Source organism: Castor canadensis, chromosome 11, assembly GCF_047511655.1.
Source record: "Castor canadensis chromosome 11, mCasCan1.hap1v2, whole genome shotgun sequence".
In the NCBI taxonomy this organism is placed as follows: Eukaryota; Metazoa; Chordata; class Mammalia; order Rodentia; family Castoridae; genus Castor; species Castor canadensis.
In genome coordinates this window covers 126,625,705-126,688,185 of record NC_133396.1, presented here as the reverse complement: position 1 = coordinate 126,688,185, position 62,481 = coordinate 126,625,705, and the positions used below count along the sequence as shown (strand labels likewise).

Sequence of the window (62,481 nt, the reverse complement as noted above, 5' to 3'; positions counted from 1 at the left end):
TGTAGGTCCTGAGTTCAAACCCCAGTACAGCAAAAACAAAAACAAAACCAAACCAAACCCTGGGGTATGGAGAATAGTTTTACCCAATAAGGTGCCTTCAGGACCAAGAGTTGGTGATTTGAGGGAAGGTGTGTGTGTGAAACCACAGCTATAATGAGATGTAGATGAGGCATTTGAATAACCTTTAAAGTGGGGAGTAGCCTCAATTGTGATCAACTATAGCTCTAGTTTACTCTGGTAAAATGTACTGAGATGTGGTACTACACCTGTTCACTGACTGCTTTTGACACATTGTTCCCTTTCTGCTTCCCTACCCCCATCCCAAGTGGACTAAACTGGATGGTGGATTAATGAACTGTGTCAATGTAAATTTGTTAGGTTGATTACTGTACAGTGGTTATATAAAAGACCTAAGCATATATGTACTGAAGTATTTAGAGCTAAACGATCTAAAATGGGGGAAGGGATAGACAAATAAAGGGGAGGGGTGTTCATATCTTTTCTGAGGATGGGTGGAGGTTTTTTGGAATTTGGGCACTCTACCTCTTTTTGCTCCTTTTATGGTTCCTTCTAGTCATAATGGCAGTTGTCAACTGTCATGATGCTGGAGTATATGTCATTTAGCATGCCGATGGAAATACAATGAGGTTAGAGGTTGTCTAGCAGTCACTCTGGCAGACATCTTAGATTCAACCAGTTTCGGCCAGCCCACCTGAACAGGAACTTCTGGCCTATAGACTTCCTGCTGTCAAAGATAAACAAGGTGAGGGTGGGGTAGAAATTCATCTAGGTCACCTAGGCAGCACTGAGTGTAACAAAGCAAGGGTGAGATGGTAATAATAAGTGAACTATTTTTAGTACATTTAATCTTGCAACTTTTTCTACGTTTGAAATTATTTCCAAATAAAAAGTTTTTAAATATTATTTCTTTAAACTGTTGTTGTTGAAGGAAAAGTATTTACTCCACCTCTTGGAAAGCAGGAAGTAAATCATGTGATTTTGAAGAATCTGCTTTATGTACTTTATTTTATTTGGAGACAGGGTCTCATTATGTAGCCATATTGTCCTTGAACTTGCAGTCCTCCTGCCTCAGCCTCTCGAGTAGCTTTGATTATAGACATGCTCCTCCATGCCCACCTTCATCATGTAAGTTAGTCTTTTTTTTTTTTGGGTGGTACTGGGGTTTGAACTCAGGGTCTCATGCTTGCTAGGCAGGTGCTCTACCTTTGAGTCACTTTGGCAGCCATTTTGTATTGGGCATTTTCAAGATAGGGGCTTGCGAACTATTTACCTGGGCTGGCTTCAAACCACAGTCCTCTTGATCTCTGCCTCCTGAGTAGCTAGTATTAGAGGTGTGACCTCCTACCTCACCCAGTACACATAGGTCTTACTGTCATCTTGTATGATCTAAAGCAGGGCTTCCTTTGATATAGGAGTTAAACAGTGAGTGAAAAAACCTGATGACTGAGAACGATAGCTTAGATGTTGATAAGGAATCACATCCTGGGCTCCAGACATTAAGGGAATGACTTGTGACATACAGCAGTCTTGCTGACCCACAACCTGTGGGACATGACAGCACCAGTCTGGTCATCCAAGGTCAAGAACTCCCCCATCCAATATGTAGGAGACTTACAGTCTCTGGAAGTTAATGACACGTTAATCTAGTTTTCCAGGACTGACCACCTCATGACCACAGGTAACAATAAAACTTGAAGTCTTGAGACTTCCAGCTTGCCTGCCCTCTCACCTGAAAGGTACACTTTCCCATTATTTTTGCTTTCACTTCACTTTACATTAATAAACCTGCTTCTGCTTAAGTCTCCTCTGTGTCTAGCCTTAAATTTTTTCTCTGATGAGACCAAGGACTTTTTGGCTCCTGAATCTGGTGACCTGGATTCATTAACACTTTGACATTATCCCTAGCAGGTGGTAGCTTACCTCTTCTCGACCATGTGAAGAAACTCATATTGCAGTTTAGGATGTTGAGATGGCCATGGAGGTTCTGACACTCCTAAATAATATAAGGCCATGTTGTAGTTACACAACCTGGGTAAAAATGGGTTTTGAAGATGAGAGGCTTAAAAAATGCATCTGATTTAGATACCTTATGTGCTCCCTCTTACTAAGCCTCTGTTGGAGTAACAGCTTTGAGTGGTCTTACCAGCCATCCACGTCCTATCTGAAGTCATGTCCTACCTCTTCCTTCCTGCCTAAGGGCTTTGCTGATGCTGCAGCATGGGACTCCTTGGGAAGCACTATGCACTCACACTCATGTACCTGTAACTGTTGGAAAACTCATTGTCATGGAGCCACCATTGACTAATGGAAGGTGGGAGTGAGGGGTAAATGTATTGTCAGGAGAGTTTGCAGATGTATGTCACAGGACTCCCTGGGATACTTCAGTTGACTCATTCTTGTGTTGGCTTCCTCTCCCTTCCTGTTTTGCTTCTCCTGCCTGTCACTTCTGCTGGCTTGGATCACTCCTAAATAGTCCAAGCACTGGCTTTGGTCTCAGATTCTGCTTCTAGGGTCATTCAGGCTCAGACAGCAACAGTGGAAAAAAAAAATCTAAAATTCAAATGGGAGGATGTTAATTGCTAATTTACCTAAATCCCACAATCCACTTGACCAGCAAGACTAAGCAAGATGAGTTTATCTTAAACATTGTTTTAGAACTCACTGACTTTTCTGTCTCTGTAACTTATCTTCCTCCACCCCCAACCGTTTCTTACTCTTTTAGGTCTTCCCATCTCTTCATTCTTCCGTCTCTATTCTGCTGATTGCTCATCTCTCTTCTCTTTGCTTTGTCTTATCTGTGGTCCCGCCTATCTTTTCATCTTATTTCTGTCTCCTTCTCTTCCTTTCTCATTGTTTTTCTGTGATTCCACCTCTTTCCTTCCCTTTCCTACTGTTGGTAAATAAAGTTGGAGTCAGTCTAGCTTGTGGACAATTGAGTCTTCTGGCCTTAATCTCCTTGTTATATCTTATAAAGTGGGTGGGAGGGGAGGCAGGATTAGATTGTGTGTTCTCCCAAACTAAGGATTCTGTTGGTTTTGCTGAGTATTGATGGTACTGATTCATAATAGACACCTTATGAGTGGGGAAGAATTGATGAGTTAGTTATATGAGTTATAATGGGACTTCAACTTTCCTGTAGTCATAGTTGATTCTTAGTTCTGGTCCTGAGTATGTAGATCCCTCACCCCAGTTTTCTTTCTCTGATCTCGACTCTTCTTTTTTTGTGTGTGTGTGTAGGGGTACTGGAGTTTGAACTCAGGGCCTACACCTTGCCACTCCACCAGCCCTTTTTTTTTTGTGGTTTTTCCTCCCCCTCCCTTGAGCTAGGGTCTTGTGAACTCTTTGCCTGGGGCTGGCTTTGAACCTTGATCCTCCTGATCTCTGCCTCCTAAGTAGCTAGGATTACAGGCATGAGCCAGTGGAGCCTGGCTGATCTCTACTCTTTAGCTGGGTCATGAAAATAGATTCATTCCCAGTAGTGGAAAACCACAAGCTGGTTTCCTGGGTGCTAGGAGATCCACGAGGAAACCTCAGGTCCTCATTGCTTCTTCTCAGGAGAGTGCAAAGCAAAGTAAACGCTCTTTGGAGTTGACTTGTCTGTCCCTCTGTAAAGCCACCAAAACACATGCATTTGTTCACAATTCAAAACCACTTTATTACCAAAATGAACAAAAGGAGAATGACATTTAAATTAAATAAATTACACAAATATCTTGAGAGATAAGGTTCCCAGTCCTCCCTGGGAATCACATCATCACAAGTCAGTATCAGTAAGAACATTAAAAAAAAAAAAAAAACAAACATTGAAATTCTGGATTATTTTGCTACCTTGCTCCCTCTCTTCCTACCTCAATCATGTCCAGAAGAGTAGTCTGTGTGACATTTGTGTTCCTTCTAAAATATCCTGACAGTGGAGTTTTCTTCAATGTCTTCCTCTGCCCATATGTTTCTAACTACACTTTCTCCTCAGCCCTATGAGTACTCATGTTGAAGAACCCTCCTGGAGCCCCAATTCTAGGCCATTGTGAATCAGCACTCTCCTTTATTCTGGGGCTGGCCTCAGGATTAATGGTCACTTGAAGTCTCCAGGGGATGTAGGCTCTTGGTTTAAAGAAGAACTCTGACTTGGGTTGTCTGGAGGCTCTGTGACCTTTCCCTACCTCCTAGGCCAGAGCTGGACTTTGAAGGAGGTGGAGCAGGGGAGAGGTGAGTTGCCATTGGCTAAAGTTCTTGTCCTCCTGGAATTTGGCACTTCAGAGTGCTGGGCACGGTGAATCCCAGATAACATTGTCTTCTGCCTTCCAAGTTTTGAGCTCCATTGGCAGCCAGATGGCATAATGAATTCACTGAGAAGCAACGCTCATGGGCCAAGAATGTGCTGGTTCTTTGCCAGTGCCCTCTCCTTTAACTCTCAGAAGACTTGCTAGCTGACTAGCTCACTCAACATACAGACACATAACGCAGGTCTGGCTGAAGTTAGGAACTGGGACGTTTTACCGGGCTGGGCCAGCCCAACCTGTTGGGGCAAGGATCATTAAACTGAAGGAACCTGGTATGAAAAAAAAATTTTTTTTTTGGCAGTACTGGAGTTTGAACTTGATGCTTCATGTTTGCTAGGCAGGTGCTCTACACTCGAGTCACTCCTCCAGCAAAATTGAAAGAACTTGGAAGAAACAGTGGAGAGGGGCCAGAAGATTTTCTGTGCACTTTCATGGAATTTTTACAAAACACTTGCATGTGAACCTATTTCTAGTCAAGCCAACAGTGGGGTTCCTCTAGTTACCTCCCTATATACTTGGAGAACTTAACCCCTATTTTCATCTTTTCTAGAGGAAGATGACCTCAGGTTCTGAGGTTGTTAAGAGTTCCCTGTGGTGGGAAGACTCAAACTGTACCTGCCCCTCCCCATGTCTGTACCCTGTTAGAGGATGCAGCTGGTCCCTGAGGACTTCCTGCCTTGCCTGGCAGAAAGACACCATCAGGCTACAAGCTGATAAGGGAGAGTTAAAATGATTGGCTCTTTGCCTAGTGAAGAAGGGCAAGGCAGATTTTCTAAGGAGAGGCATTTCCCTGATGGACCCTGAGGTTGGGGGGACTGTCAGGGTTCAGGTCCCACTAGTTTGCTTGGGTTGGTGCTAGCACCTCCCCCCTTCCAAGTGTCCAGTGCAAAGAGAGACTTCCATAGCTTCCCTGAAGAATAAGTGATATCTGTTGCTAAGTTGTCAGAGGGTTCTGTCAGCTACCTGCCCCCCTTTTGGGTTCCTACCGAACCTCAAGTGGAAGGGAGCAGCGTCTGAGGGGTGGTGGTGATGTTTCAGGAGACTGAGGCAGTCCTTGATGGGCTGTCCCTGCGGAGGTAGCTCTGGTGATCTGGAGGGTCCTTGCTATTGTCCAGGCTAAAGTCCAAAGGACTGAATGGCATGGAGATCTCAGCATTCTTGGGATGAAGGAGTGACATTGTCACCAAGACAGATACTCTTAGGCTGTGGAGAGCACCTGATATTGGGGGTACAGAGCTGCCAGGCACAGAGTTAAGGCAGCTGGAGGGGGCAAACCTCAGCATCCTAACCGAGTTCATTCCTGCATTCTGTGATAGACTGATATCCTTGATGCCAAGCCATGCAAGCCATAGGACCCATTTTGAAACGGGTACAATTGACCTTCTTGAAGGTCAGCACAATTCTTGTCCTCCTGTTCTTGGCTCACTCTTAAAATCTGGAAGTCCAGGGCGTTCCATTAGCTGCCATGGTCAGGGCATAGGTGAGTGGGGTGGAGTGAGCAGGAAGCTTGTGCATTGCTGTCCCTGGAGGACAGGCAGGGGTACTCTCACCTTTGCAGGAGCAGGCCCCTCCTGCTGCTGACATGGCTCTTTCCAAGGAAGCGGGAGGGAGGGAGGAAAGGGAAGGAGGGAGGAGAAGAGGGAGAGGAGCTAAGAGTCCTGGTGGACGTACTCTCCTCTCCCTGCTACTCCCTGTGATCCTGGGCTTATCCTCCATGGAAATCCAAGGTGCCAGGTGATCTGGAGGCAACACGAGGATCAGCTGGGCCCTCATAAGGCAGTCAGGGTCTCTGTATGAAACATGCTCCCAAACATCTCCTGCAGGGGCCACAGAAAGGAAGGGTGAGGGGAAGGGAAGGGGTCAGACGGTTGGGGTCAGAGTGACTGCAACCAAGAGGTGGTCCTGTGGACTGCTGGTCAGAACGAGGCACTGCAATATATGTGTCTGTGTGGGCAAGAGTGTGTGTGAACAGGGGAGAGGCAGGCTAGCCTAGGAAGTGAACTACTACAGTAGGGATAGGAGAAGGTGCTAGAATGTACTTGTGAACTGCCTGTTGTGTGCAGTGTGCCCTTCTCCATATCCTTCCCTGTTTTTTCTTTTTTTAGCTTTATTAGGTAAAATGAGTGTGGATACTGGAAGAGCTGTAAAGCTCTTTCTCAGTTTGATGAGCTACTTCAGTCCCATACAGGCTTTTTAAAATTAATTAATTTGTTTTATGTGCTGGAAATTCTAAGGGGGTCACAGACGTCAATCTGCCACATCTCTGTGGCTCTGGCTTTATTTCCTGATGTTGCACTCCTGCAGCAGCACCCTGAGAGACATGCTGGGAGGGCCATGGAACTCAAACCCAAAAAGAATGGGAAGAGACTCAGAGAGATGCTATTTTTAATAGACCCAAAGCCAGAGAGCTCTAAACCAAGGCTCCCAGTTTCTTTCTTTCAGGGCAGTGGGTGGGTGCTAATTTTCATGGGCCCTATGGGGATAGTAATCCCTTTTAGCTCTTAAGTCCTGTCCAATTGCAATAATAATTCATTTGTACCCCTAGAATGAATCTGATTTTATCAGAATAGAGTTCCCTAAGAGCAGGGGTCTTCATTTTGTTCACTGCTGTCAGCCCACTCTGTAACTAGGTCAAGTAAGCAGTAAGTACTCTATAAATAAATACCTATTGAGTTAATGAAAGAACAAATGGCTTCTCCACCAATCATGTGGGGGACAAGTGCTACCCATATATCGCTTATTTTTACGAATGCTAACAACCAGCACCCAGTGGTGTCAAGTGGCTTGCCCAAGATCTCAGGGCTGATGTGTTGTAGAGTCAAGAATAAATATGGGCTCTCCAGGACTTGGTCCAGTGATTCTCCCTTCCCCCAGGACGCCTTTCAGGGAGTAAGAAGAGTTAAGATCTGCTATTAAAGAAGGATGAGGATGGAATTTTGTTGCCTTCAAGGTGACTGCTCTGACCTGGAGGTGAGAGCCCAGCGAACACTTTGTACTTGAGGGAGTTCCCTGCCTTCCCTCTCACTTTTTGATCCTCTACTCACCTGTTCTAAGTCCCAATAGCTGGGGCTGTCCTCCTCTGAATCGTATAAAGAGAGCTCAGTGTCTCCTGCAGCCTGGAAGGAGGAAAGCAGGGGCAGGATGAGATCAATAACAGAACAACAGTTGGTACACGGCAGCAGGAAGGACACATGGTGGATGCCATGTTTCCTGTATACTGGTCCTCACATTTTGCCCCTTCTCTCACCTGCCTCACAGTACAGCACAGCTTGCCCTTTCCCCTTACGCCAGGCAGGTGTGTATCAGGGCCAGCCAGTTGAACAGTTGCCTGACCTTGGGGAATTCCTTTCCTTTCTCTGGGATTCTGTAAAATGTAGGATAATCAGAGCCACTTTGCTGGCTTCCTCCCTCACCATGCTGTTGAAAAGGAGTGTGTGTGCATGAAATTTGTATGTGAATATGCTCATATATGATGTACATTATGTACAAACACAAATAATACATGATAAACAAACTGCAACAACTAGACATTACTGGTGCAGGATTTGCCCAGAACCCCTGTTTCCTCTGTGGACAAGGCTCATGAAGCAGGAAAGCTGTTGGTGAGTTTCCCTCTAAGTGTGGAGGGCAGGAGCCGAGGCCCTGTTTTCCTGGGCAGTCTTTCAGCACCTAGAACTGATGGCTTCGCCTTCATCAGTCTCTTAAGGCAAAGAGCAAATTGCTGCTTTAGGGCCAGGAATTTTTTCTTTTCTTTCTTTCTTTTTTTTTTTTTTTACAGAGGCCAGGGCCTCAAACAAAGTCTTGGGAGGCCACAGGGCTGAGCTGGGAGGAGACTTGTGGGGTGAGGGATGGCTGTGGAGAATGGGGCAAGGACCCCAATGGCATTATCCTTTTCTGACTTCTCAGCTTTCTAGAGTTCTAGACAGTGTTATTTGTACCTCATTTGCATACCTCTTACTGAGCTAGTAAATTCAAAGACAAGAGGCTGAGATAAAACTTGATTCAGCCTCTACATCCATCACCAGCCTGAACTCTTCAAGCTTGGCTCCTCTTCCTCCCTTCCCAAAGGCCCTTTTAGAAAGGGAAAAGGCCCTTTTAGAAAGGTGTTGGGGTGAGGTCGCAGATTAGTGGTGCTAGAGTAGAAGGCATAATTTATGTACCATGCTTTATGTGCTGTCATGGCACAGGATTTTTTAACCATATACAAATAGCTTTTGGGTGATATAAAAAGTATAACTGTCATTCAATCCTAAAATAAAAGAAAAGACCCATGAGGTAGATAACAGTTGCTGATGGTACCCATTCTACAGATAGGGTACCTGAAATTCAGACAAGTGAAAGGACAGAATTGGTGTTAGAACTCAAACTTTCTCCTGTGTTCTTTCCAAAGCCCCTTGGTCCTGCTATTTGAGAGTCACATGAACTAGGATTCCCCAGGTGCAAAGACCTTACCCCTTGGAAGCTGTGTCCTGGGGCCACTTCTCTGGCATTTGCCTGGGCAAAGAGGACTGCATCATGAATGCTGGGAAACACATGGTTGTGCTCTACACATCCATCCTCGAAGACACCTCCGGAGCGGATGTCATTGTACACCTGGGCTGGAAGGAGGCAAGGTCACCTTTAGAAAGATAACAGCCGCTGTGAATTGAAGCTGGGGGAAGGGACGGATGTGAGGCCAGAGCAGGGAGGAGGACCTGAGCGGCCCCAGGTTTGCGCTGCATCCCAGGACCTCGGAATTGTAATATCAGTTTTGAACAGCAGAGGGCGACATGAGCTTGAGGATGCTCAAGGCTCCTCCAGGGCTGAAGGAAGCAGTCTGATTCAGGGAGTTGGTACTCTGTGATGATTGGAGAAGGAAAGGCTAACAAGTCTAGAAGTCTGCCATCAATTCTGTCCCCTAAGACCCATCCTTCGTCTTGGTTAGCTAGACTTTTCCTATAACTTCCAATGTGTGGCAGAGCCTTTACTCTTAATCAAATTCTGGAGAGGGTTTTCCAGGAGTGTCCAGAAAGGGTGGGAGGAATCCACTGATTAACTCTGGAGCACATTGGGGCTGACGCTCTGCAGGAAGCCAGGTGTGTGTCTATGCCCCTCATGCTGTCTCTTGGGTCCTTGTGCACCACAGTGCACTGCATCCTTGCATGTGGCCTATGTGCTAACACTGTGAATGCCACTGCTGTGTGATCATGTCCTCAGGGCTGTGTAACAAGCCCTTTGGAGATCACCCCCAGGTGGTTAGGGCATATGTGCATATGTGTTCTGTGTTTATACAGATTCATGGAGCTTCTCATTTGGAGAGGATCCCTAAGTTCATCTAGTCAACCCTCTAATTTACATGGGCAGGAGGGGATCCCGAGACAGATAAAGTGACTTGGCTCAGGCTACACAGAAAATTAGTGGTGGAACAGATTAGAATCCACCACTTCCCCTCCTTGTTTCTTCCATTACTGGGATGAGATAAAGCCCCCAGGATGCTTAGATAATCTGACCAGTCTCTTTTGACTTGTATCTGAAGTTCTTGCGAGCAGGCAGCAGTTTTGGGGAATATTGGGGTACTCTCATTCGGTATCCCACAACCTGTTCCCACCCTACCCCATCTCCAGTCTTGCAGTCCCCTGAACATACCCCTTTCCTTACCATGGATGTTCACCAAGAAGACCTTGACTCCGATCTTCGCATAGGTGGAGCTTAGCTAGAAGTGTCGGGAGGGTGTTGGGAAGGGGGAGACAAAAGGAAAGGAATGTTCTGAGTGGGTCTCAAAAGTGTCTCATAAAACCCACTTCAGAGGGGAAGCCAAACAAATAAGCAACCCTTAGAGCCCTGTCAGCCAAAGACAAAAATAGCAGCAGAGCACTTCACTTCTCTCTGGAGTGTTGGCTGAAGGAGTCTCTGGAAAGCGGGGCGGAAGTGCGGCTTTGCCAACGTGGTAGACACTTCAAGTCACTGAGGCCCTTCTTGTGGGGCCAGATCTTTGCTTTTAATGCTTAATTCCTCACTCTGCCTCTTTCCTGACTTTGTGGCTTCAGGCAGAAGCTGCAGGGGAAGACAGAGGCTCAGAGACACCAGGCTTAGGCTGTGGCCTGGACTCCAGGACCAGGCTAGGGAAGCAGGCTGGGGAGAGGCGTTCTCTGACCTCAGTTGGTGGTGGCCTCAGCTAGCATATTCTCTGTGCTCCTCTGTCTCCCTGGGTCGCCTCCCTCTGAGTTACCCTGAGTTTCCCTGACTCTCTGCGGTTGGAGCTGGCATACCCATTCAGTGTCCCAAAGCTGTTTGTTTGGCCTGAGGGTGGGGTGGGGGTTGCTGACATTATTTCTTCTCTCTTTGATTGTCTGGTGAGTGTGGGAAGGGGCAGCAGGTGAAGAACCAGGAGCCATGCTGGCTTCTGCTCAGAGGACTCTGGGATGCGTTCCTGGGGGCCTGAGAGGGAACTCAGGGTGGTCTCTGCTGCTGCCAGTGGAGCAGCGGGGCCTGCAGCTCAGGGAGCCTCTACAGTGACACATTGACAGGGCCTACCCTGCAGATAGCATCGTCCTGGTCACATCTGGGGAAAGGAGGGGACCTTATGGCCATAGCCTCCCTCAGATTGTTGAAATGAAGGCCCTGAGAAAAGGAGCCCGAGGGAGCAAGAGATGGGGCCTCCTCCCACACCCTGAGGCCTTACCTTGGCCAGGGCTTTGATGCCCATCAAGTCCACAAAGCTGACTCCACTCATGTCAAGGATGAGGGTATGGAAGGTGACAAAGGGCGGGACACTGGCCAGAGTGTCACTGGGCTCACTGAGGGACTCAGCAGAGGCGGGGGGCTCACACGGGGTGGCTGAGGAGGTGTTGGGGCTGAAGGTGATATAGGAGATGCCGGCGCCATTCGCAGGTGTTTGGTTATTGTTGGGGTCGATTGGGGAGGGGGTCTCAAAGTCCTGCTGCAGTTCCTGCAGGGAGACAGTCTGGGGTGGGGGCAGCAGGGGCAGGGTCAAGGAACTGAACCACTTTGCTGAGGCTAAAGTGGTGTTGGTGTTGGGGGGGCACCGGTAGAAATGAATAACATAGCTTGGTGGCATGAATACAGGCCCCCAAAACCACATGGCGAGGCCTTTCTTATAGCCATTCTTGAGGCAAAGCCTGCAAACTTGTGCCCCACAACCAAGACAGCCACCCTGAAGCCCCAGCCCACTCTGCTCTGGGGGGAAGACCCTTTGGGGACAGCAGAGCTCCTTCCTGCATTTGTCATCTCTGCCTGCTTCTCCCAAACTCCTCTCTGTTGTAGCCTTGCCACCCTGGACTGACAGGGCTCCCTGAGAAATTTGCTGCTCCTCCTTATCTGGGCTGCTCACAGGTTCAGAAACAATGTCCTGTCTTAGCAGAACACAGGAGTGCAGTCGTTACCCTGGGAGCTGGCAGCCCTCACCCAAGAAGAGTGTCAGGTGGGCCCTTGGGCTCAGTTCTTGTGTGTCTCTCAGGGGGCTCAGGGTGGTATCAGGGGCAAGACCAGAACGGGCGTAGGGGCCATTCCTGGCCTCTGTTCACCTTGGTTTTCATGAAGAGAGACTTCCTCTGCTGTGTGGGCGCTGCTCTCTTCTCCTGCTTCCTGAGGCATTTCTGCTTGGCAAGTAACACTTTCTGGGGATCCATACCTGTCTGTGGGGAGATAGCCAACAGCAATCTTGACCTCCACCCTTTGTTGGGGGTGGCCTGTTCTTGGCTCCCAGACCTTTTCTGTGTCCATCTTCTGCCTGTTCACTCTTTGGCCCTTCTGGTCACCAAGGACTGAGCTTACCTTGGCAATGATCTTTTGCCTGAAGATCTCTGAGTTGGCAAAGTAGAGAGGAGAGCAGTAAGTGACGATTTTAATCCCTTCAATTTCCTGGACCTGTGACAAGGAGACGGAGTTCAGGTGGCAGACGTGTCTTTACTGTTTTTTGTTTTAAGTTACTATTATTGTTAAGAATAATTCTTGAGGTGGGGACAGGATTACCTACCCTACTGTAGGTCTTGGGATTCACATAGATGTCGGTGTCCATGACCTGAGCCAGAGCATAGCCATTTCGACTAGATGAAGAGCAAAATGAAAATATAAGAGATGCTAATAGCATATGGACCAGGGTGGATCCTGTCCTCATCCTGGGCTTGTTTGTGTTAGGCTTTCTGTGAACGAGACACACGCCTGGTGGTCTGTAGTCAGACTAGAGCTAAGGAGATGTCCAGGCAACTAAGCCCTTCCAGACTGGGGCTTAAGCTTAAGTGGCCCTGAAATCATCACTTTCTGATTCTGAGTTCTCAAGAAGAGAACACTGCATCCTCCAGCCTTCAGCATCCTCCCAGCCCTGGGCTGGACCCTCTCTCTGGTGCCCTTGGCCTGGATTACTGAATCCTTCTATAAGAAGAGCGTAGTACTGGTCCTCTGCTCTGGTGTTCTCCTGGGTAAGGTCATTTGGTCTGTGGTTCTGACAGTGTTTCTGGAAGATGCTGGGTTTTATCCTGCTCTTCCTCTACTCTTCTCTGCACCCCAGCCCTCTTAGATCTCATTGACTTCCTCCGGGTTGGGATATGAGAAGGTAGACACCTCAGCCTGTGCCCACAGTCCTGGCTGGGTCACTCTCTCTTCAGACCTGGGAGCATATCCTCTGCCAGGCTCAGAAGGTAAAAGTTGCAGTGGGCTAAGCGAAGCCATGGCATGGGAGCCTTCTGCAGGCTTGCCAGTGACCCCCCTGATGTGCAAGGCAGGGAGAAGGTTACTTACAACTGGGTCTGGAAGACCACAACCAGGACGGAGAAGGCGACACCCACTGCCACACCATAGGGCAGGCTCAGGAAGAAGGAGGAGAGGAAGCTCACCACCCAGATACACTGTGAAGAAAGAGATGTCAAGAGCAGGCCTGGGGAGCAAAACTGCCTCTCTCAGGAAGTTTTCCAGGATTAGCCAAGGCCCTTCTCTGCCAGCACTATCTCAGGCCCTTTCTTTCCTTGATATTGCATTTTTGCAATAATTTATGTGTTTGTACCTTGATGATACCTGCCTATTTCCCTTAGATTGAGTGTGGCTTTTTGATCTTACCTATTTTTCTTTTTTGATCAAACCCAGGACCTCACATATTCTAGGCAAGTACTCTGTCACTGAGCTACTCCCCCAGCTCCTTGCTTTTTTTTTTTTTTTTTTTAATAGAAACCCAACATACGTAGAGAGACAGCATAAACACAGTAAAAAGAACACGCAGCTTGGATAAAATAGGCCTTGGTTTTCTCATTGGCTATGTGAGCTGTGGTTTACTAATTCAAGAGGGGGAATAATAACGCCTCTTTCATGAAAAGATGAAAGAGTGAGGGGATGCAAAGGTCCTAGCCTGGTGATCAGTAAATGGGAGTTCTCTTTCTGTCTGATAGCAAGCTGCATTTGCCTTGACACCTGAGGGCCGAGGGCAGGGACCTGGTTGTGTGGGTTGCTCCCTACAGACCCTTAGGAAACCCCAAATTCCTTTGCAGGAGATCAGTCTTCCCAGATTCCTATAGAGAACTGTTGCCACAGCAGGGCGATGGTTGGGATGTGGTAAAAGCAGATCCTTGAGCTAGGTTTCCTTCCTATCCCCATTGCTTACTCACTGGGGGACCCCAGATGGACTGCCACTTCTCCAGCTTGAGGATTTCCTTCTCTGCATTGTGTGGGTGAGCCTTTCTCTCCTGGGACACAGGACAGCCGGACTCTACCACTTGCTTTCTCTGTGACCTTCGATGATTTACTGAACCACTCTGAACCTTGAATTTGTCATCTTTAAAGGAGGCTATGGTGGTGCTTAAATGGAGGTGATGCAGTGTTGTCACTATGTGGCAGCCTTTATGACTCCTGCCAGTGGAGGAGGCATGGAGGGTGTGACTAATTGCAACAGTAAGTTACGCTTACAGGATGTTTATGGCTACACAGTGCTCTCCCAAGCCAACCTCCCTTAATCCTTAGAACCAGAAAATGATGTGGAATATGACTTCACCCTGCTTACAGATGAGGAACTAGAACCTCAGAGAAAGCTAGTCACTTGTTTCAGATTTTATGTTCTAGGCTTTTCTATGAAATGATTTCCTTTTGCTTTTTTGGAACTATAAACCATAAAACACAAATACATTTCAGGCAACATGTAGTTTACTTGTATTATCTCGTTTCTTCTCATAAGCAACCCAGGAGGTAGAGAGTATAAAATACCCACTTTGCAGATGAGGAAGCTGAGACACAAAGAAGTAAAGGCACTTGCTATCAGCCACAGAGCCAGTGAATGGTCAAGTTAGTATTTGAACATACGATGTCCAAAGCTGGATTCTAAGCCACTGGGCTATGGTTCTTAGGAAGCAGCAGGACAAAGGGTTCATCATTAGGCAGGGATGTGGGTCAGGGGAGGGAAGGGCATACACGGGTGCCCGGAGACCGCCCAATACCTACACAGTCCAGCTTGCTCTTCCTCCACAGGTAGTAGGGGTCAGCGAGTTGCTTGAGGGAGTTCTTAAGGTTGACAGCTATCAGGGCTCCCAGCACAGCCTGGAGAGGAAGAACATCATTCCATGTCACCTGGGATATCTCCTTCTTCTTCCTCTTCCTATACACACCTGACCTTGGAGTCGGGCAGGATAGACCTGGACTTCTAGAACATTCCCCGGTAAAGCCCTCAATCTCTCCATGCGATCTTATATTTGGAAAGTGCAACTGCTTTCATTCCGGCCCCATCTTTGCCCTTCCTCTCTTCCCGTGTCCCTAAGCCCTCCTGCAGGGGCTATGCAGGTGCTTGGCAGTCACAGGTACCTGACTTACTGCCTGAGGATCAGACTCTGAGGTCAGATCAAGTACTCAGTCTCAGCTTTGCTCACCTGAAAAAGGAGGATAAAACCTGCATTGTCTATTTCACAGGTTGTGACTGAGACTGAGCCTGACAATGATGGCACTTTGCAAACTGGTGAGTGTTATACCACTCTTAGGGATTCTTCTTACTGGAGACGCTCACTGTGCTCTGCTTTCCAGCTGAGCTCTTACCTTGGGGAGAGGGTACAGATAGGACCCCAGGACCAGCATGGTGATCATCACCACTAGAGACACGCACAGGCTCGCTACCTATTCAGAGAAAGAGTTAGGAATAGCTGGGCATGGTGGTGTGCCTGTAATCCCAGCACTTGGGAAGCTGGGGCAGGAGGAGTATAAATTTGAGGTCGACCTGGGCTACGTAGTGAGTTGAAGGCCAGCCTGGACTATATAGTGACACCCTGCCTCAAAAACAAACAAACAAACAAACAAACAAACAAAGTTGGGAATGGGGGCAAGTCTTGCTCTTGATTGATTGCCATACATGTCTGGTGGAGTGGAGACTAAATAGGGAAAAGCTGGCCTGGCCTGCGGTGCCTGGGCTTCTCTGGGGCAATTGTTCTGTTTCCACCCCTGCCTGCTCCCCAGGTACTCCCCAGGGCTCACCTGGGATTTTCCTCCTGCTCCATCCACAGCCAGAGTGACAGACAGAGCACAGCAAATGACATGGATTTTAAAGAAGGAGCCAAAGAAGTTGCTGCAGCCCAGAGCAATCATCTCCTGGGGAAGAGGGACATTGTTGGTGGAGAGCAGAAATTAAATGTGGCCAGCTGTGCAAGAGGGATCATGGGCCCATGAGAGTGACCCTGAGGTTATAGCGCCACATAGTACCGGTCAAGAGAAGGTCAGCTTCTTGGCATCAAAGTCCTCTCACCCCCTCACCTCAGCTCTAAAAGCCCCAAGATCTCATCTCTCTCTCTCTCATATTCTCTCTCCCTCTGGTGCTAGGGATTGAACCCAGGGCTTTTAGTGCACAGTAGGTGGACATTCTGCCACCAGTTATATTCCCACTCCTCTTAAAATATCCCTACCAGGCCCTTGTTGGCCTATCCTACCCAGCCCTGCTGAGGGTGGCCAAAGCTACCTGGTTAGAATCCACTCCATAGCCGTGTTTGCTGGCCAGGGTCCGGCCCATAGCTAGGTTGATGACGTAGCCCACAATGGCCAGGGAGAAGGCTGTGCCCACCATGTCCTTCCACTGTGACACCACGGGCAACACCGGAGTGGGGAACCTGCCAAGGAGCCAGAAAGGAGGCAGGGCCCAGAGGTGTGAGGAGAGGGAGGGAAGCGGAGTTCTTCATCAGATTGCAGAGAGCAGTCAGGCCCCTTCTGGGTGCCAGGGTCTTCGTTTAGCAATCTCAGTTCACTCACTGCAATCCCAGGGGCAGCCAAGAGAATTAGAGAAGCACTTGTCCAGGTCACAGAGCAGGTAAGCGGCAGGGCTGCCTTTGTGCTTAAACCCTGGACTCTTTCTGCTCATTAGCTGACAGATTCACAGACCCTCAGTGCTAGGAGGCCTCTCCTCCCTCACTTACTCCAACTCTCAGGACAAGCTTTGCCCCTGTCCTCCATGTGCCTGGCACAGCATGGATGCTTCACGGATTTGGTTGACTCTAATAGCTTCCATCCTGCCTGGCTAAAGACAGCCAATGTATTAGAGCAGGGCAAAGAGCCAGCGAGGGGCTGATCAGAGAGATTTGTTTAACAGAATCTATGGCATGGGACTTCCGAGGAGAGTGGGGCGGTTAAGACTCACTTTCATAAAACAGCCAGTATGGGCTGGTTGTGTGGCTCTTTTCAGCAATTAATAATAATGATTCGTGTGTGGTCAGTGTCATAGTTTCTAATACATTTTTACAGAGATCATCTCACGCCCATCTGAACCTAGGCTTTGGTGGGAAGTGTGTGTGTGTTTGGTGGGTGGGGAAAAAGTGGGAAGGACAAGACTTGGGGCCACCTGAACTCACCCACGTTGGATCTCTCCCACGATCTGCATGTGATACTTTTTGGGCATCTTAAAGCTTCCGGAGATAGCTGTTGCTACCACCACCTGCAAACCCCAAAGTGGAGAATGGGGATTGTCACTAAGTTGGTGCCGGGGCTGGGGTTTCTCCTAAGTCTCCCTTTCATTTGGGAGCCTTCCATCTCACTCTCTAGCCTCCTTGGGGGCAGTGTGTGGAGGACAGCCTGAGGATCAGGAAAGAGAAACAGCCACACACAGGGGCATGGAATGGATTCATAAGTTACTTCCTGTGAGGGGAGGTAGGAAGGATGGGTAGAGCTTCCCCCTGACCCTGGCTGGAGCTGAATGGTTCTCCTAAAGCCCTTCCATCCTGGACTGCAGCACAACAGCCCCAGGCAGGGTCCTTACCACAATCATCTCCGTAGGGATGGGGAAACGGATCTTGTGCATGTAGCGAGCATTGAGCTCCTTCACCAGCACCAGGAAGACACCGCTGATGAGGGCGAAGATGAGCGAGGCGATGTTGGTGTGGGGGAGACTTTTGCAAATGTCAATGAAGGTCTGGGGGAGAGAGGATCATGCTCACAGGTTCCCACCCTTTCTTCCCATACCACCCTACTCTTGGGTACCCAACCCAGGAAGAGAAACAATCAGTGTTAATGCAAGCCCACAAAGGCAGAACACAGCATCTGAGTCCAAACATGGTCTCATCTCCCACCAACTTCTCCCAAAGGGCATGTTCGGAGCTCATACTATGATGGAAGGCTTTTTATTTTTCTCTACTAGGGTTCAAACTAAAGGAGGAGGGATGAAGATTAGACTTAAGGAAGGACTTCCCAGGCACGGAGGGGCTGAGACATTGGATGGGGAACTGATGGAATGTACATCTCCTTTTCTGCAGGGACTGACCACAGAGAGCGTCAGTGGACCCTTGAGGCCATGTGTCAGACCTCTTCTCATGGGGGAACCCATGGAATCCTCTCTGCCCAGTGGCTCAGCCAGCCTTACTTAAAGCCATCTCAAAATGAGCAGCTCACAGCTTCCCAAAGCAGTGAACTCTGCTCCCATGTCTGCTCCAAGCTTGCCCCATTTGTAGGGTATGTCCCCAGACTCACTAAGATGATGGCCCCTGGACCTGTGTAGGAGGGGATGGTCATGCCGAAGATGTACTTGAGCACTGAGATCAGGATCTGCAGGCCAGCAGCTGTCATGAAACCCCGGATGAAGGACTCAGACAGGTAGATGGCTACAAAGCCAAATTGAATGAAACCCAGGCCCATCTGAGAGGAAGAAAGGGATGGTGAGGGAGACCAGGATGGGTCAGTTGCTCCCTCCATCCTGCCCGACACAAACCCAGGCCTGGAGCTCCATGCAGTGCTGAGACAGCAGTGTCTCTAGGGAAACGAGCCCTCTGTGTCCTTGTCCTGCCCCTCACTGTGCCTTATGTGCCCACAATCAGATTCTTAGTTCTTGTGGGCACCAGCCTCTTTCTGGCCTTAGTTTCCTTATCTGTGAAGTAAACTTGGTCCTTCCTCAGTACTTCCTCTCTCGGTAAATGACACCACCACATACCTGGTTGCCCATCCAGCCTCCTGTACCTCCCGTATCCAATCTATCACCTAGCCCTGTTAATGCTCCTGGCAAAACCCCCATCTCCATCTCTATGGCCACCAGCTTAGTCTAGGCCCCTGTCACTTCTACTGGGCCGCTGCAAAATCTTCAAACAGGTCCCTGCCTTGATTCTAATCCACCTGTGAGACATCTTGTCTGCAGCGCCAACGATCCTTACAAATTGCCAACTGGATCCAAGATAGACCCCAGGCTTTATTGTCTGGCAACTGCTTCCCTTTCTGGCCTGTTCTTTGGCCTTCTACCCTCAAGCCTCACCAAATACCTTGCTGTTCCCTCCCTGGCCAGACTACACTGCCCTAGGCTTTGGTGCTTTTGGGTGCTGTTCCCTCTGCCTCGGTCATCCTTCTGCATGTTCATTCAGTTACTGTTAAGTTCTACTCATGCTTTCAGACTGAGGTCAAAGGTTACCTCCTCTTTCAGGTCTTCCCTGACTCTCTCCTCTGGGTTCTTGAGCCATTTGTACAAAGCTCTACTGCACAGCTTATCTCACTGCACACAAATCTATCTGTTGACATGGCTACTTCCTCTGTCCAGATTGGAGCAGTTTGTGAAACTGGGCCCCTGTGTTACTTATCTTTGTATCCTCAGGGAATAGCCCAGTTCCTGGCACAGAGAAACAACCCAAACCCATTAACTAAGTGAGTGAATGAATGAAGCATGCTCCTTAAGACTGCTTCTTGCTCTTGCATTCTATCACCAGCTGGGGTTCCCTCCCTAAAACTTTGTGGAACCCTTTGCACCCCTCGTAGAAGCTTAGTTTATGCCATGTACCTGCTGTTGTGGCTTCAGGTAGAGGAGGCTGGAGGGGCTTAAGGGATGATGGCAGAGAGTTGGGTTTCTCCAAGGGGTATCTGAGAGAGGCTGTAAGCATTGTAGGCAGACTTTAAGCTCAGGACAGTTTCATCAGTACCACTGCTGGTCTTAGGTACGGTCTTGCTAGATACAGGTGAGAAGTTACTCTGAACTTTTAAGGTCCTTTTTGGCCTTGGGTGAGGAAGCGGTAGGAGGTAGGGCCTCACCTGGATGATGGCAGTCAGGCAGGCAAGTGTTGCTGACACGTGCAGCCTGTCTGCCTCCATGGCTGCTGTGTCCACATAGCTCTCATTGGTGGCATTGTTGAAGACCCGGAATTTTGACTCTGGGGCCAGCTGCAGACAGATGTTACCCACCAGGATGCTGATAACGGCAAAGGTACCTGTGGTGCCCCACCCAGTCAGCAAAAATCAGAGGTTTGGAGCACACCCATGGAAAACAGTAAGGGGCCCAGGAACATATTCCAACCCAACCCCTGGGGGCTGGGGGGATGGATCTCCACATAGCTCTGTGACCAGGACCTTTTTCTCCATCTTGTTCAGCAACATAAAAACCAAATGTCCCTGAAGTGACCTGCTGGGATCACCCTGGGCATTAGATAAGGATTTCTCAGATCTCTGAGCTTGTATAGCATATGGTGTATTTTATTCTGCCAAGTCCTCCTCTCCTTCCAGGAGGAAGATGGAACAGGTCATGCAGACTGAGCTCACAGGGGCTCAGTGGTCAGCCACCAAGCACCTGGGATTCACACAGTGACTCTCTTTCTAGTACCTACTAACACCAACCCTAGGAGAATGCAACTCCCTTTGCCATATCACCCCTCCTCAAGGTTCGAGTCACCCCAACCACCGAAAGGGGAGAGGCCTTACCTGGTACCATCTGGTGTATACCCCCCAGGAAGAAGTAGGTTAGGAGGGGGAAGAAGGAGGAGTAGAGGCCATTGACTGCAGGAAGGTTGGCTAGCAGAGCAAATGCCATGCCTGCAGGGGACAAAGAGATTGAAGGTTCAGGAACACAGATGGCTTATGGTGGTCATAGAGGGACAGAGTGGAGATGGGACAATAGGAGGGAGTGGCACCTTGTGGCACCTGGATGCATCCCCCACTGAGTCCACCAAGCATGTCAGGTATGATATAGTCTTTGATCTTGTATTTGGGAAGCCAGGAGAGCACAGGCAACAACCCAAACACCACAGCTTTGACCTTGGCTGAAGAGCACCTGCAAGAGAAGGGGACAGGTTGGAGAGGGATGTCACCCATTCTCCACTCAATCTCCTATCTAGTGCCCACACGATGTTGCATGCCAGGGATACTAAGGAGAGAAGGCAGGAACTTTCTCTAAAGAGCTTGGCAAGGTGCCTAGGGCATCAGCTGGAGGTCTTTTCGCTGCTGGCTGCTCACCTGGGAAGTGTACAAGGCTTGACTTCCAGGTGTGAATTTTATGGCAGCTCAGCCTTCTGAGGTGTCAGGTCCATCCCTAGCTCAGTGGCCTTTCTTCAGGAAAGGCTTCTTTGAGCTCCTGTCTGATCAAACAAACTCAGGCTTGGGGATCCTTATCTAGGCTATGGCAGCTCCTGGTGCCTTGTGTGCTGCAATTTTTTGTCTTTCATCTGTCTCTAGACAGCAAAACCCTCACGGTGAGAAGTCTGTCTCTCCCCATTCTTGCGCACCTTGGGTATTACTGAGGAGTGCTCGGTAAATATTTGTTGCTTAAAAGAATGACTGGATGGACCAGTATTGAAAATCAGTCTGAATGGGGGCTTTCCCCAAAAGCAGGCTCTGTTGTCCCTGCAAGGTGCACCTCTGCTGACTCGCCGTCCTTTATATGCGATGGCTCTAGTACTGGAGTTTGGAGGGGGAAAGAATGCAGGGGAGGGAGAGTTGATTCCTTCCTTGTTTGTTGAGCACCTTGAGGTCCTTTCATGGAAACTCAGGAGCGGCAGGAACAAGGGCCTACAAATTCAAGAGCGACAGCCGGTGGATTGATGACTGGAAGCTGGGTGTGATTTTCTTTTCTTCTCCCAGTTGAGGGAACTCAAATACCCAGAGCCCATCTGGTGACTCACTGCCCTGCTCTGATTAGGCTTTCTTTCCTGCCCGGCACCAGTTCTTGCCTTTTGCTGTTGCTCAACAATAGTTTCCCTGACATTGGGGCCCCTGGATGTCACCCAAGACTGAAATCAACACAGACAATGCTTTGTGTCCTGGAAAGTCTGGGCAGATTTTCTGTCCTAAGTAATGCTCTGTGGAATGGAATCGCCATCCACCTCTAGTTGCCCAGTCTCCTTGGAGGCTTGCAGGTTCCTCTCCCATCCCTAGGATGATAGGAGGGGAGGCCAACATGGTACATGGCTTACAGCATCCTTAAAGCCTTGTTCTAGGAGAGAACTAGCCCTGTCTGGTCTCTCTCTTATTTGTTTGTGACAGGGGTAACTGGACTCATGAGTAGACGACTGGCTGGAAAAAGAATAACAACTCATTTGAGGAGTGCCTGATCTTATTTGCGACTCTGCCCTAGGTTGGGCAAAGCAACTTGGAAGAAAAGAAAACAAATGCTAAACATTTGTACAGAGGCCCACAGAAATGTAGAGAGTGGGATTAGCTTTTTAGACATTCCTTCATTCAGCTGATATTATTGGAGTACCTTCTATGTGCCAGGCTCTCACACCAGCACCGTGGGAATTGTAGTCCCCTTCTCTTGTTATAGTTTTTGTTGTCCCCATCTTTTAGGACAACAGCAGATCTTCTCATCCCTCCAGTACAGAAGCAACCCAAATTTAAACTCTTTGGGCACAAAGACTGGCTGAGCCCACCTTGTCTGAGGAGCACAACTGCAAGGATGGTACCCAGATACTGGGTACCAAGACCTTGACTGTAACTGGGCAGAGATGGAGCCTCCCAAGAGAAGCCGGGTTGGGCTGGGACTTTTAGTAAAATCTCAAGTGGGTAACTCCCCCAGCCTGAACCAGTTCCACCTGCAGCTCTACTTCAACCACTGCCAGTGACCTCAATACAGGTAATTGAATCAGCTCTTTCTCTGGGGGCTCGAGGTAGCTCAAGCCAGCTCATAGACAGGACTGTATAAGGTCTGCCAGAAGTCTGGGAAGGGGGAGGGTGAAGATCAAGGCCTCAGACCCCCAGGGCATGTGTATGATGGCCTTGGGAAGCCCCTTCTTTGTGGCAAAGTTAACTACCCACAACCACAGCCTGGGGATCTGAGAGTGGAAAGAGCCTGAAGGCTGGTAGGACCATCCTGTGCCATGTCCCCTTTGGGAAAGGCTAGGAATTTAGGGCCTCCTCTAAGAATTCTCTAGACCAGGTAGAGAAAGGAAGAAAAGAAGAGAAAGGGCATAGAGTGATGGTGGCTTCAGGTATATTTTGATAAACAAGGAAGAGGGCATGGAGTAGGAGCTCTGATGCTCTCTACCCTCCATGTTGTGTCAAGTCCATCTACAAATCCTTTGAAGACCCAAGACATAGCTTGAGTGGATGGAGACTATGAGGAAAATCCCATGTTGGTGACCAGAGACACCCTACAACCCTTCTGGAATGGTGGATGGTTTTTGCTCTTCCTCCCCATCCTCCTTAGGATTCTTAGAACAGGTGAGCTAGTAGGCTCTTAAATTCTGGGTTCAGAACCTCCCTTCCCCAGAACTTTCCTAAACACCCTTTTAGGGTCCTGGTACAGGAGTCCTGCCTTGGTGCAGGAATGGTTTTGGTGAAGGAAATGGTTTGGCAGAGGAAAGAGGAGTCTGGGCTTTGGGCCACATTACCTGAAGGCATGGCGAATTTTCTCTCCCACAGGGTACGCCCGGTCCTTCTTCTCAAACTCATCATCGAAGATGGTGAGAGAGTACGCAGCTCTGTCTACCACGTAGCGGGGCCTGGGCTGGTTCATGTCTGTGGCATTTATGAGCTTTGGGAGAAGCAGACAAGGAGAAGATGAAGGAGCATCCCTTCTGGTGCCAGCCCAGGCCTTCTCTTTCTGGTCTTTGCTGCAGCCAAGTTTTATTCTGGTCTTTCCCGCCCCCATCCAGCAAGGTGCCTCCCTTCCCTTTGTCAAGTCTTTCCGCCAGACTCACTTCTTTTGGTGGCCTTCCTTCCCAGGCACTGATGATGCATACACTCGCCCTGGCTGTTTTGCTTGGCACCCAGCACGTGGCTGGCACTCCACACCTGTGACATCACTGTCACCCCCGCTGAACACCAGGCAAAGAGGAGGTGGGAGTACAAGGGCAGAAGTCACACTGCATTCAGCATGTTGATCCTACTCCCCACCCCCTAACCCCTAATGACCCCATAAACCACTCTTCTTCCCCAGACCTCAGTTTCCCTGGCAGAAAGGCTCATACCATTCAGCCAGTCAGCTTGGAAGAAGTAGAGAAACAGGCTGCCTGGAGGCAGGGGGATGGCTAAGATGACCTCAGAAGGACCTTCTTGAATAAGACACCCAGGACTTTACCAACAGGTTTCCCCAGGAGGGACAATGATGTGTTTGGGGAACTTGGGATGGTCCGCTGCTGGCAGTCTCTCCCACAACTTCCTGTGCCTAACCTTTCCCCCACCCCTGGGTATTGGTGTTTCTCCTCCTCACTCTTTGCGCAACCTTGCTTACGTTCCAGGAGCTGAGTTGGGCGAAGCTGGGTGCCAGGACTCTTGAGGCCAAGAGGAGTTCCCTGTAGGAAACTTTCCCTTCCTCCTCCAACTCCAGGTCTCTTCTCCTGTCCCCTATTCCCCCAGAGCAGGAAGAAGATAGTTGGAAGCCCTCAGAGGAAGTGGAGGGAGGAGAAAGAGAGATGGGGTGGTTTGGCGAGAGGACTTATATTTGGGAGGTGGAGAGCATGCAAAGGCTGTGCCAGTTTGGCAAAAGATTGAGTTGGGGTTAAACATGTTTAACTACACAGGAGGCTAGGGATGCCCCTGGCCTTCCTAGGAGAGGACATGGGGGAATGGAGAGGTTATCAGACAAGTGCAGGTTGCTAAATGCCTCTTGGGGAAGAGAATGCTGGAAGAAATAGAAAGAGGTAAGGATCCAGAAACTTAGCTCTAGGCCTGGATTTACTGGGGTAGTAGAGCTGGTGACATTGTCTTTCTGAATCTCAAATTCCTCCATCAGTAAAATGGGGCTCCTAATTTCACAGGGTAGTTGTGAAGGTCCAATGAGTTGGTGGTGAGAAGAGTTTAAATAAAATGTAATAAAGAATGATGCAAATGTGAGTTCCTGTCATTAATAAGGTGGTGCTGAAGTTGATGCAGGCTGGTTTGGTGCTTCCCAGTCCTTTGACCTTGGGAATGAGGTTCACTGGGACTGACAGGTAAAGGTTGGAACCTACCCATGATGATACCCAATGGGAGGTAAGATGGGGGGACAAAGCTACTCACAGTGCCCCAGCCCAGCCCCTTGGCCTGCACTTTGTAAGGACTCAACAGTGCTTGTTAAGTGACTTAATTAATGGTGTTTGGAGGACACATGGGCAGAAATGAATAAGGACCACAGCATGTGAGACATTTCAGTGGGAGAAAAGCAGAGTGGCACCAAGAAAACAGCCCAAGTTTTAGAGCCGGAATGACCTGGGCTCAAAGATTCAATTTATTCTTCTGTAAGTGGAGATAATAACCATACGAGACAGTTGCTATGAGGATAAAATGAAATCATGGGTGCAAAGCACTGTGACCTTTTCTAGGCACCCTGCACATGGTAACGGCAATGATTGCTATTATTAAGATGGGAGGTGCTTTCTTCCTTAGAGGAGAGACTACTCACAGGCTTCCAGCCTTCACCTTCTACAAGCAGGGTGGACTCACTCTTCCTCTCTGCCCTCCCTGGGGTCTGTAAGGATCTGATTTGCCAGCTCGTTTGCTTGGTGGGCAATTTGGGAGCAGTGAGTAGGGGGCAGGACTCCCTTGAGGAACTCAGAGTTCCAGACCTAGCTTCAGAGAGATACTCGTGGTTTGGAGAGTGAGTTCCAGGCCTCTGAACAGATCACATGCAAAGAAATGGCCCAAAATTTCGAGGTGGGCTGAATCAGAAGAGGAGAGCCCTTCGGAAAATGAGACAATGGGAAATCTTGTTTCCATGATAGCCGGATGATGCAAAACCCGAATCCTTCTCCCAGGCTGTTTGCAAAGTTCCAGTAATGCATTTGTGGGGTAGGGTGCTATTAACACCCCATCCTATGGAACCCCACCATTTCACCTCCCCTTACCAATCCCCCGTTTCGCCAGTCCTTCTCTTGCCATTTGTCCCTGCCCTCCTCCTCTCCTCTACATTCAGTTGGTTATCGATCCTATTTCCTCCTTTTTTTCTTTCTTTCCTTTTCCTACTATTTCCTTCCTTCCTTTCTTTACTTTTCTCCTGTGCATTGCCTCTGTGGCTGTTCTCTGTTCCCCTCGTCCCCAGTCTGACTTCACACCTGGACTTCCCTAGCCTTCTAACTCATTTCCTGGCCGGTAGCCCTGGCTCCTCTAATCCAGCCCACATCCCCAGCTCAGAAACCTCCACCTTCCTCACTTCAAGGAGGACCAAGCCCAAACTCCTTATTATGGAGTTTTTTATTTGTTATCCTCTAGACTTGTGTTGGTGGCTCTGGTACAGTTGTTGGCTTGGTCCCTTTGTTCCATGTGGGTGGATCTGTTCAGCACCCTGAATAAGTTTTGGGCTCTGCTCTGCTCACACATTCCTCTGAATCCCAGGTGTTCTGACTCATTTTTGCCATTCCTAGACCTGCCTATCCTTGAGATCTGCATAAGTTCCTCCTCCTCCCCTCTCCTCCCGTCCTCCTCCCTCTCATCTGTGACACCTGTCCTGACCACCCTGGTCCTGAGGGATCTCTCTTTCTCCTTGGATCTTGTCTGTCCAGGGAAGAGAGGGAAGAAAGGGGTGTGTGTGGTGAAAATCCTTCAGAGCAGGTGGGTGACTCAGGACTGTCTCTGCTCCTGTGGGCTCTGTAGGCTTCCTTACAGTTGGAGACTGGATGCTGGGGAGTCCCTTGTGTCACAGGATTGTGGAGGGGAAAAGCCCCCTTGTTTTATTGCAAACCTCCACCTGTGCCTTTCCCATGCTCTGCCCAATTCATTCCAGGAAGAGGGTGTTGCAGGGGACAAGGCACTGGGAGCTTTCACAACCCTTCTGTTTGCATCACTCAAAAAGGAGAACCCAGTGGCTGGCTGGAGTCAGGAAGTTTTATCTAGCAGGGAACTTGAGGTTGGCACTGGCCCAATCCTCTCATCTTGTTGATAAGGAAAATGAGTCTTAGAGAGAGGAGGATGGATCTGAACAAGGCCCGACACACTCAAGTGCTCCAGAAGGGGCTCCAGACCTCCTAGCGACAATGCTGATTTGTGTTATCTGGACCTTGTCCCCAGAGTGGCATCCACCATACCCCTTGCAGACCACTCTGGTGACCTTGCCAGCTAGAGGTCAGTTTCTCTTGTTGAGGTTGCCTCTGTCTGGGTTTCCTCCTGGCCTCAGCTTGCCCAGGGCAATGACAGAAAGAGATGCAGTCTATAGGCTCAGGAGCAGCCCCCTATCGTGGCGAGGAGCCATACCTCCTAATTCCAAGAAGAGCAGCTGAGGTGGGGTGTGGGCAGAGCAGAGAAAGACATGTCATTTGCCAGCCAGTCCTTCAGGTCTTGGAGCGTGAAGGAAAGGGGGATGGGAGAGGTGGAAACGGTGAGTTTGGGTGGGGAAGGTCCCCTTGTAGATCAGCTGTGGGGGTTCTCAGGGAGCTAAGGGAGCTATGGGGTCCCAGGAACCCTCAAAGAGGGTGCCTTGTGATGTTGGCTTGAGGTGGGAAGGTGAAAGAGAGAGCAAGAAAGGGAGCCAGGAATAGGGACCATGTCAATTTGATCCTTAGTTAAACACACAGCCCTGGTGAATGATGTCAATATCGCTGAAAAAAAGTCAAGTGCTCTATTGCCGTAGGTGTGTATCACTGAGCTCCACCCATCACACACCACAGCCCCTCCACTGCCTCCCATCCCCCCACTGGACCAGGGATAAATAGCAGGTGCCATGTGACAATACTGAGGAACAAAAAGGTGACGCTGGCCCTCCCTGGCTGTGAAGGAAATGAAAGATGTCCCCAAAAAAGGGGGTTTTAGGGACTAGAGGGAACGAAAGGAAGAACAGAAGAGTAAGAAAATATGGGGTTTGCGGACAATCCCTAAGCCCTGGAAGGAGAGTGGGGTCAGTCTGGGGCTGAGGTGATCCAGGGTTCTTGTAGAGCTAAGGAGCTAAGGGAAGGAGAACAAGGAGTGAATGGATTCTGTGGGGACCCCTACAATGAGCTCATGCAAAAGAAAGCCCACTGGGACCTCCTCCCAATTGTATTTCTGGTTAGGTCTGTCAATAGCCTCAGAATACTGTGGGCAGAGATGGATATTGTCATGCCCAGGAATTCTTTCTTGCTGTGCCTCGTCGGGCAGATCCCTTTGCCTTTCTTGGACTTTCTTTTCTCTCTCTCAGTCCTTATATACCCCATCACCAGCCCCTTGTTCCTCCAGATGTTCCCAGAACTAGTGAGAAGAAAAGCAGCAAATCTTTTTAGCAAAAGGCAGGACATTTGGGGTGCAAGAAGGCAGAGCTTGCCTGTGGGTTTCGGTCAGGTTTAGAGGTGATCTTGTCATTGAGGCCCAGATCGACTTCCTCCCTCGGCCCTGCCTACAGAGGGGTGTGTGTGTGTGTGTGTGTGTGTGTGTGTGTGTGTGTGTGTGTTGTTGAGGGGGGGCAGTGGTTCTCAAATGCCCTTGTGCCAGACACGGGAGCAGCCCCAGCTTGGCCAACTATTCTGGCATCCTTATCACCAGTCCCTACCTTGCTGGTCTCTGTGTTCTGGGAAGAGGAAAGGTCACTTTGAGGTTTACCCTTTGCTCTGGCTGTTGGCCTGCTTCATCCAGGGTGGGAGTCCTTGGGGAGGGCAGCCTCTGTCTGGTTAGGGTGGATGGTGAACTGGGGATGTGACAGCAAGCTGGGGCCTCAGTTGGAGACCTTGTCCCTAGCAAGAGCAGGGAGGCTGTAGAGATCTATGCCCACCCAGGACACTTAAAAATACTCCTTTTCCTTCTACTGTCCCAAGGTTCTTGGGTAAATCTCCTGTCCCCTCTTCACTCCAGTCTATTTCCTCCTTGGTGATGGGAGGGGTAGTGGGGATGTCCCTAAGGTGTGTGCCCACTCTCTGGGACTCTGTTCTGGAACTGTATCTTTGCAGGGACAAGACTCACTGCTGTGATCCTCAAGTCCCCACTCCTAATTTGCAATTTCACTCTCCCTCCCCTTCTGTTCTCCCTTCTGTACAGGTGAGCAGGGGCTGGGTGGAGGAAAAGATTCCTGGCAGAAGGATCTGAGGCCAGATGTCAAAAAAGTACTTTCTAACAGTGAGACCTGAGCAAGGTCATGAGCTCCTTGGGACGGACACCTGGGCTTAGGCTCCTAGAAGTCTGTAAAGAGACCAGGACAAGTCTCACTTGGAAGCAGAAGCCTAGACAAGGAGACTTGTGAAGGTTCAAGAATTCAGGTCAAAGCTTGTTTTGGCATTGAGGAGGTGGCCCTGCAGTGTCAGCTTCCGTCCCCTCATCCTCTGGACCTTGGTCAGTGACAAGCTGGTCCCTCACTGTCTGGCCAGCTGACTCTGGTTGTTTAGTACAGTTTAACACACACTCACTCAATACCAATATTTGCCAATCTCCTGGAAGATTCTGGGCCCTAAGACCTGAAAAAGAGTCTACCTTTCTTGCCCCAGAATTTTATACAAATGAGCCCCAGAACAGATCAGTAGACCCTGGGAAGTGCTGGGAAGGCCATCCTGGTGGTGGAGGTGGTCCTTTCTTTCTCTATGCTCCAGACGGGCTCTGGGCACATTCTGAATATCAATGCTAAGGTGGGAGTGTGTATGGGATCACTGGGCTTTGGGAGAGGGTTGTCTATGTAGGTGAAGATATTTAGGGGGAAAGCCCTCTCTCTGTCTCACCTATTTCGGTAGGGGGAGCACTGTCCCATCCTTGAGCTGGTCTTTCTCCTCATCCTCCAGACTCAATGGGGCCAAGTTCAAGTGGGTAGTTAGTGCTGGAATGATAAAAGATTTGCTTTTTCTGGGCTGGGTAACTTCTAGACTGATTCCAAGAATCAGGCAGTGACCAAAGGTGGCTTGGGATCCCTCAGAGCTGCAAGATGAAGAGTTCAGAAGTTGAGGGTGGTGGGAGGGCTCTGTGGAGCTGGCCCAAATCCTCTGTGTTGCATTATTCACCTGGAAGTCAGAGCTCAGGCCCTGCTCCTGCCTGCCTGTCTCCCTGACCGCACTGGGTCCCTTGAGCACCCTCTCCCACCTCTTGGTTTCCTTTCCTTCTGTCTCTCCCAGCTTCTCAGGATTAATGAGGACAAATGTCTGTATAGTCCATGTTAAGGGCTTTGAGCTGATAGAGAAGTGGAGAGTGTAGGAGGGCATCTAGGGGAAGAAGGAGGGGGAGACAGCCATGCAGAGAAGCCTGTGAGCCAGGCACTGAGAGCCTTCTACTTCCAGGACTTGAAAGAAAAGGAGAGGTAGGTGCAACTAGCAGCTTCAAAGTCTGGTGGCCCAAGGAAGGCCCACTATTCTCCTTTCCCTGGAAGTCATCTGTATAGGAGTCTGGGGGACCTCCCCTACCATAGCCTCTGTCCTACTCAGTCCCCCAGCCAAGTTTGGCTGGGCTCCTCCTTGCAGCCAAGGTCATTACATGGAAGAATCTCAGAGGGACCTCCAATGGGTTCCTCAGAGGGGAAGGGCTGGGGGGCTGCTCTCAGACTCAGGGACCACAGTGCCCTTCCCATTTGTGTTCAGGCTGTCAAGACCCACCATGTGACCTGCTGGTTCCTTTCATCCCTCCTCTCAGTACCCCGATACCCGACCTCTTGCAGGGATGACCCCCAGCCCTTTGGGGTGGGCTGGGCTGGGTGGAGCTTACCGCGGGTGAGGAGAGCTGGCTAGGCAGGGCTGCAGGTGTGTCTGGGCAGCGGGCAGCCAAAAGGTGTTCCTGAGGTGTGTGAAAGGGCTCTGCTTAAATAATCCAGGGAGGCGTTTATAAATAACTTCACCTCAGGGCCACGGGGTGAGCCCCGGCTTCTGATTGGCTCAGAGGGGAAGTGGTTTTGAACACTACACCATAGCTAAGCCTGAGGAGATAGGAAAAAGAGATAAGGGGAAAAAGGTCCCAAATGAACAGCCCTTTTTTTGTTTTACCTGGGGAGCAGGGTTGTTTGATGGGAGCTTGGCACTTCCTAAATCCACCCTGAAGACAATAGGTCACATTCAGTGTAGCCCCTGCCCCACAGGCTCCCCCAAGGCGGCCAACCGAGCAGGGGCACAAGGCAGATTCCTCTCTGAGCTTGCTGTCCTGCTGCTTATGGGCTGGGGGTCAAGCCAAGCAGCCTGTTGGACAATGGGCACCATTGAGGCCTCCTGAGGGGTGGGGCTGTGGGGCTCTTGCTTTGAAGGTTGGAGCTCTGGAGGTAGGAGACCATGGACCTCTGAACACCCCTGAGGAAGGGGATGAGCCATATCTGGGAGTGCCTGAGAGTCTCATTGGAGCTAGGCGCTGCGATTGAGACCTGGTTCCCAGTTCTGCCCCTGACCTTAAGTAATTTGTGAAATCTGTACTCTAGTGTGTCCTTCATGGAAGTGGGGAAAGAACCCCTATCCTTAACTTCTCAACTAGAATGCAAAGAGAAAATATAGGGGTTGGGGGTTTCGTAGAGTAGTTCAAGAAACAAGACCTACCATAATTCTTTGAAAGGTGTCCCAAGGCTATCAAGTTTCCAATCCACAGGCCTCTGTCACTTCCAGGAGTTAATATCTGCTTGGGCTGTAGCACTGCTCAGGCTGCTGCTTGCCTTTGGGGTCAAAGCTGCCTATCCCATCGCAGTGATGCAGTGAGGATGTCAGGATGCAGTGCTGCGCAGGGCTGAGAAGTAGAATGGGAGAGATTCTTAACATCCCCCGAGAAGGAGAGGTCCTTTCTGAGGCCAGTTGTCTTTTCTTCAAGACATCTGGAGCTGCGGTATCCTAACCTTGAATTGTCCTTCCACTTCTCCAAAAGAAAAACAGGGCTCTTAAGTTTGATGGAGTCAGTACAGAGTGTTTCAGCAAGAAATGAGCTAGTTTTTGTACATAATATGGATTCAACAAATATTTGTTGATTGAATGAAAGAATGAACTATCTGCAAGCCCAACCCATGGGATAGTTTGTAGATGCATTGCTTGTGGGGACCAGGGAAACACCCAAGGTCACTCAGAGTTGTCATGGTGTAGCCAGACAACTGGCTGAAGAAAGTCAGAATGCAAGGGACTCAAGCATGCCAGTCACTTAGTTGAGGGGAGGATGTGTGTGTGGACACTGCCTCTGAGAGCCCTTCCCCAGGCTTTTGCATGGACTCAGTGTCACTCGTTCATTCCTGTGACCTTTTGTGTATCACCATCACAAAGCTGACCACATGTGGTAATTATGAGCCCAGTCATCAGTTTTTCTCCAAAGACTGTGTACTCCATGGGGAGCACAGGCAGCCAGTGCCTGGCTGGTTCACTTTTGCATTCCACCAGTGCCTGGAACTTCATATGAATAGGTTTGTGGTAGGGGTGACCAATTGTATGACAGTCTTTGAGCAAAGCAGAACCAGAGGGAAAGAATTTGTTCATGGCTCCACCGTTGTCCAGTGTTGGGGGTAACCTGACCTGCTCTACATTTTGGCCAGAAAATTCCTAGAAAGCACATGAATCATCAGCTCTCACCATAGCCAAGTGACAGTAGTCATGAAGAGCAAACAATTAAGCCCTCTTTGCTGAGGCAACATGCCCCCTAGGGAATCTTCTGGTTGTACGTACTTTTGGACCGAAAATGCACTGCCCAGCTGATTGGAGCATCCAGGTGATCTGCAGGTGCACTTATTTTTTTTATAAATGATGTATATATGTATGTATTTATGACGGTTCTGGGGATCCAGTCAAGGGCCTTGTATATGCTATGCAGCCACATCTGCAGCCCAATTTCTTTTTAAAATAACCCATGAATATTTTGGGTTGCTAGTTGACCTAGTGTGAATGTTACTATTGTGACTTATTCTCTCCTAAGTCTGATCTACTTTCCATAGTAACACTTGGCTTTCTTTTTTTTTTTTTTAATTTTATTGTTTTATTATTCATATGTGCGTACAATGCTTGGGTCATTTCTCCCCTCTGCCCCCACCCCCTCCCTTACCACCCACTCCGCCCCCTCCATCTACCCCCCCACCCTCTCAATACCTGGCAGAAACTATTTTGCCCTTATTTCTAATTTTGTTGTAGAGAGGGTATAAGCTATAATAGGAAGGACCAAGTGTTTTTGCTAGTTGAGATAAGGATAGCTATACAGGGAGTTGACTCACATTGATTTCCTGTGCATGTGTGTTACCTTCTAGGTTAATTCTTTTTGATCTAACCTTTTCTCTAGTTCCTGGTCCCCTTCTCCTATTGGCCTCAGTTACTTTTAAGGTATCTGCTTTAGTTTCTCTCCGTTGAGGGCAACAAATGCTAGCTAATTTTTTAGGTGTCTTACCTATCCTCACCCCTTCCTTGTGTGCTCTCGCTTTTATCATGTGCTCATAGTCTAATCCCCTTGTTGTGTTTGCCCTTGATCTAATGTCCGCATATGAGGGAGAACATACGATTTTTGGTCTTTTGGGCCAGGCTAACCTCACTCAGAATGATGTTCTCCAGTTCCATCCATTTACCAGCGAATGATAACATTTCGTTCTTCTTCATGGCTGCATAAAATTCCATTGTGTATAGATACCACATTTTCTTAATCCATTCGTCAGTGCTGGGGCATCTTGGCTGTTTCCATAACTTGGCTATTGTGAATATCTGGCTTAATTCCTTCTTTCCTTCCTTCCTTCCTTCCTTCCTTCCTTCCTTCCTCCCTCCCTCCCTCTCTCCCTCCCTCCCTCCATCCCTTCCTCCCTCCCTTCTTCCCTTCTTCTTTTTTTTTGGCAGTACTCGGTTTGAACTTAGGGCCTCATGCTTGCTAGGTAAGTGCTCTGCCACTTCAGCCCTGCCCCCAGCACTATCTGTTGAATTGTCACACCAAGGATGTGATGTAGGCATGCCTCTCTCATTTTTTAGGATGAGTGAGCTGAGGTTGACTGAAGTGAAGTAACTTGCTCAAGGTCACAAAGATCTGGATGGAAGAGACAGGAATTTAACTTGGACATGATGAGTTCAAGTATTCCGCTTTGCTCCTCATACCACTTTAATCTTTGAACCTGCAAAGCTAAGGGTGTGACCCTATCCAATAGCCTGTCTTTTAGACACGTTCAGCCTCCCTTTGAAATAACTCCCAAGGTGACCTGAATGTAGGTGACTGGGGCAGACATAACATAACAAGTGCTGGATTTGAGAACATGTTGGCTCTCCTCAATTCTTCTATTGTCAGAAAATTCTCACAGGACTTACACAATAGGACAAGAGGGATGGGCCCAGAGATTCCTTTGAAGTCACCAAGGGAGGTGACAGGGGCCTCAGAATCTGGAGATGAACCATGGGTAGAAGGCCTGGGTCAAAGGAATCCAGACCAGAGGTTGAGGAAGCTGAGGACAAGAAGGAGAGCAGCCCTGATGGCTAAAAAGGGACATCTTAGGGGGTATCTTGCATAGAATAAACCATGTGACAGAGTTACAGCTGGTGGAGGGAACACAAAAATCTGGAGAAAACTAAAGTCTGATGGCAGAATTAGAAACACAGAGGAAAAGAGATAGAGACTAAGACTCAGGGGAGCAAAGAACACAGTAACACACACAGCAACTCAGCTTTGGGTTTTGGTAAATCATCTGTTTTCATGATGAAGGCAGGTGAACCTCAGCCCTTACCTCTCTCTGGAGCAGTGTATATTCTCCTTCGGAAGCAGTCTACTTTACTCGAGCCCAGGGTTGAAAGTTGTATTTGTTCATTCACTCATTCAAAATCCTTTCTCTAGTGCCAGGATCCTGATGTAGGGATACTGAGATAACTAAGACAGAGTTCCTGTCCTGAAAAGATCTCAGTCTTGTGGGAAGATAGGAGGTGAGGAGACCATTGTAATAAGGAATCCAGGTGCCATGGGAGACAGAGGAGAGGCACCCAGATTAGCCATGAGGAAAAGGGAGGAGGTCAGGAAAGACTCCCTGAAGGAGGGGACACAGAGGTTCTGCCACAGTTGAGGCCTAGACACTTGAGCTATAAAGCCCAGGGGGTGGTCACTCCCAGGGAGAAGGGTATGGGTGCTGCCCCTTGAGGCACCATCTCTAGAAGGATTTTCCAGCTTGTTCCTAAGCTCTCTATGACATCTGAATCCATCCAAGTTTCTCCAGCCCATCCTTGTGTTCTCCCTTGACTCAGAGCTTGGTCAAACACATTACATCACACAGCATGTACACACACACACACACACACACACACACACACACGCATGCACACTCAGTCACTTGCACCAAACAGGTTTTGGGGATTTTTTGAGCTGTGCAGAGAAAACCACAGTGTTCGCAAAGCACCCTCCTCACATACCTCATTCTTGAGCTGGTGCAGCTAAGGAACAGCTATTTTTTGGATGAACAAAGAGAACAATTCTGCCATGGCTGTCCATCTTTGGGCCTCTGGCCTTATCAGCATGTGCTGGCTTCTTACACGAGTGCCTGGTGGGGCCTGTGCCAAGGGTGTGGGCAGGATTGTGTTTTGGGCAGAGTGGCCCAGTGACTTGAGCAAACACCTCAAGGCTAAAGACAAAAAGGTCTTGACCCCTGCCTTGTGGTGTGGGGCCTGACCTGGCCATGAGTCTGCCAACTTTAGATGTACACAGGGACTGGCGGGGCAAAGAGCTCTTACCCACAGAGAGACAAATCCTCACCTCTCTCCCCAGGGAAGCTGAGGGCTCAGCACACTGAGCTGACACATCTCAGGCTGGTCAGGACGTGGGGCAGCAGCAAGCAGGGCACAGCCAACGGGGGTTCAGTCTTCCCACACAGAGAACCTGAGCTGCCTGGCACGTGCCTGGCACTGTGCTAGGCATGGAGGATCCAAGACCCAGTGAGAACTAGTCTTCGGAGGTCAAGACTTTGATAGAAACAGGCAGAGAGAAGCTTCCAGAATATACAAGATGACAGATCTAGGGGACAGCAGGCTGGAAGGGAGCTTAGAGTGGCTTCTGAGGTCACTAGGAACTTGTTGGGAGCCAGGTCAGAATGGGTTATGGTCCCTACATGTCTGAGGCTAGAGGAAGGAACTATCACAGAGTTGTACAATGAGAACCAAGGAGAGGCCTTAGGGTCCATTTGTCTTATTTTGTAGATGAGAAACAAAAGGCCCCAGAGAAGCCCAGGGTTCTGCCCAAGGTCACTGGGAAAGGCAAGAGAAGAGCTGAGGGGCAGCTCAGGTAGGTCCTCACCCAGGCCCTGAAGCGCAAACCAAATTCTTCCTCCACAGAGGCAAGAGGTCACTTGTGTGCTCAGCATCGCTCTGTGCTTTCTGCTCTCTTGAGGGGTCAGGTGTGGGCTATGGCTATAGAGACTACTCTGCTCAGTAGTACTCCAGCTGCCTTTGTTGGGAGGCAGGTCTTCAGGGTTGGACCTCAAAGCCTGGGGGATGCAACTCCTAAGGTGGGCCGGTCCTGCAGCTTCTAGAAAGAGGACTCTGCTCAAAACCAGAAATTGGTGGCCTGGGTGAGAGTGTTCAAGGCAGTTCATGCTGCCCTGGCAATGCTGAGAACAGGTGGGGAAGGGGAGAGTTCCAGGCTGTTAACACTGACTGACAGCCTCCTGGCTGTCATTTTGACTTTGGGGCCTTAAGCCAAGTACACATTGACTAGATTATAGGGTCTGCTTTGAAGAGTGGGGTTTAGGGGAGCCTAAATCCCCGATTCAGGAGAACTGAAATAGCTGGAGAAGCAGGAAATTGGTAGTCCCGGGTGCCAAGACCTCTTCCTACCTCCCGGGCTTGGATTGGGTAGCGAGGGAATCAGGTCAGAAGACAGTGTTTGGTGATTTTGGGACAGTTGTGGGAAAACCATGCATTTCCATCTCTCCTTTGCTATTCCACATTCTCAGGAAATAGTCTAAAAGTAGGAGGTGCCTATCACTCATCACTCAGTCCTGCCTTCCTTCCTCCTCCAGTGACCTCTGACCACACGGGGCTCTGTTCTCCCATGCTGACAGCTGTATTGTTGAGCACTACATAAGCCAAGGGTGAAGAGTTTCAGGCCTTCCAGGAGAGTTTTGTCTCCCAACAGTCCTCAAGGCCAGGCACCTCAGGAGACTGGGAAGGAACCTAACATCCTGACTCTGAGGTTTGCTAGTCAGGTGACCTCAGGCACAGAATTAACCCCTTGAGGCTCAGTTTGTCCATCTGTGAAAGAATATGTGACAGAAAAGGAGGTACTGTGGCAGAGTGAATTCCTCTCCTTTGGTACCATCACATGGTCCATGGATGATCACATACTCTGTCTCCACCATCTCTGATACCCCTCTGCATTCTGCCCAGTTAGGTGACAGCCTTTGTCACCCTGCACAGTGAATGGTCCTTACCTTTGCTCCCTCACCCCAGGGAGCCAGGAGTGTTTTGCTCCCACTTGTAGGCCTCACTATCTTTCAGAGATGTAACCCAGTGGCAGGATGAGTTCTGGCAGGCTCTTTGCCTAAGTTGCTCCATCAGAGTATCACCTGCACCTGAGTTCTGCTGTTGCAGAACCCTTCTCCTTTTGGGAGTGTTGCATGGAAAGAGAGAGAGGGAGGAAGGGAGGGAGACAGAGAAAGAGAGAGAGAGAGAGAGAGAGAGAGAGAGAGAGAGAGAGAGAGAGAGAGAGAGAGAGAGAGAGAGAGAGTCTGTGTTTGTGGTGTGAGTCCTGAACAAGAAAAGGATGCTTTTCTAAAATGGAGGGGACTTGGGGCATGTGGTTCACCTTTCCTCTTGGCCCCTGCTGACCTCACGTTCACTGATGACCTGGCAGCCCCTCGCCCTCTAGATCCCTAGTGCTTTCCTGCCTGCCTGGAAGAAACCAGAGCGAGACCCATGCTAGGTGTAAGCAACTTTGTGAGAACAGTCTTGCTGCTGAGGCTGCCTTCAGTTCACACTGGAGAGAAGGGAAGACAGTATTTTATGACTTGGAAATAGTAGTGGGAAAACCATCTCTCCCTTGCTATCCCACATTTTCCAGGAAGGAGTCTAACAGTAGAAGGTGACTGTTACTCACCAGGCAGTCTAGTCTACCCAATCCCCCTCTCTCCAGAGACTCCTGACCACACCGACCTCTGTTCTCTGCATGTAGATTGCTATACAACAGGGGAATGTGTCTATCCTGAATTTTCTCCAGAGGTTATGCTTGGGGATGAATCCAGAAATTTATCAGCACCCCTCAGTAAAGTAAACCTCACATTGCTATGGTTTTTCCCCTAACCTTCCAAGGTCAGGAAGGTTAGCTCCCTGATACCCTGCTCCTTTCCAGTAACCTCCCTAGAATGACTTATTGAGGGCTACGGTGGCAGTGACAGTGTTGTCAATGACAGGTTTTCAGCCCTAGAGAAAAGGCAGAGGACAAGGATCAAGCCAGGGCTTTTACTTGTAACACACTCAGGGGTTTTCAGCTTGGTCAGTTCTGGTCAGCCCTGATCGGTCACTACTCTCCCTCTGAAACTGAGAGGTGTGAGGTATGCATGGAGCTCCCTAAACAAGATGGTTCCAGAGTGAGGGTGCAGCAGGGAGCCTCTCTGGGTCCCCTAACCTAGAGGGCAGGGCCTGGGTGGGTAGGACAAAGGCTGGTTTAGTCTTGCTGGGGACCGAGGCTAAAAAAGCATCTTCACCCCTGATGTGCAGGGAACAGGCTGCAGTGTGGGCAGGTTCTGGAGTCCTCCAGGAGGCCTTAGTTGGCCAGAGCTAGTTCCTGTCAGCCCTCCAGGGCTGTGCTCCAGCCTGGCTGCTCACAGAGCCACATTGTTCTCTGGGAGCCTCTTAAGCATTTAGCTTGTCTCATCCTGCTGGTACATTCATTGGCTGTGATTCCTGCTGAAGACATCTTCAGGGGACAGGCAGGATGCCAAGCTTGTGGGCAGGACTCAGACTCTCTCTGAGCAAGAAACTCAGAAGCAGCAATGATTCATGGCATCTTGGAGAGGGATTGTGAAGGGCTGTTTGCCAAGGGCAGGGGTATGTCCCCACCTGACACTATTCTGCCCCTGGCAGGGAGTCTGAGAGAAGACCCTGCGACTAGAGCATCCCGAGATTGACTCTGGCTTCCCCAGGAACCAGCTGTGTGATTATAGACAGGTTACTGAACGTCTCTGAGCTCAGTTTCCTCATCTGAACCTGTTGGTAATAAAAGCATTACCTCGGAGAGATATTGGGAAAACTAAACAAGGTAATGCCTGAAAAGCTCTTGGCTCGGGGGTCTGACACTTCCTCTACCCCAGAGGGATTAGTGCACCAACACTATCCTTTGCTTTATGCCCATTCCCCATCCAGCTTGGAATGTTCTTCCTTCCCTGTTTTGCAAGTCCTTTAGCTCAAGTCACATCTTCATGAAGCCTGCCTGCTTGCTCTGGTTGTCCCCACCACCTCTCATCTCAGGTGGTAATTGAGGACAACACTTGACCATGGACTGTCAAGGATTTGGCTCCAATGGTACAAGAGTCTTCATTCCTGAAGCATAGGAGTTAGGTAGCTTGCTTCTTTTGTATCCTTTATGGATTAAAACCCACTAAACATATTGGCATGGTGCTTATCTATTGTGTTGTCAGCTTTCTGACAGTGTGACAAAATACCTGAGAATCAACTTAAAGGAGGAAAAGTTTACTTTAACTTACGGTTTCAAAGGTTTCAGCTGATGGTTGGTCAGCTACATTGCCTTTGAAGTCTAAGGAAAGGCTGAACATATCAGTGGGGAGCACATGCTAGAGCAGAGCTGTTCACTTCATGGTGGCCTTGAAGGAAAGAGAGAAAGAGAGAGAGAGGGAGAGAAGCTGGGATCCCAATCTATTCTTCAAGGACACACCCCCAATGACCTACTTCCTCCAAGGAGGACCCCCCCTAAAGTTTCCACACCCTGCAATACCTCTATCACCTGGAGACCAAGCCTTCAACATATGAGTTTTTGGTTGACACTAAGACTTAAACCATGGCACCTATTAACTGACTGTGCCCAATTTGGGTCTTGCCCCAGCGCAAATAGAACCATAATTTATTATGGCTTCAGCTATACTCTTTGGAGGTCCAGGTGTTCAAAGAGGGGTGTCAGTTTCAGTGTACTCCACCAGTCACTGTGACTTACCCACATCTTGCTGGCTTGTGCCCCTTCCCTCTGACTCAAGGCTACAATTTGCTGTGGTTAGATGTGGTATCTTTAGGTTGTCTCTGGGTAGGTTTTTCTGCTCCAAACTTGTTCATATTGTCTGTTGACCATGAGTCATGGAGAGAAGACCTCTCCTGAGAATTCTTCCTTCCTTCTCTGGTATTGTGTCCCACACCTCCACCCTTGAGGGCCCAACATCTCGGGGCTCAGTATGGCCAGAGGCCACACCATGTGCTACAGAAGTGTGGGTCATGGCATCTCTCCAATCTGTGTCACTCTGTGTTGTCCCACCCTGCTGGTGCTGTGGTGCAGACTGTCAGTTACAACCATCAGAGGTAACATCGTGGCTGAACACATGGCAGACAAGATGGGCTCTACTTCCCAACCTCTCTTACAATGGGGTATGGCCACATGACTGGTCCCCCATCCCTGGAATGGAGAATGAGATGAGCCACCTCTGGATCTGGGTTGAAGATGTGGGTATGGCTCCACCATACTATTTCCTCTTACTGCTGGCTGGGTCCTAGATATGATGGGGACCATTTTCCACCATGCATGATGACAATGGCATGGCAAATGGGAAAGGAAAGCAACACATGGAAGGAACCTGGGTCCACGAATGATCTCAGGAAGCCAAGGCCACTGTTGCCAGCTTGGGTTTACTCCATCAAGAGGAAAAAACCTCCTGTACTGTGTGACCACCACACTAAACTTCTCTTCATAACAGGAGTTTAGTCTTAAACACACACTTGGGCCTGAGTCTCACCAAGACCCTGGTGAGAATGGCTCCTTCTGCTCCTGCTTAGAATCTTAACCCCACTGCTCTTGTTTGGATGGAACACTAAGCTCTACCTAGGGAGAGAGGCCATAGAAACCCATTTCCTGGATTCTCTTTCTTTGCTCCAGGAACTCTTGCTTTCCTGTAAAAATAGAGGTTTGGAGGGCCTTGATTCTCCTGCTTATCAGACACATCCAGACTGCGGCTACCAGTTTGGGGACAACTGGAACCCCTAGTCTTGTGCATCTCTCACAGCAGAACCTTCATCCTTGCTGCCCCTAGTGTAAGACAATCATGGCTAGATGAGGGCTCATCCCTTCTTCTGGACTCACCTCTGTCTCCTGCTTAGAGTGAAAAGAGGGAACTAGCACTGGGGGTCCATGTTTAGGATCAGGAAAGAATCTTGTGTGTTGGTGGCTTCTATGTCCCTCTTATTGTCTCTAGGGGATAAGAGTTATCACCAAGCAGGTGATGGCTGAATTGTGAGAGTAACAGAGACTAAGAAAAATAGTGCTTTCATGATGCCTTGCATTTGTAGCGCTTAGAGTTTATGGAGCACATCTGCATGTGTTATCTTATCTCATTGTGACCATGGCACTGTGAGGTGGACACGAGCTATTCACCCCCATTTTTCACATGTGGACATTGAGGATCTGTTAGCCACACCTAGGAAGTGCTCAAGCTTGGACTAGACCTCAAGGCTCCTGACTTCTAGCCATATGCTCTTATTTCATATACTGCTGCAGATGACCTTGAGAAGAGGGCATTGTGTTGACTTTGGACAAGCCACTTCACAACCCAGACTCCATTTTTTCAGTACATGAAAGGCCATTCCTGCCATGCCTAGACCACATGGAGGTTCGTGTTACTCCTACACTCTGTCCCCATTCCTGCCTTTACTCCAAGACCAAGGCAAATTGCTGGGTGGACTTGGACTGACTCAAGGAAGTTGAGGGTCTAGGGAGAAAGTGGTTCCTGGACCTGCTGCTCCCAGATGGACTCACTTGAGATGAACCACACCACACTGGCCTCTGGATGGGGACATGTCATCTGAGAAAAGTGCTCAGCCCTGGCAGACTGGGTGGGTGGACACTCGCTCTTTCACCTACAGTGGCCTGCCACATCAGGTGCCTGGGTGGAGTGCAGGGTTTTGTTGCTCTACCAATTACACAGACACAACCCTGTGCACCTACATAAGCATACCCATGTGTCAGGAACACAGACTCCAGGCCCTTATAGAAAAGCAACATGTAGGATTTAGGTGAGACCTAAAGGAATACTTCCCAGGGTGAGGATACCAGATCAGAGACTGGATGGTGTGAAATCTCCTAAAGGATGTAAAATGGTTTCTATAAATGTGAAAGAAATGCTTAATGTTCTGATGTGGGGGTGGGAGTGGGGCTGGGGGATTTGCCAACAGGATGAATAAGGCGTGGAATTCCTACTGGTGAAAGTCTGGAAGCCAAGCAGAAGGAAAAACAACAAAAGAACAAAATAAGCCTCCCTAGTAGACAGGTGTTTTACCTGGCAGCAGAGGCATTCTGGCCTCTGAACACAGTGGAGAGGGGGCTACTGGCCTGCTGGGCAAATGGCTATCAGGGAAGTGGGGCTTTTCAGCTCTTAGAACTGGGTGAGGGACCTTGAGATGCAGATTTCCCTGTGTCCTGTGGCTCAATGAAACCACATGGTGACCAGATCTGCCTGGGCAAGAGAGCTCAGGGATTAGGAAGAAGCCAGGTGAGGAAGGTTAGAGGATGGTGTTGGCCCTATATTCACTGATCCTCCCCCCAGGAGGAGGCTGAGAGGGTCTGAAGGGGACAGGATGATTCCCTGACACTTTAATCTCTTTTATTTCCACATTTTATTTTATTTTATTAATTTATTTTTACGGTACTGGGGTTTGAACTTAGGGCCAACACCTTGAAACACTCCACCAGCCCTTTTTTGTAATGGATTTGTTTGCCTGGGCTAGCTTTGAACCGTGATCCTCCTGATATCTGTTTCCTGAGTAGTTAGGAAAACAGGCGTGAGCCACCAGCACCCAACCCTATTTCCACATTTTATTCTGAAAAATGTCAAGCATGGAAAAATCAATAGGCTATATACCTACCACATGGAGTCTACCATGATATTTTGCTGCGTGTGTTTTATCATGCCTACCCAACCATCCACACCTCTAGCTGCCCATCAGCTCCTCATGTTTGAATGCATTTCAAAGCTAGGCACAGCCATCAGTGCCTAACTAGGCCAATTCTTTGCTTTAATATCATATCAACAAGAGGTCAGTTTTTTTTTTTTTTTCAGTACTGGGGTATGAACTCAGGACTTCACGCTCTCTTGGCAGGTACTTTACCACTTGAGTCACCGTGCAACCCTTTTATCGCTGGTGGTTTTTGAGATAGGGTCTTGCTTTTTGCTATTTGAGCTTCCCACCACAGTTGGGATGTCAGGCACATACTATCACAGCCAGTTATTGGTTGAGATGGGGTCTTGCAAACTTTTTGCCAACGTGGCCTCAAACTTTGATCCCCTGTATCTCTGCCTCCCAAGTAGCTAGGATTACAAGTAGGAGTCACTGGTGCCCAGCTAGAGGTCAGTATTTTTCACAGCTATTTTTGCTTCTTTTGAGACAAGTTTCACATGTAACAAAGTAAATAGATCTACCTATACAAGAACCATATATGAGTTATAACAAAGGCCTACACTTGTGCCACTTAACTCCCATCTATGTACACAGAATATGAGACTGACTCTGGAAAGTTCCCTCATGCTTGGTCCCAGTACATCCCCCATCCTGTTCTGATTTTTTTTTTTCCAACCACAGGTTTACTTTTGACTGCTCTGTAACTTCACTCATATAAACAAAACCATGCAATACGCACTCTTGTGAATTTTTTTTGTCCTCACCATATTGACTTCTGCTCTCTTAGGAAAAGAACTGCCTTTATATGAAGTCAGACTTTTAGGCAGGCGTAATGGCACAAACCTGTAACCCCAGCACATGGGAGGCTGAGGCAAGAGGGTTATGAGAATGAGAACAGCCTGAGCTACAGAGTGAGACCCTATTTTAAAAAACCAACCAATCAACCAACCATCCAAGAAGCAAAATCAAAATCAAAACAAAATCAGATTTTTTTTAAACCACCAAAGCAATAGGTTCCCAAATCTAATTTTCCTTAACTCTAGGGAAGCCATGTTCACAAGGGCATGGTCGACACTCAGTGAACCCATTCTATTTGTCCTTGATCAGCTAAAGGACACCAGAGCTGGGCCAAGACACATCTGTGAGGTGTGCAAAGTTTTTCAGCCCCCAGCTTCTGCTAACTGCTAGCAGCTTTCTGCTGCTAACTTCACTCAGGGGGCACCCCCCGCCCCTCCCCACCATTCTTCCAGCTTCAGGCACTTAGGGCTCTGCCTTCTTCACCCTTCCCCGACCTCCCTGACAAAACCAGGGGATCTGATAGGGAGCCATTTACACTAGATAACTGATAGTCTGGTTACAGTGTAGCTGGACCGCCTGCCTGCCTCTGAGGTGTTGCCTCTGCAGAGTATTGACTTGTTCTGTTCTTATCTCCCAATGGGGCCTGATAGGCTATGCAGCCCTGTGCCTCTCAGACTTCCACTGAGGCCCCCAAAGGACAGGACACCTATAAGAACATGTCCCCACAGGAATCTGAAGGCACAGCTCACTGTACTCAGTGGGTGTGGCATTCCTTTAAAGACATGCCATAGATTTGCATTCATCCTTAGACTCAACCCACAAAGCACAGAAGGCTTAAAACCACGATGCCATGAAAGTAAAGTTGTGGCTGACAATGCCAGTTCCCATATCCTTCCTGGAGGATCGTCATTATTTGGAGCTGACACATCATAATATTGAAGTAAATCTGTAAAGAAATAGACAAATGAATGAATGAATGAATAAATAAATAAATAAATATGCAGGAGCGAACATATTGGACGATCAAAGGTAACAAGCAGAAGACTTCGAATCCTAAGAATTAGGAAAGGGGAGAGGGGAGGGTGGGCCACTTTCAGGAGCCACGTCAAAGTCATCAGAAGATTGTATATTACATAAGAGCACCTGAGCATGAGGCATCACTCCACACCCTCCCAGGTTTATCGGTCTCATGAACACAATCTCCCCTCCCCACCCCACCAAGCCAATGATGAAAAAGCAGGCTCTAGGGCGTGTTTTCCCTGGGCTTGGGATTCTCTGGGCTACATAGCATACACTGGGATGAGAAGAATCACTTTTCATAGGCTTTTTAGGCACTATTAGTAAATGAGAGATGGACATTTTTTAAAATGGCATTGGTGTTTGAACTCAGGGCCTCATGCTTGCTAGGGAAGCGCTCTACCACTTGGACCACTCCCCCACACCTGAAAAATGAGAAATGGTTTGTGGGATCCTAAGGATCCAGAAATTTGTCCCTAGTCCAGTGTGCTGGTCATGAAGGGAAACCCTGGTTAGTCCTTCTATCAGACCTCTGATTGTAGGAGGGGAATCTCCCCCATCCCCACATGGCCTCTGCTCCTGGGGAGACTGACTTAGCTGTAGGAAGCTTGCTTTTGCACCTGCCTGGAGTGGAGGAGTCTAGGTTCCTTCTCTGCAGCTCTGTCAGCAACAGCAGGCCACCCCAAAAGGGCATGGACTGCCTGTGGCCAGCCTTCTCTCTCAGCCTTCCCTCCCAGACCTTGCCCTCTTCCTCCTCCTCTCCTCCCCTCACTCCAGCCTCATCCTCATGTTAACCAAGATTGGGTTTCTCCAGCTTGACTCTTCTCTTTTTTTTTTTTTTTCATTTTTCTTTTATTATTCATATGTGCATACAAGGATTGGTTCATTTCTCCCCCTTGCCCCCACCCCCTCCCTTACCACCCACTCCGCCCCTCCCTCTCCCCCCCCAATACCCAGCAGAAACTATTTTGCCCTTATTTCTAATTTTGTTGTAGAGAGAGTATAAGCAATAATAGGAAGGAACAAGGGTTTTTGCTGGTTGAGATAAGGATAGCTGTACAGGGAGTTGACTCACATTGATTTCCTGTGCGTGGGTGTTACCTTCTAGGTTAATTCTTTTTGATCTCACCTTTTCTCTAGTACCTGTTCCCCTTTTCCTATTGGCCTCAGTTGCTTTAAGGTATCTGCTTTAGTTTCTCTGCGTTAAGGGCAACAAATGCTAGCTAGTTTTTTAGGTGTCTTACCTATCTTCACCCCTCCCTTGTGTGCTCTCGCTTTTATCATGTGCTCATAGTCCAATCCCCTTGTTGTGTTTGCCCTTGATCTAATGTCCACATATGAGGGAGAACATACGATGTTTGGTCTTTTGGGCCAGGCTAACCTCACTCAGAATGATGTTCTCCAGTTCCATCCATTTACCAGCAAATGATAACATTTCGTTCTTCTTCATGGCTGCATAAAATTTCATTGTGTATAGATACCACATTTTCTTAATCCATTTGTCAGTGGTGTGGCATCTTGGCTGTTTCCATAACTTGGCTATTGTGAATAACACTTGGCTTTCTTAAGGTTATCTGGCTTAATTCCTTCTTTCCTTCCTTCCTTCCTTCCTTCCTTCCTTCCTTCCTTCCTTCCTTCTTTCCTTCCTTCCTTCCTTCCTCCCTCCCTCCCTTCCTTCCTCCCTCTCTCCCTCCCTCCCTCCATCCCTTCTTCCCTCCCTTCTTCCCTTCTTCTTTTTTTTTGGCAGTACTCGGTTTGAACTTAGGGCCTCATGCTTGCTAGGTAAGTGCTCTACCACTTCAGCCCTGCCCCCAGCACTAACTAGAGCCACCTGGAGGATTTTAAAATGAACACGCAAATCCCTAGGCTGTGTCCCTAGAGATTCACAGCCACCCCATTTCCAAGGGACCTGCCTGCATCTCTTGCAAAAGCTTCTCAAATGACTCAAGGTCACGTGACCCCAATCTTGTCTTTTTTGCTCTCTGGCCTTCCAAATGTTTGATCTGCATTTTCTAAGCATGATCAATATGGTTTTCATTGGTAATTGTTGACTTTTAAAAATCTCCTTTGAAATGTCCCTCTGTCTCTGAGTCAGCTCTTCCATGACTTAGACCCAGCATCTTCATCAGTGGTGTTATTGCGTTGCTGGAACCAGGATCAGGGAGGTCCCCAGAGAGTGTGAAGTTCAATCCAGGGTGCCGAGTTTGTGACATAGGGTGCCATGTTTGTGGCATCAAAGGTGACTGAGTTTGTGACATCGTCATGGAAAAGAATTTAAGGACAAGTCTAGCTAGGTGAGAAGTTTATAGAAGTTTTATTTGGCTAAACATCAAAAGCAGAAACAAGGCACATCTCAGTAGGCTGGAGATATGGGCACGTGAGAAGCACCACGTACTCTGCAAGGCTCAAGCCAGTCCAGAGATCTATAGGCTCTCACTGTGCGAGCTCCTTCGTTTTCATCATCTGGGATATGAATCTTCTGTTGTGGCTGCCCTCCTTTAATTGTATCTTATATATTCTTAAAACTGAATTCTTGAGGTTCTCAGAGACCAAGTCTCCTTAATTGACTTTTTAGTGATACGTGTCTGAGAACCTGCCAGTTTTAAGTGGGCTAAGTGCTCCCCTTTGTTCTGGACATCTGGTGCATTCAATCATACTTACTTTTACACTGTTTTGACATTATCAGTTGGGCCCAGAGATACCAAGTTTGGTCGGTTTACTATATTTGGGTCACTGTGACATAGATGTCTGTTTTCTTTTTCAACAAAAGCAAAACCATTTTATTTGACAAAAGACAAAAAACAAAAGTTATTTACAGTAGTTTTTTGCTCAAATAATTCAATGGGGTAACTGTGCTCCTCCAGGTTTATATTATCACCAAACCTAAGCAGAAACAGCCCCACCCTTAGACACCCCATTTCACACCAGGGGGGATGCCAAACAGAATTCAGCAGCATGGCTCCCTCACCCCTGGCTGCCTCTCCTGCTCAGTGCACTGTGGGGAGGGTAAACCCTCTCCACCACCGGCCCAATATACTCTAAGTCACCTACTGCAGGTGGTGGCAATAGTCACATGGGGCCTGGGTCCACAGACACAGCTGGGGTGAAGATGGGGACAAACAGTAGCCTCAACTAACTTGATGTTGCCATGTTTATCCTTCCCCAGCTGGACCTCAGGAGGAAGAGACCAGAAGGAGGCAGAGAGTGTAAGAAACATGCCTGCCTGTAGAGCGTAACAGTTCCCACTTCCACAGCAAGGGGGCCAAGCCTATCAGGGGAGGTGGGGGAGCCCTCCCAGGGTGGCAGGGTTCTAGAAAAGACAGAGCAGCCCACTCAAGTCAGTCAACACCCAGGAAGCCTCCCTTTGTGCCCTACTTGTCAACTTTGGGGAAACTAGAGGTGGGTGGCTCTGCCACATATTTTTTGGCTCAGTGACACTGTTATTCAGAAGAAAAATGTTTTAGCTAATGACAACCTAGGATTAGTGCTTCTTAGGAGGATATGTAAAGATGGGTAGGTGTTGCTGTTGAGCACTATCAGCGACAAAATAGCAAAACAAAAAGCAGGGGGAAAGAGGAGATGAAGACCACCTATGATATGTTTCACTGGAAAACGTAGGCAGGGCCCTTGTGTAGATGTCTGTTTTTCTGGAGTATCCCTTTAAACAGAGAGAGAGAGAGAGAGAGAGAGAGAGAGAGAGAGAGAGAGAGAGAGAGATGGAAGAGTTGGGAATTGGCTCCATATGGGACCCAATATGGAGTCTCAGTCTCCAACTAAGCTCTTCCTCTGAACAAGTGCTTCTCCCTCCCTTTCTTCTTTCCTTCTTCCTTTCTTTTTTCTTTCTTTTCCTTTATTTCTCCTTCCTTCCTTTCTTCATTCCTTCCATCCTTCTTCTCTGTCTGTTGCTCTCTGTTTCTTTTTCTCTCTTTTGGCTGTCCACAGTCCCCAGGGTGAGAAGGAATATGATATCGTATGCCAGTCAGGACCCCTAGTCTGTTCTCAGGCTCGCTCTATCCCTTTACTAAGTCTTACTGAGTAGTAGAGCTAATACTACCGTACCATTTGGTCTATGACCTCCACAGAGGAAAATATACACTTACAAACCTGCATTAAATTGTTAAGAAATAACCTTTCCATCTTTCCACCTTTCCAGTGTGAGAGTAAGAGCAAGACAGTGAGAAAGGGGGAGAGAGAGAGAGAGAGAGAAGAGCGAGAACACAAACCAGCTACAGGTCTTCCTATAGGGTGAGCAGTGCCTCACCCCAAACTAAAATTCCAAGCACCAGTGAAGGAAGGAGAGGTTATTCTGGACTGGGAACATTATTATAGCTTCTCAAATTGTAGCCACTTCCTATGGCTCACTGAATGGAGAAGAAACTGTAAATGCATGTGCTTTTGAGTGACACACCTGAGTTACAGCTCGCTAGTTACTTCCTTCTTTTCTGGCAAAGGACAAATAAAGGATTTTCCATAGAAAAATGACCAAATTGTATATAAAACTCATTTGAAAAGTTAAGATTTCCTGTGTGTATAGATACATATGAACACACACACACACACACACACACACACACACACACACACACACACACACACACAATTTGCAAATGACCTTGTTCCAAGAGCTCAGGCACTTTATCCTTTACCAGTCTAGCCCAGGCTGGGGAGTGAGATGGTGGAAGTCAGAGGCTAAAAAGACACCCCAATTAAGAGCGTGGAACGCCCTGATGCTACTGGTGAGTTCATTTCTTAGCCTCACCCTAGCTTGGCTCCCAACTAAAGGAAGGTGGGAGCTGGAGGACAGAGCTCTATGGATCTACTCACTCCCCAGAGCTCTAGATGGACTACGTCGCCCTGAGAGGATGAGCTTTTCCAGGGAAGGAATGGACTCTGAGTCTCTGCTTGGAGGCTAATGCAGACCCCTAGCTTCTCCAGGTGTGCATGGTGGACTTGTAACAGCTCCCTGCCTTTTCTCCTCTGCTACTAGCAGTGCCCACCCCTCCCCTGTTCCCAAACACCATGCTTCTCAAAGTTCCATCAGACACAAACACTCTTTCTTTATTATATTTTTCCTGCTTCTAAAAATAATTCTTGCTTACTATAAAAGTAATAACTGCAAATAAGCAAGAGTCCATAATCTAATTTTCCTGAGATAACCAGCCTTAGCAGTTGGGTGTAACCCTTCCAGATCTGTCTCTATGCATGCACAAACAGCTTATGTGAGCCATGCTGTTGGTTTCACCACACCTTTACTCTTGCTGCCTATCTCCCCTGCTGCCTGGAATGCTATCTTCTCCTCTGCCAAGCTTGCTTCTGCACTGTCTTCTGAACTTGGCACACCTCCTTCTGCTAGCCTTCAGTCTGGATTGTGCCCCTCCCTGGGCTCCCCAACCCCTTGCACAGTCTTATTGTGGCATCTAGCACAATGAATGACCAATACTTTGTGTATGTATCTGTTTTCCCACTGATATATAGATTAGTTGCTGAGAGGTGAGGGCCAGGGTGGACCCTAAACCCGCTAGGAGCCCCTTTCCCAGTTGGGTTGGGCAATTCATTTCCTCATGCTCAGTGTCTAGCCCACTTAACACAAGGTTGGCACACAATTGGTGGTTGTTGAACAAATGAGTGAGTGAGTAAGAAAATTCTGGGTCATTTGCACCCTATCATAGGACCTTTTTATTTTATTTTGTGGGTTTGAACTCAGGGCTACACCTTGAGCCACTCCACCAGCCATCCTCCCTTTTTTTTGTGATGGGTTTTTTTGACTGGGCTGGCTTCAAACCTTGATCCTCCTGATCTCTGCCTCCTGAGTAGCTAGGATTATAGGTGTGAGCCCCAGGTGCCCAGCTCCATAGGACTTGTATACTGGTGGAGGGCTACAGAGAGAGGCCATCACCCAAGAACAGAAGAGCTCCATGCTGTACAGTACAAGAGCTGCCACTAACTCTCACTAGCTGCCATGAGAGTAAGAATTAAGTTTTGAGACAGTTCTCACTAAGAGCCCGATTTCATCTGGAATTTGAGATCCTCCTGTCTCCACCTCCTGAGTGCTGAGATCCTCCTGTCTCCACCTCCTGAGTGCTGGGATTACAGGCCTGTACCACCATGCCTAGCTGAGAGTAACAATTTATGGAGTGAGTTTGCTCTTCCCTTCTGCCCTGGCATGCCGGCATTACTGAAGAACCTCCCTCAAAGGTCCACAGCACCTCTCAGTCTCACCACCCTGGGCACTAGGCCTTTACACATGGACATTTGGGGGACACTTATCCAAGTCATAGCATGTGTCTTTTGTTACATTTGACTTCTTCGTGAACTGACCATTTAAGGGTGGGGGAGGAGTCAAGCAATCCTAGGGTTTGCTCTTGGGGAGCATTGGCAACAGCTGTGGACAAAAAGCTGACAGGGAAACCCCAGTTTGGGAAGTGATGGGAGAATTTGCTGTGTGCTAGAGTCTATAGAGGGTGATATTTAGGATTTGGGCATATAGAGGGAGAGGGTGTGGGTGGGAGAGAGAGGATTTAGGGTGAGTAACAAGGCCAGGACAGCAGAGGTTGAGTAGACATTAAGCAAGCCCTTCCTCTTCAGAGAGTATGAGGTACCACTCAGGAGGAGGACAATGGTTGGTGACATCTTTATTGGGACATCACCTCCTTGTCCACTAGTGGAGCTGAATAGATGTTTCTTCTCATTGTCTCCCTAAGCTGGGCTTACTGTGGGAACATGGTGATTATTGCCAGGGAGTGTTTTATGATCAGTACCTCCACATGGCTACTTTCACTTGGTCCTTACCGGGAGGCAGGAATTTATCAGCCCCACTTTATGGATGAAGAAACTGGGCTCAGAAACTCCCCAGACCCAAGGACTAGTTATTGAGGTTCACATAGAGGTCAGCACTGCACAACTATGGTGGGAGGCCCAAGGCTGGATGGGGTGGAGGGGCGATGCTGATCAGCCTTGAGCTGAGGGAGCTCAGGGACCTTGAGCTGGGTAGTTAGGTTGAGGGAATGGAATGTCCCTGAGAGACAGGGAGGCAGAGAGTGGAGGGACAACTGAGCAACCTTACAGGTCACTGAGAGGCCCTCACCTACAGTGGAAGTCAGCCATTGTCCTGCCCTCTCACTGCTTTACCCAGCAAATGGGCTTCTTTATTGAATGACACAGAATTTTCTGCCTGCTTGGTGCCTTGGGACCCAGTGAAACCTTTGTCCCTGTAGAAGCTGTGGCCAGGCCAGAATGTGTCATTTCTTCTTTTCTCTGGAATCTTCTTGCCCTTCTGGGACCTTCTTGCACCTCACTGGCTGCTGCTGCTCTAGGTCTTGGGGTGGGGGATGGTGGGAGAGGGTTTTACTTTCTTGTGGTGGCCAGAGCCAAGGTCCTGGCTCTTTACTGTCCCCACCCACCTCTCCATCTGCACATGGGAAGGTTAGGAATCTGCCTCCTTGCCAGGCTGCCCAGCTCCGATCAGACCCTTTGGTTTCCTGGCGCTGGGCTATTAATTTCAAGGGGGGAGTGTTGGGGAGGGTGGGTAAAAATGAGCTAGATGGATCTCAGCCCAGGGCCTTGGAATCAGAATTAGGGGGATGGATGTGGCTCAGAAACCTGCACTGTAGCAAGCTGCTTGTTTGTTCTTAGGGATACTAAGCTCTAGAGTCATGGCATGAGATCATCCATTGCACTGTCCCCTGCTGGGGAGGGACTGGTCTCCCAGGATGCCAGGAAGGAGTCCAGGCTGGTGGCAGTGAGATAAGACCGGTTGAATGAGCAGAGTTTCAGAAACCTAGGCAGAAAGGCAGTCCTCTGGCTGGATGCCCTTGAAGCAGAAAACTGCTTCCTTGATTCCCCATCTGCCACCCCATGCTACCTCCACCTCATGCAAAGCTCTCTCCCTTCACTGAGTCAGGTAGGAGTGCTCATGTACGGGCCCAAAGAGGAAATCTGAGGAAGGGCCTGGAGATGGGCCAAGAGGAGATCCAAGGAAGTAAGGAAAGACATTTTTAGGGTTACTCCTTCCAGAAGAGGCTGAGCGGCACCTTACCACCATCCAAGAACTTGGAGAGGCTCATTTAATAGACTCTTGACCAAACAATCAGAAATTGAATGATAGCCCAAGGATTGAAGTTCCATGAGTTCAGGAAGAAAGTCATGGAAGCTTCTAACCATGAGTTTTTTTTCTTTTAATGGTACTGAGGATTGAACCCAGGGACTTACACTTGCTAGGTGAGTGCTCTATCACTTGAGTTACAGCCCCACTCCTAGTCTTGAGGTTGTTGAGGATAGTTGGTTCAGTTTTCCCTCAAGTATATTTTAGTGCCTACATTGTGCCTGGCACTTGTTCAGTATAGGAACAAGAGCCATGAACAAGGGACAACTGATTCCTCCCTCCTGCACTGAAGGTCAAGTGGAGAGTCTGCTTAGAAAGCCTTCTCCTTGTCGCTGTCCAGTGGCAAATACCTGACTGGCATGCACAGGTGTGGTTCTTGCCAAAGCAGTCTGGCATAGCTTGGATTCCCAGGGGGCATTGGGAGGGGATGGAGATGTGCTGGGGATGTGAGGTGGGAGTGGGAAGCAGTGCTTGGCAGGTAGGGATGCCCTGTTGTGGAGATACCCTCACCTTGTGAGTGATGGCTCCCTGTGTGGCTTCCTTCTCCTGCCACCTGCCTCCATGGCCCATGCAGGGAAACATCTAGAAAACTGACTGGCTGCCAGCTTTCAAGCTGTCACCACATTTCTACAGGAGCCTCCTTCCACATGACTCAAGGGCTGTCATCTAGCCAAGCTGAGTAACCCAGGCTGCCACCAGAGCCCTAACCAGCCTGTTGGGGAAAGCTCCTGACTCAGAACTGGCGCCCAGCCTGCTTGGCCAGGCCTACAAGGTGCCCTCCCTGAGCCCTGTGGCTACTAGAGCCGCCTCGGCCTTGCTGTCCCACTGAACATCTGGCCTCTCAGATACTCAGTACTCAGCTCAGGCTCCTTGAGGGATCCTGGGGTGTTGGGGAGCACTTTCTGCATCACTGTTCGTCTCTCAGAACATTAGCCATCCCGTACTTATTTTTTGAGGGTTTCTACAGCCCCAGCACAGCCAAGGAGGTAAGAGAAACAAGGGAGAAGCATCTGTCACCACCTTGTAGAGTGGTCTGGAATTGTACATATGAAGCAACAAAAGAATGACTCAAATCCCAAACCACAAGGAAATGGGAGCAGAAACTCAGGCAACCCCAGGTCTATGTGCAAATGTTCCTGAGTCACTGGTAACTTCTGGTGAGTTCCAGAACCTCGCTGTATTCTCCCTCTGCAAAATGAGAGCATGATCTGTGATTTCCTGAACCAAAAAACCAGCACAGGACTGGGTGAAGGACAGACAGGAACAACAAGCGGTGTTTATTGAGCACTTATGTGCTGGGAGTGGTGCTAGATATTTTATTGAGTTTATCTCATTTAAGCTTCTTAGCAACACTATGAGGTAGCACTGCTATCATCTCTATTTTAGAATGGAGGAAACTGAAGTGAAGAGAAATGAGTAACTTGCTCAGTCAGTGGTGGACTTGGCTCAGCCCCACCAGGCTCCTTCCTTTAGTAGCTGGGAGAGTGATTCTGCAGGCAGGCAATTGTGGCTCTTGTAGGGCTGCCTCCTCAAGTTCCCTGGTCTTCACTTCTGAAGAGTGGTCCCTCGTGTCCTCTCCCACGTAGCACTGTGACAGGGCAGCAGCTAGGTGACTGCCCAAAGAACTCTTCTCTTTCTTCTTATGAGGTGAGAACCAGGCACCATCATGACCATCCATATAACATCCCTGCGTCATCTCCACACCATCTTCTTTGCCCTTTTAGAACATCCACCCATGCCACCTTGCCAGTGTTGCTCTTTCCACTTGTCAGATACAGGCTTGGGTTGGTTCAGAGATTCACCCAGAATTCCACAGGTCTATCTCCATCAACTGAGGTATCTACAGAAGGTCAGGAAAGATTTTTAGTCCTTGCTGGGTGCAGTACTTCAAGCCTGTAATTGTAGCTACCTGGGAGGCCAGTCTGGACAAAAAGTTTTCAAGATCCAGTCTCAACCAATGGTTGGGTGTGGTAGCGTGTGTCTGTCATCTCAGCTACACAGGAAAACACAAACAGGAGGATTGTGGTCCAGGCTGGCCCACGCATAAAGTGAGACCCTATCTCTAAAAATAACCAACTTAAAATGTGCTGGTGGAGTGGTTCAAGTGATAGTATGCCTGCCTAGCAAGTGCAAGACTCTTAGTTCAAATCCCAGTACCAACCAACCAACCAACTAACTAATACATAAAATTCTCAGTCTCTCTCCAGGAACCTTCATGACCCAACACCACTTGAGTCAGAATTCTGAGGACCCAAGAGTGAGGCAGAGCCTGTGCTTGTTGAATTCATTTAATCAATTCAGCCATGTTTGTCTGCTATGTTGAGGAGCTATGCCAGCTGTGTGGACACAGTGGTGAGCTCAGAGGCTGGGTTGTTGGTGGGGCACAGGATGTAGGAAGTGAGAAGCAATTACAATACTGAGGACTGGTCCTCTAATGGGAGGCAAGCATGGCCTCTTAGAGGAGGCGATGAGGTGAAGTCTAGACAGAGACCAGAAAGATGAATCAAAGTGGTCCCTGAAAAGTCAAGCTGGGGATGGGAAAGAAGAAAGTTCCAGATAGTCAGCACTTGTAAAGCTTGGATGGCAAAGGTTCTCAGTGCCAACCCAGGCTCCTACCCTTGACCCTTCAATGGCCCAACTACTTGTGACCTCCACTCACCCCCAGGGTGCCAGCTCCCTCCTTCCCCTCTAGTGGGCAGTCCTGAGTGTGGACACCACTAAGTTGCTCTTCCCTCCTGTCTGGCACAGAGATGCCTCATCTGATGTGGATCATTCCCTTGGGAGGTAACTGGAGGAGCGGAGGCAGCAGGTGAAGTGGCATGGAATATCCTGGCACCAGCTCTGTCCTGGAGGCCCACAGAAAGCCTTTGTCCTAATGGTCTGTAATGGGTTTCAGGAGAGAGCTTCAATATTTGCTCCAAACAGAGGCACAAAGGATGTGGAGGGCCATTGTGGGCTGACCAAAGAGGAGCTAATCCTCCTGGCCAGAAGGGGTTCAAGTGCTGGGCGGGCACTGGGGGTGTTGCCCATTGTTGAGCAATTGTAGGAGATAATGGGGCAGAGGGAGACAGTCTCTATACAGGTGGAGGAAGGTGGTGAGAGATACCCCCCCAGGGTGGGGTAAAAGGGGACAACACCTGTCTTGAAAGCTCAGGAACACAGGAGATGCTCCCCACATCCCCATGAGCTCCAGGTTCCATGCCTGGAACAGCAGTTCTTTCTGGGCAGGCTGGCTTGCTTGTCAGTTGTCCTTTGCCAGTGGTCACTTTCATCTGGGGGTGGGAATGGGAATGGAGGTCAGCCAGCTCTCTTGGGCCCCCCCTCTCTCTCCCTGCTCCCCCCCCTCTAGCTCTTTCTCCTGGCCTCTTTTTGGTCCACTGCACAGAGACAAGTAATTTCTTAGCTTCAGGGGGCCAAGCAAAGGGAAACCAGCTGCATTTGCATCTCATTAGCATAAAGAGATTGTATTGCAGGAGTCTATTTTTAGCTCCTTCTTCTCCAAATCTGCCCAATCATCTCTACATATGGCACATAAATGTCCTGTCCAGTCACAAGAACAGAGTCTGGCAGGATGGTTGGTACTCTTCCAGGGGTGGGTTGTGGCTGAAAGTGGAGCACAGCCAAAGGAAGAAATCTGTAACCCTGGGAGGGGAAAGTTGGAAGATTCAAGTTTGACATTAGCACAGGGGCTTGCCAGAATCTCCTCACCTCCAAATATCTCCAGGGATTTGAAAACAAAGAGGAAGAAATAGCTAATTTGCATAAAATTGCATAATCATGAAACTTGCATGAGTGGGATTATTTTTTTTTCCAGAAAATTTCATGTTCAATGTTTCTGCTTTCTTAAAGTTCCTTTCTTGGAACTTCCCTTCTCTTTCCCTTCCTTCCCCTTCTACCCATCCCTCCTCTTTTCCTTTTCCTCCTCCTTTTTTGAGACAGGGTCTCCCTATGTAGCTCAGGCTGGCCTCGAACTCGTGATCCTCCTGTCTTAACTTCCTGAGTGCTAAGATTACAGTGGGCACCACCACACACAACTTCTTTTGCTTCTTGTTAGCTTCCTAAGATGTGGTGTGTCTCCTCCCCAGGGGGAGTGTGGTGAAGAAGGGCCCCCTAATGCACAGGTGAGGTTGAGGATGCAGGATGAGGCTGAGTTTGTCATCTCCAAAGGCAGCCAAGACCGTGCAGTAAGAACGCCAAGAGCCTGACTCCTGGGCCATGCTTAGCCAAAGACTGGCCTGCATCTAGAACTGAGATCCTGGTTCTGGGATAAGAGATTGGTCTGAAGCAGTGCCCTTCAAGCTGATCTGCTGATATCCTGCCCTTGATAGTAAACAAAGGGGCCCCTCTCCCCACCACCTAGAGTCATGGGGTGGGAAGAGAAGGGGGGAGAAATCTGATCCCTCTCCCAGCAGAGGTCTGGAAATCTGTCTGGTTATTTCCATTTACAGTCAATTATTATTATATAGAAGATATATTAGAACATCTATTATTGTCAAGAAGATAAATGAGGCTTGATCCAGCTGAAGCCAAGCTGACAGCAAACACCTGCAAACATCACTTGCTGGCTAAGCTACCTTCTCCACTCCCAACCTGCCCCCTTCTCTGTCTCCATCTTTTACATTTTTCTTTCTCGTCTTCTAAAGTTAAGACAATCCACATTGTTATAATTATTATTAACAAGCTCCAATGCTATTGAAATAATTATTAATTAATTTTAATTGTAATATCCTTCTAAAACACACCAGTCTATGGCCCGGAAACCTCTCAAGGCCCTGTGGTTCCTTCCCCAGTCAGCCAGAATGAGTCTTGCTGGGTGGGTGTAGCCTTCTTTTCTCACTCCTCTTGCCTGATCCCTCTTCCTCTGGGAGAGGACAAGGCCTCTCTCCTGCTCATCGTCTCCCAGCTCTGTCGCACCTTAGCTCCTTTGCTCTTCTTCAGGGTCTTCTCACCTGATCAGAGCTCAGAGGCATGAGCCGGGTACCTCAGACAGGCCTCCCTTGCTTCCCAGCCTAGGTCCCCCAGCATGTCAGTCTGCACCTGTCTTATGTGGTGACTGGTCTGTTCTTCCACATAGACAGAGCCTTCCTCTGCTTTGTCCATCTCTGTCTCCAACATCTGGCACGGCACCCAGAAGGTAGTAGTGTTAACGGCAATGGTGTAGTCTCTGATCAGCAGATTTCCAGATTTTTTTGTGTCCCACATAGAAGATTCCATGGCAAGACACATGGGTATAAATGGACTTTGTTAAAAGTTAAGGAAGGGAATTATAAAAGGGGTCATGGTGGGACCAGGTGGAAGCTGGAAGCAGAGAGCATCTTTTTCTTTTCCAGGTGCTTTTGAGACTTATGCTAATCTATGGGAAGGCAAGAACCTGGTGATTCTCAACCAATAATCAAAAAGTAGAGAGGCATGGATGATTCCTGGGCCAGGTGAGGGTGGAATGAGATGTCTCTGAGTGAGAGTGTGAGTAAACTTCATTTGCAATGGAAAAGAAGGCTCAGAGATAGAGAGGAATATTCAACTTGAAATATAATATTAAGTCATCTATTTTCCGAGAGTCCCAAATTTCCCTAATTCTAATCTGCCTCAGTAGTACTTGTCAAATGAGTAAGTGTGGATGAGTTGGGGGTTGTGACAGATCATGGGTTTTGGTGCAAGTTCTGACCATGCTCTGTCACTCACTGGTGGATGGCCAGGAGACAGTTGTTTATCTCTCTGAACCTCTGTTCCTTCTCTGAGGCCAGGGATAATGACATCTTCTATGCATCACAGTGTTTAAGTGTCTGCTGGTCTCTGACACTTAGGAGCTTATAAAATAGTGAATATTAATAAATATACCTTTGTTTCATACTTATATTCTACCAGGATTGTTCCTGTCCCAAAGATTCAGTTTACTGAATGATACGGGCTTGCAATCCAGATGAAACCATGATGAATGGACCAAACAGAGGCATGAACCAAGGACTGCAGGAGCAAGGAGGCCAGAACAATGCATTTTGCAATCTGTCTACTGGAATAGCATTTTATACTTTATGTACCAAGCACACCTAGCTCATTTAATCACTTCTCAAACTTTAAGGTAGAGCAGGCCACAGTATCTCCATTTTACAATAAATAATGGAGGCCCGAAGAGATGACACCACTAACTGGGGTCACACTTATCCCCTCCCTCGCTTTATTCTTTTTCCACTGCACTTGACCTTCCAGATGCTTATTGGAAGGTCAACTCTGGGCAGTCTGCCCCATCTCAGCTCTCGAGCAGTGCTTGGCACATAGAAAGCACTCAGTGAATATGTGGAAGGTGTGAAGAAGGGAGGAAGAGAGAATCAGTGATGGCAGAGCAAGGATTCAAATCTCTCAAGCAGGAGGCAGAAGAGCTGGGGAAGAGGCTCAGCCTGCGGAGCCTAATTGTCTGGGTTTATATCTCAACTTGCTACAGGCTAACTGTGCAACTTGGGCAAGCTATTTAACTTCTCTGTGCCTCAGTTTCTCCATCTGCCTAATGAGAATGGCAATGCAGCCCTTAGTTCATGTGGGGCTAAGTAAGCTAGAGGGCTCAGAACAGTGTCTGATGTATAACAAACATGCTTGGTGACGACACGCTACGCCACCACCACCAACATGACCATCTTGACTCCAAATCTAGCATTTTTTCTTTACATCATTGGATGTAGAGCTTTATGATGTTCCTGATTTTATCTTTATATCATCTTTATGAAGTAAGCAAGACATAGAAATAGTGGTTATCCCCATTTTACAGAGCAGAAAACTGAGGCTAGAAATGATGAATCTGGCTTCTCAAGGTTACACAAAAGCTTGATTAAGAAGACCTGACTTCAAGTATACAACTCTGCCCGTTATTCCGCAGGTAGGCCCCTCTCCCCAGATCTATCCTGAAACAGCGATAAAACAAAAAAATACATACATATCACAGATTCTTCCACTTTCAGGGTTTGGCAATCCATTTATTTCTTCTAGTTGCAGACTATTGTTGTATGTAAGACAAATGTTGCTAGGGACTTGAAGGTCAAGGAAAACCGCAGATTCCACAGGCAGATCCAAGACTTGAAACTCTTGTTGCCAACCCATGGCTTCTTCAACCTTTCCAATGAGTGGTTGTTTTTAATGAGCAAATGTCCTGGACCCAGAACTGACCTAGGGTCAGAGACTGAGCAGGTGTGAGACTGCTGTTCTAAGTTTTGTTTTAAGTTATCACAATGCTGATCAGAAGATTTGAATCCCAGAGTTCCTCCAGGGGAGGAGGTGTGGAGGCAGGGAGAGAATTTATGAATCCTTCATTTGTTCACTCACTCAGCTCCCGGTTATTGTACTCTGAGCTAAGCTACAACAGGGCTGTCAGAATCCTAGCCTGAAATCACAGATAGATTTAAAACAAATGCCCCAGAGCTGTTCCTGAGTATTTACTACATGCTAGACACATAAGGCACGTAACTAGAATTCTCTGAGCTAAACATTTCATTCCCACTATCCAGGTGAGATAACAGACGCACTGAGAAGTGAAGAGACCTGCCCCAGGTCACTCAGCTATGACAAAGATAGTCAGGATTCAAACCCAAGCCTGCCTGACTCCAAAGCTCAGGCTGTGCTGTATGTTTTTAACTTGGAATATTTGAGTCATAAAAAGGATATGTATTGGGCTGGAGGTGGCTCACGCCTGTAATTCCAGCTACTCGGGAGGTGACGCTCAGGTAGATTGAGGTTTGAGGCCAGCCCAGGCAGAAAGTTAGCAAGACCCGCATCTCAACCAATAAAAGCTAGATGTGGTGGTGCGTGCCTGTCATCTCAGCTACACGAGAGGCACAGGTAGGAGGATCAAGGTCTGAGGCTGGCCCCAGGCAAAAACTCAAGACCCTATCTGAAAAGTAACTAAAGCAAAAGAGCACTGGGGGCATGGCTCAAGTGGGAGAGCACCTGCCTAGCAAGTGTGATGCCTTGAGTAGCATATGTAGCATATGTAGCAGGATGGTATATGTGCAGGGCAGACTTGCAGGGGCTCAGGGGCCTGTTTAGGGTGAAAAAGTAGTTGTATCAATTTACCTATAAACTGGAGGAGGGTCTTTTGAGCAGCCAGCTTTGGGCTTAGCAAAGAGGCTCAGGTGTTGAGTAACTGGAAGTCCCTGAGATTAACCTTGGACAAAGCTAATCAAAGTCGTTTACCTGGTCACTCACAGAGCACCGCATGCTCTTGATAGTTTATCTGCAGACTCAGCCTCTGAGGTTGGAAACGCCTGGTGTTATTGACCGACCTCCCAGAGAAATGTGGCCTCCTTGCTGACACAGGAGATCCAAGGCATCCGTGCTGGGGCATGTGGGGTTTTATTTATTTATTTATTTATTTATTTAATTTATTGATTTTGGGGATTGAACCCAGGGCCTCACACTTGCTTGGCAAGCATTCTACCACTTAAGCAATGCCCCAGTCGCTTTGATTTTCGTTTATTTTTCAGATGGGGTCTCTTGCTTTTGCCCAGACTGGCCTGAACTGAGATCCCTTTATCTCCACACTACCCCAGTAGCTGGGATTACAGGTGTGTGCCCAGTGCTTGTGAGTTTTTTTTTTTTTTTTAATGCCCACACCCTTCTTTTGCAGCCAAACTCCAATTTGTCAGCCTTGGGGTCAAGGCTGCATGATATAATCAACTGGAACAGCTAAGCCCTGGTTGGATTGCTCCTCTCCCTGATTGTTCTTTCTCCTTTTCTCCCTCTCTTCCTTCTGCCAATATTTATTTTCCTTCCTTTTAATTTTTTGGTTGAGTAACAGTGTTCAAGGAATTGGAAATTCAAAGAGTAAAATAATGCTAGGAAAAGACTTACTCCAACTACTAAGTCTCACTTGTCCAGACCCTCCTATGAAAGGAAGCCACTTTTATTGATTTCTCATGCCTCTTTCTAGAATTTCTTCGTGTGTGAACAAAAATGAATAGAAAGTTTTATGTAAGCCTCCTATTATAGAATAGATAAAGTATTATACACACAATTCTGCCATTGTCCTGTCAAATAACAATGCATCTTGGGTATTTAATATTCTATTGGATTTCACTAGCATTCATTTATCACCCACTGTGCACCAATCCCTATGCTGAGTGCTGGGGTCAAAATGAAGACTCAAAACAGGCCCTTCCTAGCACTTGGGAGGATTGAGAGTTTGGAATCAACTTGAGCTACATAGTAAGTTCAAGGTCAGCCTGGCTGCATACTGAAAGTCTGTGTCAAAAAGAAAAAAAGAAAGAAACTGGGCTGAGGATGTAGCTCATTGGCAGAGCATTTGCTTAGCATTCATAAGGCCCTGGGTTCAATCCCCAGTACTGTAAAAAAAAAAAAAAATTCTTTTTTGGGAGGTGGAGATTGGGAGGATTGTGTTTTGAGGTCAGTCCAAAGTTAGTGAACCCCCCCATCTCAAAAAAACAAGCTGGGTATGGAGGTGCATGACTGTAATCCCACCTACTTGACAGGGGTAGATAGGAGGATCATGGTCTGAGGCCAGCCCAGGGCAAAAGTGTGAGAACCTATCTGAAAAATAACTAAAGCAAAAAGGACTGAGGGTGTGACTCAAGTGGCAGAGTGACTGCCTAGCAAGTACAAGGGGCTGCGTTCAAACCCAAGTATCAAAAAAAACCCAAGCACAGCAGACAAATAATTATAATAAAGGATTTCAGGTGCCACTTATTGCAGATGTTTCTGGAGTATCAATCACTCATTAGGCATGACTCTGGACAGGGAGGGTGTTCATGTGCGTGTGCGATAAAAAACACCTCTCCATCCTAGTAGGACTGAT

At 48.4% G+C, this 62,481-nt stretch overlaps 1 protein-coding gene across 3 annotated transcripts; it reads right to left on the bottom strand.

Moving 5' to 3' along the window:
• Positions 1–5,596: 5,596 nt before the first annotated feature.
• Slc26a9 (solute carrier family 26 member 9) lies at positions 5,597–30,561 on the bottom strand. 3 transcript variants are annotated; one of them, XM_020180695.2, is made up of 21 exons: positions 30,477–30,561; positions 23,312–23,454; positions 20,618–20,757; positions 20,409–20,519; positions 19,746–19,921; positions 18,210–18,374; positions 17,503–17,655; positions 17,099–17,181; positions 16,216–16,363; positions 15,738–15,851; positions 15,306–15,383; positions 14,721–14,816; positions 13,038–13,144; positions 12,277–12,346; positions 12,075–12,167; positions 11,825–11,935; positions 10,963–11,244; positions 9,939–9,993; positions 8,754–8,899; positions 7,346–7,417; positions 5,597–6,118 (listed from the first exon to the last, which is right to left on the bottom strand). In XM_020180695.2, the coding sequence occupies exons 2-21, from the start codon at positions 23,434–23,436 to the stop codon at positions 6,071–6,073; spliced, it is 2,373 nt and encodes a 790-aa protein (XP_020036284.1). In that variant the 5' UTR covers positions 23,437–23,454; positions 30,477–30,561; the 3' UTR covers positions 5,597–6,070. The 3 variants fall into 3 exon arrangements, 2 of the variants coding, with proteins under 2 accessions (XP_020036284.1, XP_073904594.1); XM_074048493.1 differs by lacking the exon at positions 30,477–30,561 and having other exon boundaries at positions 23,312–23,813; XR_012439029.1 differs by lacking the exons at positions 5,597–6,118; positions 7,346–7,417; positions 30,477–30,561 and having other exon boundaries at positions 8,806–8,899; positions 9,939–10,334; positions 23,312–23,813.
• Positions 30,562–62,481: the final 31,920 nt, after the last annotated feature.

Excerpts from the sequence above, each read along its gene's own strand:
- Slc26a9 (XM_074048493.1), bottom strand. The coding sequence starts at position 23,571 with ATGGGGGCGGGAAAGACCAGAATAAAACTTGGCTGCAGCAAAGACCAG. Across the intron at positions 20,520-20,617 it reads ATGCATCCAGGTGCCACAAG|GCATGGCATTTGCTCTGCTA; the intron begins GTGCCACTCCCT and ends TGTCCCCTGCAG. Across the intron at positions 16,364-17,098 it reads GTGGGAGAGATCCAACGTGG|GTTCCCCACTCCGGTGTTGC; the intron begins GTGAGTTCAGGT and ends GCTCCTTGGCAG.